Source organism: Lygodium microphyllum, chromosome 14, assembly GCF_053477565.2.
Source record: "Lygodium microphyllum isolate KBCC chromosome 14, Lygodium_microphyllum_v1.1.10, whole genome shotgun sequence".
Lineage (NCBI taxonomy): Eukaryota > Viridiplantae > Streptophyta > Polypodiopsida > Schizaeales > Lygodiaceae > Lygodium > Lygodium microphyllum.
The window spans coordinates 30,341,985-30,414,073 of record NC_141148.1 but is presented as its reverse complement, the minus strand read 5'-3'; the positions used below and the strand labels follow the sequence as shown (position 1 = coordinate 30,414,073).

General features: G+C 39.9%; 2 protein-coding genes across 3 annotated transcripts; one reads left to right on the top strand and one right to left on the bottom strand.

The window, feature by feature from the left end:
• Positions 1-19,091: 19,091 nt before the first annotated feature.
• CYP711A1 (cytochrome P450, family 711, subfamily A, polypeptide 1) lies at positions 19,092-26,564 on the bottom strand. Of its 2 annotated transcripts, XM_087692574.1 has the most exons (5): positions 26,058-26,556; positions 22,502-22,654; positions 21,197-21,935; positions 19,779-19,874; positions 19,092-19,445 (listed from the first exon to the last, which is right to left on the bottom strand). In XM_087692574.1, the coding sequence occupies exons 1-5, from the start codon at positions 26,339-26,341 to the stop codon at positions 19,119-19,121; spliced, it is 1,599 nt and encodes a 532-aa protein (XP_087548700.1). In that variant the 5' UTR covers positions 26,342-26,556; the 3' UTR covers positions 19,092-19,118. The 2 variants fall into 2 exon arrangements, with proteins under 2 accessions (XP_087548700.1, XP_087548701.1); XM_087692575.1 differs by lacking the exon at positions 22,502-22,654 and having other exon boundaries at positions 26,058-26,564.
• Positions 26,565-41,439: 14,875 nt separating this feature from the next.
• LOC148025448 (3beta,22alpha-dihydroxysteroid 3-dehydrogenase-like) lies at positions 41,440-45,357 on the top strand. Its single transcript, XM_087691980.1, has 9 exons — positions 41,440-41,729; positions 41,985-42,312; positions 42,454-42,600; positions 43,134-43,373; positions 43,652-43,738; positions 43,832-43,910; positions 43,990-44,105; positions 44,456-44,577; positions 45,004-45,357. The coding sequence occupies exons 1-9, from the start codon at positions 41,440-41,442 to the stop codon at positions 45,116-45,118; spliced, it is 1,524 nt and encodes a 507-aa protein (XP_087548106.1). The 3' UTR covers positions 45,119-45,357.
• Positions 45,358-72,089: the final 26,732 nt, after the last annotated feature.

The window sequence follows — 72,089 nt, the reverse complement described above, 5'->3', positions numbered from 1 at the left end:
ATGGGCTTAATTTCGCATTAGTGGGTTGAAGTGGCGGTCTGCCAAGTTGAGTCCAATGATCGTGAGTTAAGACATTGAAGCTTGCTTCCTCGTCGATCAAAGCGTTGAAAGCGCATGTTTGTTTTGCAATGACCATGATATGGAGGTATGCGGGCTCTACGACTTCCTCATCCTCATCATCAATCTCAGTGATTGTGGCCACTCGTATCCTGACATGCGGTTCTAACATCGGGGGCTCGCGCAAAGGATGGGAAGGAGGGTAGTACTTCTTGACATGACTGCCATTGAAGAAGCCTATGCCCTCACCGTCTAAGGTCTCGAGCTCGACATTGCCTGTGCGGCTAAATGCACGAACTTTGAAAGGCTCGAGACCTCTAAATTTCATTTTCTGCTTATGCCCCTTAACTGAGTAGAGGAGTACCAAGTCGCCCTGTTCAAAGTCGTGCTGCTTGACATGTTGTCAAACCAACTCTTGCGTCGGGCCTTCTAACATATAAGCGCATGGGTGGCTAGAAGGCGAGTCTCTGAGAGGCGCTCGAGTTCGACCAGGTGTTGCATCCATGCCTCCTTCCCTTCCCATCGTTCTTGAAGTGCTATTCTCAGGCTAGGAACAAAGAATTCTAATGGTAGAACTGCTTCAGTTCCATAGGTCAGCCTGAAGGGGGTTTGACCGACAGCCGTTTAATAAGCTGTGCGGTAAGCCCACAGAGCTGCCATCAGCTTGTTGTCCCAGTCGCTGCATGAGGCTAAGACCACCTTGGTCAGGACATTGATAAGAATCTTATTCATGGATTCTGCCTGACTGTTTCCCTGAGGGTAGTATGGCGAGGATTTGCGATGGATGATGAGAAAGGTGGACAGGAGATACGCTATCACTTCGTTGATGAAGTGCGTGCCTTGGTCACTGACCAGCTCGATGGGGCAGCCGAATCGCGAGATCACCTACTCCCATAAAAACTTGGCAATCGTCCTAGCGCCGTTTTTTCGTGTCGCTCTTGCCTCTGCCCATTTTGTGAGGTAGTCCGTGCCACAATGATGTACTTGAGCTATGAATATTGTGCCGCAGGACTGATGGGTCCTACAAAGTCAATTCCCCATTTTTCGAAGGGTTGTCGTGCAATAACTGGGGTTAACTCCATCTGATCCTTGTGAATCGGGACTTTTGTCCGTTGGCACTCGTCACAATGCTTGACGAATCACGCTGCATCGCAAAAAAGCATGGGCTACCACAATTGAGATTGCAATACCTTTCATGCTGTCGTATCTCCGCTAAAGTGCCCTCCAGCAATGCCATTGCATGCCTCTGAGAGCACAACATGCATCTCATGCTCGCATACACATCTGCACAGCAATCCGTCTTGCCCATAACAACTCCATGTCACTACCTTCAGCCACAGATTCTTTCGGCTCCCCAAAGTCCACAAGGCATTCCACGATGCCTTGCAACCTTGGTGGCTTACTCCTGATTTCATAATCAAATTCCTGCAAAGTGATCAACCACTTTGCTAGACGATCAGGCGGCTGTAGCTTATTCATCAATAATCGAAGTCCCTCCGCCTTCGTATAAAGCACGACTTTCTCATAGAGAATATAATGCCTGAATTTCTTGGTCCCAAAGACCATCGCTAGACACAGCTTCTCCATGTAGGTATAATTGATTTTGGATACCCCCAGCTTCCGACTAGCAAAAGCAATCGGGTGGTACCACTTCTCTTCCCAAATTTGGGCTAAACAGCAGCTATAGAGTTGGCCCGCAATCAGCTGATAGGGCTGGATCTTAAGGATTAATCGCCTAAGTCGAGCTTTTTCGATCGGTTGATCAGGCAGTCCGTGTTCAAGAACTTGGACTATGTCATCCGCCCAATATGGTGTTACATCAGCCTTGAATAAATCTCTCTTGCTGGGCAGGTTAAATAGATGGGTATCGGGTAATTCGTCAACAATGCCTTGTCCAACGGCTTCTCCCGTGGGAATGCGTGACATATGGTCAGCCATGTAGTGCTGTTTTCCTTTTCGTACAACCACGGAGAAGTCGAATTCCAAGAGCAGAAGGAGCCACCGAGCTATGCGTCCTGTAGCACAAGGTTTGTTTACTAGATAGAGCAGGGCTTGACGGTCCATAAAAAAGGTAAAAGGTGTGGCCAATAGATAGTGCCGGAATTTCTTCACAGCAAACACCATGGCTAATCCTTCTCTTTCTATCGTTAAGTAGTTCATTTCCGTCTCAGTGAGTTGTCTGGCAAAGCTCACTGGATAGTCTAAGTTATGTTCGCCAGGTTGGCACAACACTACCCCCACGGCAAACTTAGAAGCATCGATATGTACGTGGAAAGTAACGGTCCAATCTAGGGCTCATATAATTGGTGCTGTGGTTAGAGCCTTTTTCAACTCTTCATATGCTCGTTGGCATGCCTCGGTTCATTCGAAGATAATCAACAGCTTGTACAAAGGTCTGGCGATCAATGCATAGTTCAGTACAAATCGCCGATAGTACCCCGTATGGCCTAGGAAGCATTGAACTCCCTTATAGTTGATTAGGGGTGGAAGGTCAACAATAACCTTGAGTTTCAAAAAGTTAGTGGCAATCCCGTTCTTTGACACCACGTGCCCTAAGATGCATCCATGCTTTACCCAAAACTGGCACTTTAAGGGGTTCAAGGAGAGATGATATAAGCGACACGGCTCAAAGACTGCGCGGAGTTTGTCTAAGTGTTTGATCCAGGTCGAGTAGACACAGAGGTCGTTGACAAAGACTTCCAACTCCTTGCAAAGCATGTCTTTAAAGATGGTGCACATGAGGCATTGGAAGGTGGCAGGGGCATTAGTCAACCCAAAGGGCATGACTATGTAAGTAAAGATGCCCCACTCAGTGGCGAAAGGATGCACTTGCACCTGGTTGTACCCTGGGAAGCCGTCCAGAAAACTATAGGCTTCCTTGCCTGCCACTCTCTCAAGCATATGCTCGATGTACGGCAATGTATAGTTGTCCCTCTTAGTAGCAGCGTTCACCTTCTTGTAATTGACGCACACTCGGATTTTTCCATTCTTCTTCATCACGATGACTATGGATGATACCCAGTCTGTGTGTTCAATTTCGTAAATGAATCCCGGTCTCATCAGCTTATCAATCTTCTCTTTGACAGCACGAGCGTGTTTTGGATTCATAGGGTACAGTCGCTGCTTGACCAGCTTTGCATCTAGCGTCATGGGTATGTTGTGAGTAACGACACTCAGATCTACCCCCTTAAGCTCCTCTAAGGACCAGGCGAGCAGGTCTATGTACTCTCGCAAGAGAGCGACAAGACTCGTTTCTTCTTCCTCAGTCAAGTCATCAGCAATGAAGACTGGTCAGGGTGTTTCCCCTTCCTCCTGGGCTAGTTCATCTCCTTGACCTTGGCTGGTCCCTCGATCGGTTCGCTCGTTTGCCCTTGACGCCTTTTTTGAATTTCGTAAATCGTTAAGGGGGGTCCTGTGGTTTTCACTGTTCTTCCGTTTGTGTATCCCTGGGTTGTTTTGCCTTTTTCTGCCTTAATCATCTGCGCCTCAGGTGGATGGGTAGGTCCCCCTTGGTGCGTTTGGCCGTGGGTGGCCTAGGGATTTCTGGATCACTATCCGAACTAATCTCCGACTCAGAGTCGAACTCCCCGCCGTCGCTAGAAGAGGTGGTCTCCCCTGGTGGGTGCAGTTTGGACGGCGACTCTGTCCTAAGCATTGATGTTGTTCTTGGCTGGGCTAGGCCTACTTGCTCAAGATCTATGGCCCCTACGTGTTCCAACCAGGCATGATCACATTCCATGTGCATGACTCCTCGCTCTATCCTGAAGATACTCTTTTTCTGTGGCTTGGAGTCTGCTCATATTTGCTCTATTTCTTGCCCTTCAGTGTCGTACTCCACGGTGTCTACCTCACCCTCACTTTCGTCACTGAAGGATTGGCAGTCTTCGCATTCGTCGTTAGAGTCCTCTTTGTCAGACTGCTCGTCGTCTCCTAGGGCTTGGTATATCTCTTGCCGTTGGTCAGGAACTAGGGCCCAGTTATACATGAGGTTTAAGTCATGCACTCTGGTCCATTGCCACTTGGATTCATCTAAGAGATCCTGGAGTGGTTTGAAGTTTGTAGCTAGATTGCCGATTAGCTTGTCTGTTAAGTATTCCAGTATCTCCTGGAGTTCCCTTTTGTTGGTTGGGACTTGGAAGTTGACAGGTTTAGGTTTCCGACGAGGAGTTCCTGCCATCATGCAGACTGGTGCGGAGGGTGTGTTGTTAGACTTGCCGATTGTTTTGATGGCTTGCTCATATGCCTCGTGATCAGAGAACGGCAGGTCGATTGTAGCAAGAACGTGCATCCAATCCCGCTCGTCCTCTGGGCATGGGATATACTTGATCAAGGGCCCATGGGACTTCTTGACCTAGGCGTTATCCTTGAGCATAGCAGAGATGGCATCTAAGTCGATTGGTGAGGTATTCCAAGTGTCCATCTCTATTCTCACGGCATCTATGATTGTGCACATTAATAAGTTCAAGAGCCTTAAAACCCAGCTTGCAACTCTTAAAAAGAACATTGATGAAGATGAGGCAATAATAGTGCTACTTGCCAGTGTTAATCATTAACCATATGAGAACCTTGTGTTAACTACTTGCCAATGTTAATCATGAACCATATGAGAACCTTGTGTTAACTCTCAAACGAATAAGGTGAAAAAGCTGAAAAATCTAAAGGATAAGACAAGGCCAAGGCAAAAGTGAAACAAAAGACGAAGGCACGCGAAGAAGAATCTGGAAACACAAGAAGTGCAGAAAATTCCTAAATCAAGGAAAAAGGTGCAAGAGAAAAGCACGAGTCTAAAAAAGCACAAGGCACACCATGATTTATTTTAAGAGTGTCGGGCTCTCACCTGTGCAATTTGTAAAGGTAGATGGGCGATAGGAAGGAAGCTAGGAAGATAGGAGGACAACGGGAAAAAGGGCCTAGGCTACGGCCAGCCTTGTAGAAAAGGGGATCAGGGGATGACCACCCAAAAGGGATTTATGGTTTTGTATATAAAGTTGAAAAGTGAATGAGAAGCTCATTCTTGTGTGTGGCAAAAAGTGGCTCTCCTCTTCTTCTTCTTCTCGCTAGCTTGAGCTTGTGTTTGAGAGAGGGAGTGTAAGAGTGTGAGGGAGTGAGTGTGTGAGGGTGAGGGACCGAGGAGGAGAAGTTCTCCATCTTCTCCTCTCTTATTCTCTTCTCTTCTCTTGCTCACAGCGATGGAGCTTGGAATGTGGAGCTTGAGGATGGAGCTTGCTTGAAGCTTTCACTTGGATCGTGGAGCTACCGAAGTGCGCAGGAGAGGAGGTAACTCGATCGGCATGGAGGTAAGCTCACTACACCCGTAGATATGGATGGCACGTCGGCTATGTGAAAGGTAGCCATTAGTGCTCGACTTGGAACGCTTGAAGCAATAAGCGGTCCGTGGGTCTTGGCGGTTGAGCGAAAGCTCCCACATTTTGGTTCCGTTGTCGGGACCAACGGATTCAAGCCTTGAGCGCTTGCGCGTTTTAAATCGAGCATTGAAGTAGGGTTTTGCCCGAACCGGTGCTTGAGGTAGATAGGTAGGAAGCGAGGGAGTTTGAAGAGGTATTCGATCTCCTTAGCAAGTAGATTTTTATTTTTTTGGACTTGGAAAAGCATGATGGAGTAGTATAGATATTTCCTTTATGATTTTTTCTTGCATTTAGGAAGGATAGGAGCAAAACATTAGAGCACACAGTAGGGTTTTTTGTTGCTGTATAACAGGTTGAAACATGGAAAAGAAGGGCAAAAAATAAAATTTTGGGTTAAATGTTGGTGAAGGGAGCAAGATTAAGGTGAGTGCATACTTGGGCAGGGTGATAAGGGGCCAAAAGTGGCAAGAAAGGCAACATTTTGCATTGCAGGGTTTCAGGAGAGCAGGAGAGAGAGAGAGAGCTTCATCGCGTGGACTTGCTTCGATCTGGTAATCTAGGAGTTATTTGCCCAACCCAGGTAATTCCACACCTTTCCCCTACATGAGTAGCTTAGATCTGGAGGTGCTCAGCAAGTAGGTAGCTCTCGATCACTCGGTGGGATGAATTATTTGAAGTCCGACAAAAATCGCGTCGCACTCGGCCCGTCCGAGTGACGGTGATTCTGGGCCGAGTCCCAGAATTGGCCCTTGGACCACTCACCAATCGACCCTCGGACCACTCGGCCAATCGGCCCTCGGACCATTCGGCAAATCGGCCTACTACACTCGAACACCTTTCACTCGGCCCGTCCGAGTGAAACATTTGGACCAACTTTGAAAATCGGCCCTCGGCCCTGCCGACTCGGCCCGCGGACAAGTTGACATTTGGCTCGGCCGAATTCACCATTCGGCCCTCGGCCCACCTGACTCGGCCCTCGGCCCTTGGCCCACTCGGCCACTCGACCCTCAAACAACCACACTCGGACTGGCCGAATTTGACATTCGGACCAATTACATTTGGCCCTTTCTCATTCGGCTCGGCCCATTCAGACAGGCCGAATCGGGCATTCGGCCCCTACAATTTGGACCTGTTGGGCCGAATTTGGATTTTTTCAAATTTTAACCTGTAGACCCTGAAACTAATCGAGAGACCATATAGAGCCAAAACCACATCATAGATCTATCACTGGGCTGAAATCTAGAGCAAGTAGTTCAAAACTTGGCTATAAACGGTCCTTCAAATCGTGCATATGGCATTTACCGTAATGGCCCTACGAGCTGGGGGGATTGCCCCCCCTCGGACCCTTGTAGAGGGGACTCTACTCCCTCTGCACCTCCCCCAAGTAGGTTGGAGAGAAAACGCGTGCCGTGACAAGTCCTCTGAATTAGATCCTAGTATAGTAATGGCTCTACACAAGCATGGATTCTCACTTGTAAAGGAGCGACCAAAAGCCCATACCCGAACAAAGACAAGCAGAGACCCTAGAACCTCAATGGGCCAATCTAGCCAACAAGGGTAAAAATGCCACACCGCAAAAACACATATGTGTTGCATTCGGACTGCATCTAGCCAAAGCGGAAATCAACAACATCAAGCTACAACTGCGAGGATGACTAGATATGACAGTCCTTACGATAGATGCACCTTGAATAGCACTGCACAAATAATATCAGTGGAGAATCCACATCTGGTCATGTAGTTGGGAACTCAAGGGCATTTGTCAAAAGGCTTAAATTTACAAGCCAAGACCCGAAAGACGAAGACATAGTACTGCCCGCTTATCTTAGGATCAAACTCACCGTGAAAAGAGAGCACATTGTCGATGCTTTGATTGATGGAGGAGCACATTTTAATATCTTGACCTATGAAGCATGGACCCTGCTAGGCCAACCAGAGCTCACACCGACTAATGCAACTCTTAGTCCTTATGGGGGACACTCACAAGCACTTATAGGGAAGCGCAAAATCCTTGTAACTATTGAAACAGAAAGCTTGCCTATTCTCTTCCATGTTCCTCCAAATGGTGCTAATTGTGAAAAAGAAACCCTCCTAAGAAGACCCTTCAAAAGGGCGACAAAGTGTGAGGCTGATTACGTAGCACAGAGGATACACTTGACACTACCGGGTGTGAGGATAGTCACAACCTTTAGCAAGGGCGACCTCATCGAACCTCGAGGGAAAGGCAAGGAAGATGATGACATAACAGGCAAGCCTAGTAATGAGAGCAAGGACATGTTGAAAGAGTTGATACAAGCACATGTTGAACAACGAGAACTAGTGAGTGAGGCCATGCAAGAAGGTTAGGAGACAATGCCAAGGACAGCAGGTATTGGACTTACAAATATCATAGAAGACCCCAAAAGAAGCCCAAGCCTTATAGACAAAAGCATCGATGGAGAGCTAGCACAACGCCGAGATGGATATCCAAAGCGTTGCTACGTGCTCAAGGGTATTATGCAGGTAACCGATGGATTTGGATACCAAAACCCCCTACTAAACCTCCTTTGTCGATCGAAGGCCAAGACCTATCAAGAGCAAAGAAGCGTAGGATGAAATCTAAACGAAAAACCAAGTCTCGAGTCAAAAACATTGGAGTGATCGAGCCCCTCACGATTGAAATCAAGAAATCAAACGGGACTAATTGAAGGGTAGATCCTCAACCTAGCGTGCTTGACAAGCAGATATCAAATGTAATCATTGAGGATACGCAAAAGCCACTAGTGCCCAAGAAGCCTTTGATTTCCCAAGTGGATAACAAGCATCATAGGCACAACATTGCTCATGGCAAGGCTAAATGCTCAACAAAGAAAATGGTAGAATCATCTAACAGCCACGAGAAAATCTTCTAGCCAGTGTCAAAGCCACTTAGGAGTCCCAAGTCTCCTACACCCTCTTTCCCTAAACGAACACAGGAAGCACAACAATAGTCGTCAAGTGCAGCTGCTCAATCCCAATATCTATCTCCATCTAAGCTTCCAAATGTCCAAGAGGTGGGACATGACACCACCAGTAGCTCTCGGCCCAAGGATATGCCTATGTAATCTATTGTGACTAGATCAACTGAGGCTCAATCTGCACAAGTGAATGCTCAAAGGGAAACAAAAGACACAACCACTTCCGATTTGCTTGAGGACCTCACATTGCAATCTACTAACAGTAGCCAGTCCACTAAACTGGCTGCTACTACTTCCAATCAAGGATCACAACGGCCACAGCCTTTGGCCGTGACGACACCCCTTGCAGAATACGTCCTTAGCAATTCACCTATGGAAGAGGTGTCGCAACCAACATCCTTGACACCTCTAGCACTTCCAAAGCACCTAAAGCCTAGGCTTGAGGAGAAATCTCTCAAAGAGGTGGCCAAGGAGAGGGCGCATCTAACGAATCAACCTAGCAAGGCTATTCAGTAGGCCGCAGCCATGCCCCATGAGGACACACTAGAGAAAGAGAATGCTGAGGCCCAACCAAACACATCAACAATTGACTTAGTTCACGATCCTGGGTCCTTAAAGGAGACACCGCAACTGCCGAAGAAAAAGAGGACAAAACAACAGAAACAACGGCAGTTGCAAGTGGTGGTAGAAGCCAATAAGATCAAGACCAAGATCACTGAAGAGCTGAGAAATAAAACATCAAGCCCATCCACCAATGAGCCCATTGCCATCTCTCCTAACAGCAGTGAAACCTCGGACACATCCATGCACTCTGAAAAATCAAAGCAACCATTACCATCAATGGTTGCTTGCAACACTCAATCCACTGACAACAGAACTCGCATTGACCAATCAAGAGTGGATACAACATTGTCACAACAAGGTGATCACGTCCAAGGGGAACCATGACACAATAGCAGCAAGGCCTCATGAGAAACATGGAAACCCGGAGAGCATAAGCAATCCTAGCGTTGACCAATCTTGCTCATTTAGGCCTGAACCCCCAGCTATGCTAAATCCTAGGGAAACTCCTAGAACCTTGCATGAGATAGCAACCGAGCAAGCTCTCGTTGAACATAGAAGTGTCGCAGAATGCTTAACTAAGTTGGATCCTAAGCTCCAAAGTGTTCGCATGTGTCTATGTCCTTGCAGACATGGGCACATTCCCTAAGGAGCAGCTTGAAGAATACTTGCCATTTCCCCTATCCTGGGAAGAGCAAGAATATCTTGACGAGCACTATGACAGGCTTTTGTATGAACGCATGCGACTCACCTCTGACGAGGAAGCCGACAAACTACGCTTAACTGTAACATTCAATTATGTGCTCTACCAACCAAATCTCTTAGAAATAGAGCAACTAAAGCGACAATCAAAGGGTCAAAGTCAATTTGAAAAACATTGGTCTGAAAAACTCATTGCAATGGCCGAACTAGGAGCCCAGATTATGACAGTCTTAGAGGAGCGATTGGCTAAATGGCATTCTCAAAGAGACCCAACCTATGTGGCGCCGACTTCCTTTCGAGTACTGACTTCCATTCGGGGTATGGACTTAGCCGGAACTAGCCAAGAGAACTCTCTAGTTGATAAGGTTCTCACTGAGGAGGAGTTACATGTTGCCAGTAGACTCGGACAAGGTACTAAATGGCATTCTCAAAGAGACCCAACCTATGTGGCGCCGACTTCCTTTCAAGTACTGACTGCCATTCGAGGTCTGAAAAACTCATTGCAATGGCCGAACTAGGAGCCTAGATTATGACAGTCTTAGAGGAGCGATTGGCTAAATGGCGTTCTCAAAGAGACCCAACCTATGTGGCACTGACTGCCATTCGGGGTATGGACTTAGCCGGAACTAGCCAAGAGAACTCTCTAGTTGATAAGGTTCTCACTGAGGAGGAGTTACATGTTGCCAATAGACTCGGACAAGGTACCATGCTACTCGATGTTGCAAAATATCTATTCTTTTTGAGTAAGCTACCACGAGTACTGGATGCGTGTGCCACACTCCAGTACATTCCTAACTTCTACAATTGGTTTTTATCCTTGCAAAGTGACATGGATTTGTTAACGAGTTTTGTGACCATGTATAGATAATATCAACACACACAAGCAATGATAGTCAAGCACAGGGAGAAGAGTTCAGTTTGACAGGCTGAGCTCCTCATGACCTCCTCTCACCACATATCTAGAAGGCGTGTGACCATTCCCGCCTCCAGGTGGAGGGCATGCAACCCTCATTACTGCCATAAGAAGCCCTCGCTAACATCCCTGATGGCTTAGACAAGGTACTATCCCTTTCTATACACCTTTTCCCTTTTCGGTCCATCCTTCCGGGGACGAGCCCTGCTCCAATCCATGACAACCAGTCCACGCAGCTTAGCATAAGCCAAGATCTGCTATAGCTGGAATACGATCCGCAGTCAAAGAGGACAAATATCATCACGGGGGTCGTCCCTTTACAACAAACATTACATGCCTCACCGCACCCCTCCTCATCATATGCACTTGATAACCCACTGTATAATCCCTTCCATGCGAATAGTTTTATACTGCCTCAGGTCCTAACCCTTGGTTCGCATTTGCAAGTCCCCTACAGTAGCAATCATGGACCACATAGTGTAGCTATCCTACAAGGAAGCTCTCCGTCGTCAGAGGGAGCATAAGGCACTAGCACCCCAACCAGAACGCTACGTGCCTACTCTAAAGAGGTACATGCCAAAAAGAGGCCCCAAACGACACCGCCCAGGATGTAGGCCGAAAACTCCGCAAGCCAAGAGGACGAGGCTCAAGGGAGCACACGGGGTGTGGCAACACTAGCCATGCAGGCCCCCACCAGACGCTCGGGCACCAGGTGCTCAAAGGAGGAGAGGGCAGCTCAAGACAAGCAAGAATTTGATGCATTTTTTAAAAGCATTCTGGAAATAGTTGCGGCCAAGGACTATACCATTCGGGCCCCGGCCAATATCTTCCCCGCCCAGCCTCATAGGAGCCCCCCCACCGACACAGCCCCAGTCGCTCGACCACCCGGACTCACCCGCCTTGTACAAATAGAGTAGCCCCTATGATGTATAAGCTGCTTAACAAAGGCCATCCTACCATAACTTTTTGTCATCCTCCTTGGACCAAGGTATTTTATCACAATACATGAACATTGTCCAGTGCATCTCCCAAACTTCAACCCTCCTGCTCCTTGCTCTTCCATCATCCCCATGGTCTATGACTACATTCTGTTGTGCTTTCCATTGATTGTAATGAATGTAAGAAGAACCTATAGTGGAGTTCCTTTTTCTAGGCTTGCCATGGAAGCCGAAAGACCTTTTGGCATTAACTCCACCTATTGAGGGTCTCCTAGGAAGACTATTTTCATTTTTGGATCTCTGAGGATGTGCTTCAACCACAACATTATTCCCATGGAGGCTAATGTCTTATAGAACCTTCTCAATTGCCTTGAGATAGAATCATACTTGTCCTTTTGTGGTTGCAATTTCCATGCAAATATAATATAGAGATGCAAAATTTTTTCTACTATTCTACACAAAACATGCAATGTGGATGTGGACATTTGATTAAAGGGATATCTAGAATGTCTCGAAAGTTTGAATCTTTGGTATGTATATCAAGTGCCTTATTCCAACTAGCAGTGTTGCACTCCTTGGCCATGGCCATACAGTAAATGCAAGGACTCTTAGAACTAGCACCTCTTAACATGTTATACGTGCACTTCAATGTCTTTAAATTTGCGGCCATGTGCCACTCCACCTTATATTATCCAAAGCCTTCAATACTTAGTTCCTCCCCTTCTTGTTCAGCACTAATCACCTCTGCTATATAAGTTCATTGAAACACCTAGTGCAACACATAAAAATTTTGCTATGATTGCACACTAAAGTGCACTAATCCCTCTATGCCTTCATCATTCTCGCTACACATAGCTAAAGAGCCCTATTTACAGGGTGATAGAAACTCTCTCCATCTTCTTACCCTTTACAATTTCTATTTCATCTACCTTTATAATAAAAATGGAAACCCCATTTTCTATTTTATCCTCTAGCTTGTAAAACCTAATTATTTCTCCCTACAAAGTCCCCATATCAGAGAATATGTTGTTACAAAACTATTGTACTTTAGCATTCTCTTCTTTTCAGGATAGCTATCTATAATATGAAAGGGCTTACTAAGTACTTCTAAGAATCTTTGGTTGATGTTGCATCTTGTTTGTTGAACTAAGGATGGCTTTGGAAGCAAAGATGCATTTACCCTTCTCTTCTTCAATGTCTCTTGCATGACTTTGAAGAGTTGAGTGTAACTAATCCCCACTTTGTCTAGGGTGCTTTGGATGTCCTCTTTGTCTAGACAAGACCTTTGTAGGAAATTTTCAACACATTGTTCCTTGGTCTTCCTAAACCTCTTCTTAGCCAGCATGTTTCTTGCAACTTTGGGAGGAATGATGTTGTTGTAGGCTTGAGATGCTTTCTCCACATTCCTCGTTGCTTTGTTTAGATGGAGGGCTGTGTTGATCACAACAAAAATGACAACACACATATGAGCGTGGATTCGTAATGCATTCATAGAATGATCACTTGCTTTGGACTTGAAGCTCTCAAAACACAATAGAAGAATACAACCAATTTAGCATGAGTGACCAACTATCACCATATTGTTGAAATTCTTCTTCTACAACCTCTAATTCTAGGCTTGAGTGTCTCGATATTCTTTAGACTCCTTTACCTTTCATGTGACCCAAGCACCATTTTCTTTCATTTGGTTGCATGTAGTTGGGTTCTAAGACTCCTTGTTTTTCCTTGGCTCTCCTCTAATTGTTTCCTCATTGTATCTATTTCCTGGTGTAACCATTGGTTCTCTAGCTTCAAAATGTTGGAATGGCCTACTCAATTTTGAGTATACACTAGAAGCCCTTGACAACCATCTTCAACAAACCTTAGCAATGAGGAACACAAAGAGAATTGAGGGGTGCTTCTTATTGTAGAATACACAAGATACAACCTACCATTAGTCCATAAATCAATGTTCTTTCTACCCTAGGATGATCCATTTTACATACATGATGATAAGTTTCATGATACTCTCTTTCTACAACATTTTTTTCTTCTCCATGACAAGGGGCTGAAACAAAAAGGCCATTCTTTATAGCATCACTAGGTATGGATAGATGGTGCAATATCTTAATTCAAAGCTCAAAATCCTTTTTACTTTGTAGTTAGGTATTATTACTTGACATATTTTTACTGATAATGCATAACTTTTTCACATCAAGACATGGAAATGGGAAGCACATTGAAGTTGGGGTAATCATAAAGAGAACCCTCACTCATGAGGAGTTTAAACCAAATAGATGACCTATGAACTGTGCAGGTGATGTAGTCAATTATTTAAATAAGACATTTTAGCTTGGAGATAAGGAGATAAGGTGTATAGATGCAACATTAATTTTATGCATGTGTCATTGCATAAATTCCATTACAAGCATGCACCTCCAATGATGATGACATTGCAGATTCTGAGGTTCTACCAAGGGTTGAACCATCCATGGATACTCGTCTTGAATCAATGAGGCGCACAATCCTTGAAGAAGTCATTACATGAGTAGAACCCGTAGCCAAAGAGATTGCTCCAAATGCCAAAGGAATTGCACTGTGACCAACAACTACGGAAGAAACTGTCCAACCCATTGGGCTAATGCGAATGATGCTAGAGGAAATGGACAGGCTAATCTAATGCTATTACTCAAGGATCAAGTGGGCTAAGTAATAAACAATGTTGCCAATGCAAAAGGATTAGATACCCAAGATCTCATTTTCCATGCATTCCGTGGAACCTTAATCTAATCCAGCCACCTAGAAGATGTTAACAATCAAGGCCATGGATGAGGAAGAGTGGTTGGAGCCCAAGAAAGCAACATGCTAGGGCAACTTGAATAATGCATTTTGGAAGAGAAATTTGAATGAGGATCCATACATGCAACCATTGAGAACAAGGAGGCATATTGCCAATTCTTTTCTATCCAAACTTTGGTGACTTATATGGGTGAGTCCTTCAAAATTTTGATTGATTGTCATACACGTTCCTTTCTTGCACCACCCAAGGCACTCAAAAGATTGCATCTAGATTCCACGATATCAAAGAAAATGATACTAGAGGTGGCTAGTGGAAAGAAAATTACATCTACTAAAATTGTAAGAAAAAGTCAATTCAAGCTAGATAGCTAGGAAACTGAAGCCAAATTTTGGAATTCAACTGTGGGATGTTATGATTTCATCTTAGGCATGGATAGGCTAAAAAATAATAAAGCTTAAATCTGTGCCAAAGAGGAAGTTATCTTCTAGGACTTGGAAGGGAACACTATAAGAATATAGGAAAGGCTAGAACAACCAGATTTGAGCTAGCCAAGGCAAGTTGAGACAGTAGGAGGGACTAAGGAAAGGAAAATAGTCTATATGATTTTACTAAATAAAGTTAAGAAGACCAATGAAAGCACATTATCTTTGTGGATCAATGACTTTGAAGACATCTAGAAAAATCGACATAAGTTTTTCTCAACCAAGAGGTTGACCATAAAAATGGAACTCGCTCCTAGAGCTAACCAAGAGGGTGACCATAAAATAGAATTGACTCCTTAAACTTATATTGACTCCTTAGCAAATAGAATTGATCGTGAGGTCAGGCTTGTTATTTTCCACAAGAAGAAAAATAGATCCCTTAGACTCTATGTTGACATGAGAGGACTAAACTAAGTGACAATTAAGAACAACTATCCATGCCCAAAATTGATGAGTGTCTAGATCAAGCTTAAACGATAACTAATATGACTAATTAAACAAGGATTCATCTACCTAAATAATTCACCTTCGATCACACATATTCAATTCCAGAAGAAGAATGATGGATCCCTTAAGACTATATTGATTATCACATTTTTCTTTTTCTTTTTTTAGACTCTATATTGATTTTAGAGGACTAGACTAAACGATGGCTAAAAACAAGTATCCTTAGAGTTGATGAACTCCTAGACCAACTAGACATAGCTTAGATCTTTTCAAAGATAGACTTAACATCTAGATACTATCAAATCTAAATCGAAGAATAAGATATCCCAAAGGATATAGCTTGCCTTTTGTTGAGAAATGTGCAATCACATCCACCATAGCCTCTTTGTAACGAACAAATAAGGCAAAGAAACACATTGCAAATAAAGCCTTAGACTAGGTCATGTATGCATGGTTTATTAAAACCATAGTTGGTGAATACCACAGTCACTTTCCACCTTTCCTCACCTACCAATACCACCTATTGTAAGCCTATAAAAGGCACTCATCCCCATACTCATTCTATCAATCATTCTCATCAATTGTACTTGCATTATGCTTAAATAATGTCAGTTGTTCTTATTTTTCAATGCTTATGCCTCATTACGATTGTCTATTTGCTCATCAATGATCCTCCTTAGCATGCATTCTCAATATTTTAACACCTTTAGCACTAGATATGGACACTATGAATTCTTGGCCATCCATTCAAATCGACAAATAGGGTGGGCAACATTCAAGTCATTAATGCAAGATATCTTTTAGCCATATTGGTATTCTTCAATGATGTGCTAGTATACTCCAAATTGTTTGAGGATCATGGAGATTACCTAATGATTTTATGATTCACCTCACCATTTGTCTATCAAAATAACCAAGTTTTCAAAAAATAGAAAGGATTTCCTTTATTAATGAAATAAAATTTACAACTTTTTCCAAAATGTGTCAAGGAATTACAATCACATAGAATATCAGTTCATGAGTATTCTATTTATATAATTGATCAAGTTTGACATCCTCATAGGTTGCTGGCTTCTCTCAAGTGTAACAAGTAACATGTTTCTCAGCCACCTGGGGATATTGCTAGCATCAAGTTCTAAACATGGACCTCCCTAGCAATATAACCACTCTTTCCCATAGACTCCTTGGTATCATAGCCACTCTTTCAGATGATCCTATTTGCAATAGTTGTTGATAGACCCATAATGTTTCAAGCACCGTTTCATTGCCAATATTGAGCTATTATTCTCTACATGCTACAAGAAGTATATACTAACTTTATCCATTTTTTCCAACAAATTATCTGTAATTATATTGGAGTAAGAAGTTTCTGCCTACATAGATCCCAATACATAATTACATGGATAGAGATCACTCCTATGCCACCCACCTTAACATGGTTGCAAAATAGTAGGAGAAATAAACATCTTCTCCATAATTTCAAGCATGCTTCATAGTACGAATAGTCATTTGATCCTAAAGCCACTTGATACATCAATCGGAAGATCTCTCTCAATTGGGTAAGCAGCCTCTCCATCTCCAATTTCAAGTGGGTTGTGGTTAATTCCATTGAGTTTATTGGCCACAACCAGTGAGGGTTCAATTCAAATAGGTGTTGTTATCTTAACTAATTACTTTTATTAATTGACATCATATCCTTTTAACAGTTCCTCTAATACCATGTGTGAGGGGTCTCCTCTATGAACTCAAAGAAGTCCTATTGTAGTCAACAAAAACTTGAATCCATGTGCATCATTGTCCAACCTCCCCTTGGGAAACTATGGACCTAGTTGGGCATGGGATTTTTTATTCTATTTCACAATTATGCATGGGACAATCACCCCCCCTGACAACAATCTAATGCCCATTTAAGAAGGATTACTTCATAACAAATCAAAGGTGAGAGTGGGCTAATGTCGTGCTTGGCTCAAAGAGAGTGAAGCTATCTTTCAAACATCCACGGTCATTAGGACTTGTACTCAAATGCACTCAATCCCCTAAAACAATACTAAGATGGTGCTATCCTATCAAATTGGGAGAATCACACTCTAGCCATCATCATATCTAATGTTTAGGATAATTAACTTATTGGATCCACCTAACCTCATAAGTGATCGATCATCAAGACTAAGGCCTCCCACTTAAATCAACTGGTTTGTTTTAGTTAACTAACTAAGGCATGCTATCACATGGTTTGACATATAAAAGCAACTTTCTTTTATTAATCTATTATATAAGGTTCATTGACATAGGCTTTAGTACCTAACAAATGCTTCAAAAATATAATAACTTATTTTAATTTATAGAGTTTATATAGAGCTATCACTCCCATAGGAGTGGAACAAAATTCTTATCTCTTGCAAGAATGAACAACCATCCCACCTAGGATGGGACCTTCTAACCCTGTAGGGTTGGTTTGCATATGATTGCACTCCTTGGAATTTGTATGTGCAAAGCCTCACTAAGCTTGCATGAGCCTCTAGAGTCATCCTACCTAATAGGGGTACTCACCACTCAACTTGTTGCCCTACTAAGCACTTGAGTGATCAAAAAACAAAACACCTAGCTCCTACAAGAGCGAGAATTCCCACCTACAATGCGAGTTTTTCAAGCATTCCACAAGATGCTAAGATATGTTGATGTGGGGAGCCCAATGGCCCAAATTCCCATGATCTCTTTTTCATATAGCCAAACTTGGTTTTCTTCATTTGGCCATCTGCCATGACATGGATCCACCACAACTTTGGGTTGGCATGCAATCACCACTATTTCAAGTTGTGCAAGAGTTAAACATTCATGTACACAAGATAGAACTTGAATGGCTATAACTTTTTACCCAAAACTCAAAACTTGTATCTGTTTGAAACATTATGATCAAGGCAACAAGCTCTATGAATCTATTACTTTATCTCATGTGTTTGAGAAATTTTGAAAAAACCAAATTTTAATCTCCATGTTTTTCCATTTTAAATTTCTATCAATATCTCAAAAAAATCAATACAAGTAAGGTCTTTATTACTTATAAAGGCTATCACCCTAGAACCTTGCTCATATGCAATAAATAGGCATCATTCTTAATCATTTTTATTAAGTTAATACTTGAGTATTACATAATGTCTAAATAGTAAAGTAGGTACACTACAAATCTTTCTAATTCGATTGATTATCGTATTATTGGATGTCCTTGCTCAAGTACAAGAATCTTTCCTTTGGCTCTTTATGTAGGGCACCAAGCTAAGGTTTAGGTGGCCTTAACTTGATGTCCTATTTACACTCATACACAACCTCACTCCATGGATATTCACATGCCACTATCTCGATATTAGATCATGTACTGAAATAAAGGACTTTACTCCGTTGATATTGCAAAACAAGGGCCAATCATTTATTTCAAAATCATAATATTTTCTTCTAATTGATCCAAAATCCACCAAAGAAGCATATTATACTTACAATTAAGGATTGTCACTTAAAAGGAGAATCTAGAACCTTTGATAGGATCAAAAAAGCCATTACATGACTCAATTATACACCTTTGAATAGAATATCAACCCTTCAAAAATCTAATAAGATAAATGCCTCAACCTATCTAAATGAAAGTCATTAAGTAAATGTTTGAGGGATATTACACAGAGAGATCTAAAACGAGTGATAAGAGCCTAATCTAAAATATGTTTACATATAAGCTCATTGAATAGAATAAAAGTATGCATATGTCTATGTTTGTACCTTGCCTTCTCAATCAACAATGCATAAAAAAGTGAGACATGTTATTCAAATAAGTAGCTCAAATTTCTACTATTCAATGTGCTAGACATGAATACATAAGTAACATTATGCAAGTTACTATTATGATTTTTGGATAGGACTATAGGAGAAAGCCAAATTTTCAAAAATACTAACGATGGCAAAGTCGTAACCATATGCCATTCTTTGGTCGACGAACCATGCCAAAGTCAAAGGTCAAAGGATTCTCCATGATAGGAGAATGTACGAATGTGAATTTTTGGTACAATATAATCAATGCCAACTTGGCTTCTTGCATGGCAAGTCTATAGCCTATACACATACGAGGACCAAGCCCAAAAGGGCTAAAGGCATAGGGATGCCTCACCTTATTTTCTTTTGAATCCGGTCCAAATCTATCTGGATTAAATATTTCTGGATCTTCAAAGTTCCTTGGATCCCTCATGATAGCATTCATGGCCATCCACACATGTGTTCCCTACACAAGAATGATAAGTCTTAACAACATACTAAACATTAAATTCCAACAATCCATTTTTCCATTTGCAAACTAGGACATGTAACATTTAGAGTATACACATTCCTCATGCAATTCTTTCATTCTCACTAAAGAATGAAAGTATCTTTAGGGTGACGCATTTATGGGCTATAAATTAGGTCAGTAATAGGCTTCTTGAGAAGGAAAATTGCATACATTATAAGTTAATTCAATCTCTACTTATGGTCACCTCTATTATCGCCTATGTTTCCTAGTTTTTGATTGCATATACCATTGCCCACTTTTGATATACAACTATAGAAGTGTGAATACCCTTTTCAATAGGTGTTTTCCAAGTTGCATGTCTTGTGATAGCACACGCCCAATCACAGGGCTAGGAGTATATATCCTCAATGTCTCTTTGATCACCTACAAAAATAAAGAAAGAATTGTTATTGTACATACATTGTGACATCTAAGATAAAATGTGCATTAGAAGTTTGAAACCAAATTATTAAAAAAACTTTTATAGGTTTGAGTTGGAAAGTACAATAGGAGAGTGATGTCCAAAATTGTATGATTTGGTTTCATTTGGTAAATATCAAAATATTTGCTATAGTTACTAACTTACATATAGAGAGGAAACTACATCTAGATCATTGTGTACTCTTTTATCTGCATAACACTTACAATGATATAGAAATATAATAAAGATAAGAAAAGTTAAACTAGGTGACTTGAAATGAAAGGTGTTTCCCCTAAAATAGGTAAGGTAACCAAGAGACTTAATTCAATTGTATGCTAGCATACCATCATGGAAGCTTGAACCATATTTATGACCCTTGTACTTTAAAAGCTACAAACATATTATGTGTGTACTTTCTTAATAGCTCGCCATGACTTTGTATATTTCAATATACAAGTATTAGAACTACAACATAGATCTAAATAGACACTTTCATACATGCATGCATAAGAAAAAATGTGTATGTACACATTACACATACAAAAGCATGCATATATGCTTATGTTAATATGTGTAGCACAACTATAGATTCATGTGCATATAATATATTCGATTTGCATGGAGGTAGGTATTTACAAATGTATGTATACACAAATTTTACATACATCCATATCAACCTATGCCATATATAAATGTCTATTTGGGCTACATACATGTGTTGAAACAAAGCATAACTAATCTTGCTCATAATTTAGGAGCAAATATATATTAAAGTGGGACTTAACACTAAAGGACAGTGAGAAAAGTGAGAGACATTAACTACACTAAATGACAAAGTATACTTTTGTCATGGAAATATATTTCCTATAACAAATAGATTGGGTTCTGGAGTTTCAAACATTCATGAGTCCCAATCAAAAAGTTTACCTATATAGGTAGGCTTGTATTACATAGAGACTAAGGTAAGAAGATGTCATGAGGTGAGGAGAAGTTGTGCCTAGACATGGGCACACTCAAATGTGCACACATGCATGTGCGCACATTTTTGCACGTGTGCATGGGCGTGTGCATGTATGTGTGCATTCATGCATGCTTGTGTGTGTGTTCATATATGTGTGTGAACCCACACAAGTTGTGTATCTATGGATCCATGTATGTACCTAGGACTAAGTATGATACATGTACACATGCATGTAGCTACACAAGTATTTATGTATATGAATCATATGCATTTTTTAAATGTGTATATTGTATAAAGATTGAGAGAACTTTGCTTAGTCAATACCTGTTCAACATATGGAAAACAATGGAGATCTTCGGCAGTGGGCGTAAGATTTGGGGGTCCAAAACTATCAATTTCTTCGAGGAGTTTCTTCTCAACATGAGGGTGGGAAGATATGAGGTAAAGAGCATATGCTAAGGTGACAGATGTGGTTTCAGAGCCAACCAACAACATCTCAAAAGTGAGGCCATTGATATAGTCATTAGTAAGTAAGTCAGGAGAGGTCTTTTTCTTGCTAAGAAGTAACGAAAGCATGTCATCACATCTTTCTACATTCTCTTCATCTTCCCTCTTTTGTAATACAACTTTTAGCGTTGTTTGTAATTTGCTAATGTGACTCAACATCTTCCAGTCACCTGTCCCTGGAATCAAGCCCAAGATTTTTCGAAGAGGCCATTGTAAAAAAGGAAAGAATTCTCCCAAAATGGTGCTTAAAGGTGCATCCCCGTCTAGTCGTAGAGAGTTAACAAACTTGTTAGCACAATCCACGAGCTCACATTTTGTTGTCTGCTTGCCTTCTCCAAAGAGACCAAATTTTGTCCCAAATGCCAACTCCCCTATTACCTCCATTGTCATTGTTAGCAAGTAAGTGGACATGTTTATGTCTTCCATTGCATCCTTCTTGGCAAGGGTTTCTCGCAAAACCCTCACAACTTGGCTCATCACTGGAACATAACTATTCAATTTTTCAGAATGATAGAGGGGAATCATGATGTTTCGCATAGAAGACCACCTCTTGTCCCTACACATGCAAAAGCATACATATATGCAAACACAAATCCATTAAATCCACATAATGGAACTTCCTTATAATTTTAATTTTCTATAAAACTCTTTGCACAAAATAGAGTACATAGTGAATCTTATCAAAGATCGCCATATTATTCAGTATGATCTTAATAACACATCTACATTAGTACAACATTTTAATACAACATGTGATCTTGCATGCTAAGACCGAATTCAATATGACTCGAGTCCAACAAGAACAATGTTATATTTTTACATGCAAAAATCAAACATTTTAGATGTTCCCATTATGCAAAATAAAATGTCGTGTAACAATGTTCATCCTAGAATTGGAGAAAGTACTATTTACGTAGTTTGTTTGCTATCTCACCTTCAAATATTTCTATGCCACTCATTTCACCCCATTAAATGATCAACTTTCTAGAAGTTTTTTGTGCCATTTACAATGATTTTGTCAAGCCTTGAGCAAAATAGTCATATTCATTCCAAAGGTCTTCTTATATTTGTTATCATTAAATTTAATGCCACCTACAAAGCACATACTAATGTGGACCTTACTTTCCAAAGAAGAGAGCATTTTGTAGAAGAGGAATTGTCTCTATATAAGCCGGAAGGCTATGGTTAGTTGCAAACTTGAATTGTTTTACGGCCAACTCCTTGCAAAGTTCAGCATCTGCTACCATCACCACTGGCTTGCGAGCAAAATGAAACCTACCAACAACATATTGACATGTCATAAGAAAACCAAAATAATAAGGCAATATATCCAAACTAGGGTGGGTATACTAGTTCAAATGGATGATGTGTAAATATAAAAATAATGAAAATATTAATGCATCATTTATTAGATATTTCATTTATATTGTCTTATGTTTATTCATATTCAACTAACAAATATTTGGAGACATGAGGATTTAGACACACACATTGGTACATTGATGATCAAAAGCACGAACGATGGGATTCCTTTTAGTTCAAAGTTCTGGAGTACAAGCGCTAAGAGGTATCTTAGATTTAATCGGTACCACTTTCAAAGTGAAACAAGGATGCCCAACCTCACCTACTTTAATTGGGCTCTGTACAAATGAGGTCTCATATTATATTAATGGGCACGGAGGGTTTAGAGCCAATTTAATTGGGGTAATATTGTTAATATTACTATCTATAGATGACATTGTGCATATATCTAGCTCAATTGAGGGACTACATAGACATTTGAATGCACTATCAACTTCTTATGCAGAGATGGAAATACAAACCTTGAAAAAACCAAGGTTTATCATATTCAACGTCTCAACCACTTGGGTGACAAGATCTAAGCATCACTTCTAATGGAGAGCCAATGGAGTTTGTTAGGCAGCATGTTAACTTGAAAGTTGCTTTCAAATGACTACAATTTTCTTGGAGAGAGACTCAACTAACATGAGCATATGTAACATCGGCTGCATTAGAGATCTAAGTATGCACATACAATTCCATGGATCATGCAACCAATTGTGGCACAACCATTAACAGATTATGAGTTTTATAATGGATGGAGCATATGTGGCAACTACCGATCATAGTGATATCATATATGTTACGAGCAAAGCTTGACCCTCCAAGAAACTATTAGAGCAAAGATGGACCTTTGGTGGTTAAGATCCTACTCCATGCAATTTCTTATATAGATTGTGGGAGCTTCCACAAGTTAGATACTCATGGTTAGCATTGACTTCATCCAAACAATTAATAGGAGAGGTTGACAAACATTGTTGATATGTTTTTTGAGCTGGGTGCATATTTAGGCTCAAAGGCAAAACCCTATACCACTAGCTTATATGTAATATCCCTTTCAATCATTCGTCTTGCTTTCCCTACTTCCTTTGGGAAAACATTGTTCATATGCTTATATGGGTACATACATGAGTTTGCATGGTCCATAGCTTAATAGATTACCACCCTCCTATAATTAAAATATGGATTACCCTACACTCATGCTTAGACATTCAAAGCTAAAACATGTGACCAAAGCAAACACACTAAGACCAGATATAAGGAGAACTTGGATTAGACCCCTTTCCCCACATGGCACAAGGATGGCATACAATCATAATCATTTGCTTTATTAGCTCTCTAAGGATGGTTTCATCACCCCACCGATCTATATAGATGCTTGAGTGCCACATGGGTTATGTATAGCTATTGGACAAATCTGCATCTCAACACATCATCTAAGGATTAAGACAAGTAGATGGCAGGATACGGAGACAAAGGGCCAAATGTATCAACTTCATGACAGAGAGCCAATGACAAAGGAGCATTATCTATGTCAATATATGATACATTGTGATATACAAGGGCCTACATCACATTGTTGAGGACCATACTAGTGGATAGTAGGATAAAGAGAGGACCACGAATTACTTATGGCTCATGTTAACATGCTTAGACACCATTTTTGTTCACATGAGCACACAATGGCTTTAACCACCATTATAATTAGAGAGGAGTCTCTTCATGATGGACTCATGTTATATCCATGTCGCCCCCTTTCTAGTGGGATGTGGCCTCTACCTACTAAAGGCAAGTAGTTAATAAACACACAAACTAAAAAAATTTGCATTTTTGTTTGCTTGGATATTAGAACACACACAACATGGGGTAGAAGGTTTGCATCCTTTTTCATAAATGTGAGGTTTTATTAGGAAACTAAAAAGTCTACCACGTTTGCACCCTTTGTGGATAGTACATGTGCATGTCGGCAAACAGGTTCTCTCAAGCCACCCAACAAGCTATTGAACCTAGGATTCCATGCAAGGCATGACATGGACACACCAATCAAGCTATTGCTTCAAGGGGTAACGTTTGCATTTTGTGTTTAAAACTTAATAAAAATCCTAAGCAAGATTGGCTAGACATGTCCATAAGTTGGTTCGAAGCCCCTTGTGACCAATTGTTTAAAAACATGACAACAATGTGGATATGTGAAATGCATAATTCTCATGCTAACAACATTAATTTCGAAGAGTGGGCTATGTGTACACTCTTTTCATGTAACACCTAAAAAGTAGTGCAATTTTCAAAGCAACTTAAGAAGTTATATCACCATATCAAAGATAACATAAAGCCCTAGTATTGGCATGATCGCATTTGTAACTTGATTACAAGCTTGCATGTGACGCTTTTTTTTTTAATTCTCTATATTTCTCTTTTATAAGCATGCTTCTTGACCTAATGAATGCTTCAAGCATTGTTGCAACATCATAATCATTTCAATTGAATGTGATTTTGTAGCTGATGTTATGAGTTTCCTTGGGTTTCGTTCAACATTGCCTAGGGTTGTCTACATGCTCCCATGAGATGCTTAAGTTTCTCTTTTTCTTATTGAAAACACTAGTAGTCAAATTTCTTAGCAAAGGTTTGCAAACCAAGGTTCTCCCAGTCTCCCATTGTTTGAGGTTCTCCTCCTAGTCTTCATGGCACTCATTAGGCAGCAACAATGCCTCAAGTTAGAGTGTATCTTTATGCAAGTCACAAACAAGGCAAATGATCTATGTGCATAACTAAACGTGTTGTGGCCTCCACAAATCAAGTTCCAAGAGGAGAGGGCTTGACAAATGTCACATGTATAAAAAGTGTTGTGTTAATTATTCGAGTCAATGGGAATATCATTAGATGAAGGCTAGATGAATAAGCTTGATTAGTATGATAATGATGTCATAATGACATACATGAGCACAATTTATAACTGATCATATGTGTTAAATGCTTTATCTAGCAAATTTTCTCAAATTTATAATTCTACAGCTTTAAATTAATTTTCAAGATTGAAACCATTGTAATATGAAATAACATGCTTCTTTATTTTTATTTTTAAACCTTGTTAAATAGCAGCTCCAAGAACGTTAAATCCAAACTATGCTAGGAATGAATGGTAATTCCAATCTGTCTCCACTCTCTCCAAAAACAATTCTATTTTAACTTTTTTTAATTGTCATACATTCTATTTTTTAAAAATCATATTTTGACAATTTGCTTGCAACCTGCAGGAGCCTGCTCATCACTATGGTCATTGCTCCTGATATAGCACCGAAAATCAGGGAGAAAGGGGGATGGCGGGGGGGAGACTAACCTGTAGATGGGGCCATACTCTCGAGCCAGTCGGACGAAGGCCTCGGACTCGTACTTGGCGAGTAAGGGGATGTGACCCAGGCCAGGCAGGGAGTAGGGCGGGCAAGGGATGTGCGCCACCGCCCGGGCAGGCCAGAGCATGTACACATACAGAAACCCTAACCCTAGCAGCGCCACTACTACTGAGAGGCCTAACGAACCAGACAGGAGGCTCAGCCTCCCTCCTCCTGCCACCTGCTGTGCAAGCTCCAGAAGGAGAGAAGGAACATGGAAGCCCGACGCCATTGCTGTTGCTACGGGAATGTTTTTTGATCTCTCTCTCTCTCTCTCTCTCTCTCTCTCTCTCGCGTCGTTTATTTATATGCCAGCCGCTCCTCTCGTTGGTATCTAATTGCAGCATCTGTGACCCTCCTAAGAGACGAGCGCTCTGATCTCTACATAAAACTCTAATGTTGCTCTCAATGTGTAGATGCCGTATCTACCCAAGCCCTAAAGGGTATTTGAACACTCACTAGAGAGATGGGATTAGAGGCGTGCCATGCCTTCGAACTTCCTACCTTCTAGCACACATCATTACATAATATACCATTGTTATCAAAGTTGAGTGAGGTGTCACCTCAATCTTCCCAAAACAACAAGTTTAATTGGAGCATGCCCACGAACTTTGGAAGTTTATGTAGTTTGTAGTTTCACCACAATGGGTTTGCATGGACAAACCATGTGTTGGTGTTCTGTTGGCCCATGCTAACCATGTGTTGATGCTATTGAGGTTGGCAAGAGGAAGAAACTGCTCTCTTAACATAGAGAGAGAGAGAGAGAGAGAGAGCGAGTGTGTGTGTGTGCGCGTGCGTGCACCTCGGTGTCTAAGTTTGGTGTTGGTATCATATATGCATTGATTGATGATTGTGATTAGCTTTAGTTAAAATATAGTAGAGGGAAAAGGTGTCAAAAAAATTTTACATGACCCAAATATTATATTGAGAAATATGTACAACCTTACAAGAAGTTATGAAGCTCTAACCAAGCTTTGGAGCCTAGAGATAATGAACTTACAAGAAGTTTCCTTGGGTTTGACTTTCAAATTTAACACCCACCCGCAAAGCTTATCAAAATGATCAGTTGCATCCACAAATGGCCAAGCTTTCCCTCTAAATAGAACCTCAACAAAACAAATTTCCTATGTTACCAAATCTTGCGTGGAAGAACTACTTGTATCATCTGTCAAATCTCAAAAAAAGCATGGACATCTTCCCTTTCTTCCCAATGATGGCATCATTTCAAGGGTGATCCAAGCTCAATGATTTATCAATCAAAACTTACTTCGATATAAGAGCTAGAAAATTATTAGCTCTCAAGGCATATCCTTTATCTACATTAGGTTGAACCCCCACTTTGCTTGATAGAAAACTACAAAAAGTCTTAAAAATACTTTTGTTACATGCATGTTTCACAACTTCCTATTGAGATACTGGCAATCACACTCAGCTTAGCCTCTTTGTATGGAGCAGTGTGGGCTCAGGATGCAAAATCCCATATGCACAACAGTGGAAAGTGCAACCTAGTCTACTCCTATAAAGCATTGTACTTGCTCTCATTTTGAATGCAATGTCATAGTACTTTTGTACTTCCAGCAAAGTGTGTGTCATTGTCAATCCACTACACAAGATTGTGTTTATGATTCCAAGCTTCCACCTTGGAACCTAATTCACTTGTGTGACATTTGGTCTTGATGTTTGTTACCTCATGAGCTCACTCTTCCTCTTTCAACCTCCATAGCCATGCTCTAGATCCGACATTTTCTACATGGTATCAAAGCCCAGTCGTGCATGGCTCAACTCTATAAATCACTCCTTCAGCCCCTCTCAATCTTTGGTTAGCTCAGCTTGACATAAACCCTTCATCTTCCACCTCCATCTTCACTCTATCTCTCTTTGGCTGCCATAGACAGCACCTACCTACCTCTGTTAGAGCAGTCACATCTCTTCAACCAGGCCATATCTCTTCGACCTTTCTTCTTGACAATTATTCCTTAGGTGAAGGCGCATCTTTCTAGCCCAAAATTGTCTGACATTGTGCAACATACAGCCCGACATTATTCAAAAACACAAATCTGGCACAAATTTCGTTGCTATAAATTGAACCTATTCTCTCTCCCTATTGTGAGCATTATTCCACAAGTTATCATAGGGCATTTGTTGGTCATATAGATGACTTACTTCAGCTAAGAGGGCTTGAGAAAATTCCACTCTAGCAGTAGTAGAGAGATATTACAAGATTATTGAGAGGTGGTACTAGAAGAAGCCATAGCCAACCTGCTGTTATTCAACTAATGGCACCATCATCATGCCTCACAATGTCAAGGGCTACATAGGGCTTTTGAAGTTTATCATACGGGCTACCCCCTAACAAAATTTCAACTCAAATGGTCCACTAGGTGAGCTACTAGAGCCAAAATATCAGGTTGTTGTCCTGAAATCGTAACCGACAGCCATGGCCACTTACCTTCAAGCTCATTTTTTCCTTCATTTTCTCTCTCTTGCCACTTAAACCAAACCTCTGCCACTCTGATCCACTGAGAATTGAAGTTTCCAATAGGAGCAAAAGAAGAAGAAGAAGAAGGCCACCATGAGAATATTTAGATAGACTTTTTTAGCCTTGTATTGCCTAGCTCTAGTGCTTTTGACATAAGCTTGTAAACTCCTCATGTACTATAGCCTCTGTACACTTTGTGAGGCCCCTATTACAGCCTCTAGATATCCACCACATCTTTGGTACCCACACTTAGCCTTTTTTACGACAACCTCTGGTGTTTACCATGTTTGTGAAGTGCCCGCACTTTTCAAGTGGTTGCTCACTAACGCCTCTACACACTTTGTACAACTATGGTTGTGATTGAGGAGGGTTGTTGAGACATTAGCAATCACACTCAACTTAGCTCCTTTGTATGAAACAGTGTGGGCTCAGGATGCTGAATCCCATATGCACAGTGGTGGAAAGTGCAGCCTAGTCTATTCCTATAAAGCATTGTACTTGCTCTCATTTTGAATGCAATGTCATAGTATTTTTGCACTTCCAGCAAAGTGTCTGTGTCATTGTAAGTCCACTACACAAGATTGTGTTTATGAGTCCAATCTTCCACCTTGGAACCTAATTCACTAGTGTGGCATTTGGTCTTGATGTATGTTACCTCATGAGCTCACTCTTCCTCTTTCAACCTCCATAGACATGCTCTTGATTTGACATTTTCTACACTTCCTAATTTGTGACTTTGTCACAAACTCCAAAGAAATAGAGAGGAGAGAATCACAAGCAACCATGACAAGAGGGTTCACAACTCTACTATGGGCAACATTCTTTCAAACAAAACATTTATACAAAGCCTCCATTGCTTCAATTTTAGAATTTGGGATCTTGATAGGACCCTTCAAACTCACATCTCTCTTTCGAATCTTTGTGATGCATTATAAGAAACGAAAGATTGACCTTGAAAGAAGTGGGGCCATATTTTTGGGCATTATCATGCAAAATTCCTATTGACATCCATAAGTAAAAATTATCAAAGAGGGAGGTCTCAAATGTGGATGAGGGGTATATCCACCAAACACCACTAGAGAAATAGAGCATGTAACCTTGCTACACAACATGAAGCATTATAATGTTTATTCCACCATGAAAGTTGCTTCAAAGAATCACCCTAGTCTAGCATATCAACATTCTTTTTTGTAATGCGTGTGTTATTCTCAGGTTTGTAAAGTATGTACATCACCACATTATGGTCTAGTAGAGACTAAGTGTCACCTTATGTCAATTTGTCAAAATGTTTCAATACACAAGTCATAGACTTGTCCTTGCTAACAGCCTTCCTAAGTACAAAAGTAGCTTTAGTAAAAATGTTTGAAGCTTTGCTACCTAAGATCCCATGCCAAACATCACATTGATGAACCACTTGATTTCTATGATTCCAGATAGTTTGTATAACAATAGTTCTTAACAACGCCCGTACCTTCTCAGTTACATCATTGAAATTACCTCGACCCCCTAAGAGAGCCTATTTCCAATTGGTAACATCATGGAGTTGAATTTTCTTCACACACTTCTTCACTTCCCACCATAGCTATCTAGACTCGTAACATACTCACATCAAGTGTTCAACCATTTCTTTGTGTTTTTTGCACAAAGGACAAAGGGGGGTGCATATTCCCATCTTGCTAATTTTATTTCATGTTGGTAGCTTCTTTGTCATGATCCTCCACAACAAAGATTCATCTTAAAGGATGATGTAGCTTTCAATGCCTTCATTGGCCTTTTTTTCTAGTTAAACATAGTTGCTCTAGGTTCCTCCCTCTTCCAGCTATCCTCAATCTATAGTAACCATCTGGTATTTTTGGTTTAGAAGTCCTTCCTCCTTTTCGTTCCTACTAATAGCACCCCTTTCTCATTGGTCAAGCACTTAAAAAAATATCCAAGTTTACTACACTTGGAAGAAGGCCAATCAACTTTTATTCTAGTAAAAATCATTGCTAACCATTATTTCTCCTCCTGGATGAACCCATGTCTATTTATAGAAGTATCTATATTTGTAAATGTGTAGCTAACAATATCCTATACATCCTTCTAGTGTCCTACACATTTGTAGTGTATGATATAGCTAAGCTTAGTTTTGACCATCATAGGACCAAGATCATTTGTACATGGATGACTACCAAGCCACATATTACAGATCAGAGAGTCATCATCTCTACACCTCCCCATACCAATCCATTGTAATGTTGGTGCAACCTCTCTCCAAGATAACACCAAGTGCTATGATGCTTTCAAATCTTTGATCCTTATCCTATCAGCTTTGTTAAAAAGGATTTCATGCCATGTACAATCCAACCACACTCTGCCACAATACCTAGGTTTAACAATCCAATTCACAAGTATGATATTCCAAGCCTATCCCTGTGAAATCTTCTTCATAGCCATGCAAGCAAGCTGCAATGATTTCTCTCAAATCCCTCCAACCCAGGGCCACCCTCATTCTCTAGAGATACAACCTAATCCCAAGAAATTGTAGGCCATCTTTTTTCTTCACCAAACCCCCATAGGGCTCTCCACAACACCACTTCCAACAAAGCCCATTGGCTCTTGGAGAAGGGAAAAATCATGGCAGCAAAGACAACTATTGGAGAGAGGAAAGTTTTGATGAGTTTAACCCTTTCTACAAACCCAAGGCATTGCCCATTCTTGATCTAATCTTTTTGGACATTTTCTCCTAAAATATGTGGTAGCTCTAAGAAAGGGTTATCCCAACCCCTATGGGCACACCTAAGTACCGGACAATCCTCCCTTTGGGCACCCACTACGAACCCCAACTATTGACACCAATCAAGGTTGTAATCCCAATACAAGAAGAGTAACTCTAATTTCTCCTTATTTATGTGTGATCCCAAGAGATCAGAAAACTCATCATAGATCTTTAGGAGTTCAATTACCGATTGTTGCTCCACCTTCACTACATTGGTGTTGTCATCCTCATACATTTTGCTATATAAATATTTTCCATTTGGAAGTACCAATGGTTCAATGGAACCCACTCTAATGGACTTGTCAATGTTGCATATATAATAAGGGGTGTGTGCTATACCAAGGCAAACAGCAAGGGGGATAAGGGACAATCCTACCTTATGCTCCTTCTCAACACAAATATCTTTGAAAAATAACCATTAATGGCAATTGTAGATGAGGCATTGCTAAAAAGTGCTCTGACTGTATTGATGAACATGTATCCAAAACCTACTTTCTTCAATACAAACAAGATGAATTCCTAGCATACACGGTCATACGCCTTCTCCAGGTCCAAATTGAGGGGTATGAAATCTTCCTTGCTTGATAGGGCATAATCTGTGCCAAATATAATGTTGAAAATGGCATCCTCAATGCTTCTATGTTTGTGAAATAGCTTGTAGTCACATGCTTGATTCTTGTGGCCATTGCCTTGGACAAAATCTTATAGGGGATATTCAACATTGTCAATGGTCTCCATTGCCCTAGTTTCCTTCTATCTTGAGACTTTGGAATCAACTTAACCATACCTTTGTTAATTGCCTTAGGCATTGTCCCATCACTCCTAATCTTATTTAAAAGATTACACAAATCAATTTAGCATACTTTCCACATAGCCACAAAAAAATCCATTGGAAACCCATCTAGATTAGGTGTTTGGCCTTTCTTCAGCAACTTGACTACTTCATAAATTTCTTCTTCCATGAATGGCAACCTTAAAGCAAGGGACACATTCGAGTCCATCTCATTTCCCATCCCACTTAAAATTTTCCGAATGCACACATCATAACTAGTGATTTTTTCAAATGGTGAGCTAACTGTGATGGAGAGACATCTTTGAAACACTACAGCAATGCCTTCTTCATATTTTATCTCATTATGGGATTCATCCTTGACAATCATAACCATGGACTTAGCTCTATGTTTACTTTTCAATGTTGCCAAAGGAGCCACTAGAGAGGCATCTACCATCCACATACCTTTGTGATCTTAATTGTACTTTCAAAGTAGCCACTCTATCATGCTCTCTTTTTTTAATATAATTCTCTATGTCATGTAGCAAATATGCTAAAATGCAATCCTTTGAGTTAAGGAGCTTTGCCGCTACCAAATTAGATTTGCGCTAGTGCACATTATCATCTATCTTCCTGTTGAATCTAGCTTTATTACACCCATACCTTTTGGATAATTCAATGACTCTTCTCATGCAGTGATTCCACGTCATTGCTAGGTTAGGATGGTAGTCTTTGTCAACACTCCACACATTTTTTGTCAACACATCACCAAAAACATGCATTTTAGTTCTTGAAGCAATCCACATGCCCTCTTTACCAAAGTAAAAGCTTTCCAAACACGCCCCCTCCAAGTGAGATCTGCGTGTCTACTATGCCATGTGATAGTCTTATTATCATTGGATCTAGCAACTTTGGCCATGTCTAACCATTTCCCAACATCCATTAGAGAGCTCCATGCTTCCTTCTCCATTTCCACCATAGTGCCAAAGCCATGTGACCAGTCCTTTGCCTCAATAGTCATGTTCCAATCACTATACATGACCAAAGCGTGTGCAAGCTACAATTGACTAAGTGACTTCCATGCTTTCACCCTCCTATGTGATGCATTCAATGCACACACCAAAAAGCAATCTAAAGTTTCACCATGCGAGCATACTCTTGCCCCAATTACACTCGCATTTGCGTCTTTCAATATCAAGAGGGCTACAAGCCATCCCTAACAATCATAAGTGTTTCACCCCTCTCTCTATCTACCACATTTCCAAACAAAGAGAAACCTAGGATGATCCTTAAATCTAGGTCATCTTTTTGATCGAGCTTCCCTTCTTATAGCCCAACAATATCGAGCTTAACTCTTCTAATCAATGCTTTGTTGACTTCTACTCGTCTCTCCTTAGAACAATGTCCTCTCACATTCCACAAGAGGATCCTAACTCTCTAAGATTCTTTCTCCATCCATGATTTATTTGGAATCTCATCCGCATCAGCCAATGGAGCCTAGATGTTGGTGAACATGTGCGCACCACGGTCCAACTTCTCAATGGATGATTTATTTCTCTTGCTCTTATCTACAATTGTACCCAAGCTGGGCCTCGCATTTTCCTTTCCCCTAGCTTTAGGTTGTTCGCCACTCCTTGATGCTCCTTTCTTAGAATCCAACATCTACAAAGCCTTCTACACCCTTTGGTTTTCTTGTTCTTTTCCAGGCTGCATCTAGTCATCTCCGGTTTCTTGATATTATCACCAGGTTCCTCACCTTTAGCATCATTTTCCAATTTCTTAGGACATGCATGAGCAAAGTTCCCAGGCTACTTGCAAAAGTAGCAAACACCAGGAATTATTGATGATTATTCAAGATACACAATTGTATATTTTCTCACGAGGAAGTCACAAGTCTTCTCCAAGTTCCAAGAATATAAGGAAGCAGTTGAAAATAAGCACAAGTTACGACTCAAAGCTCTCCATATAAACAATGGAGGAGAATATACTTCAAATAAGTTCGAAGATTATTGCAAGGCTTTTGGCATTCAACATGAGCTTACCATACCACATCATCTATAGCCAAATGGAGTTACTGAACACAAGAATCATACACTACTCATTGGTGCAAGATCCATGCTATCACTACCTCGTCTGGGAAAAGAATATTGGGAGGAAGCAATTGCTATAGCAACATATCTTCAAAACAGGTTGTACTCAAACTCTCTATTCAATAACACTCCTTACGGATTGTGGTACTAAAAAATCAAACTTCACAAAGCATAGTAAAGGCTCTCCTATCATAAATCTCTAGAATTTTAGGAGGAACCACCCAGCGATCCCAAAGGATACACGATCTGCACTCACCCTTAAGGTGTGACACCAATGGAGGGATGTATGAAACCTTGCCAGCCTCAATAGCAACGGAACAGACATCGATCTCAAAGATTGCATGCAATTTAGGAAATGTGGCCCACACAAGGCATTCTAATAGAAGAACTTCCTCCATTGAGAAAGAAATATCCCAAGGCATGCTGTAAACCAACTCCCCTCTACATCCCATTGAGTGTGAAAAGCGCCAATTATGTTCAACATGTGAACCCACCAAGATTTGATAAAATCCTTTGCCAAGAAAATGGTGATAGACCAAAGAGCAATGCAACTGAAAGGTATGGTTAAATCACCTTCAGAACTCTTCATTTGTAGGCACCCGGCCCATAAAATAGAGGAACGGGCTTGCAAAAGAAAAAGCATAATACATTTGGCACAAAAAAATCCATTGGAAGGTCTATTTCAACCTTATGAACTCGCATGTCCTTCTTGAATAGAAATGTGCATCGAGCATCAACGATCTTTTGCATGTTAATGAATGCTTGCACCACATTATGCATTTCCTCATTCTTGGTTTTCACATGTTATGCATAAGTCTCTATGACATCATGTTCCTACCTAACAATTCCATGGCAATACGTTTTAGTGGTCCATCGGGGAACTATCCTAGATGGCTTTGCCCGGCACTTGCAAGAATGCACAAGGTCTATTGTCTAGGATTCCCAGAGTCCACCCCGTAAAACGGAAGGTACAGGCCGTCCCCACCAGGATCAATCTACAAGCTCGAGGTCCTAATTTGACAACTGAGGTCTTGATGCATCAGCTAGCTCCATCGAAGGTGTCCCACAAGGCTTCTTGTCTGACTGGAGCGATCGTAGTTACCCTTGGTTCATGGAGTGCAATGCTTTTTTCCAGCAACTAGTTAGGATTCAGGGAACCTTAATGGAGTTCTAGCACAGCCGTCGCACCTTTTCCCTAAGATAATTAGTGATCAAGGTTTTAAGACCTGACCCTATGTAAGTCAATGCTCGGCTCTACCTAATTTTTCCTAATTAACGTTTTTTTCAATCTCTTGAGAGAAGCTCCCAGCTTACCAGGACCACCCATCTGTAGGACGGATTTGTCAAGGATCTCGCCCACCCGCTTCCCACAAATGGTTTTCTTTAGTTTTCTAATTGCATATCACATTAAGTTATGACATAAGAAAGCAGCATCGTTAATTAACCCGTTATCATATGTTCCTTCACGCGATTTTATGACACAACACAAAGATAGAGAAAAACAATCTTTTGGTAAAATATATTTATTTATTATTTCACAAAGTTATTTACAATGCTTTTCCCCTTCTGCCTATGCAAAAGATAAAACCTCCGTTCATCGAAAAATCCCTTCTATCTATGTAGAAGAATTTAGCAAACCCTCCAAGATTTCCGTCCCTTCACTAGTACCGGGGACTCCAGCAAGAAGTTCCTAGGAGCAATCAAGAGATTTACGGCCAAAGCCCCCTGGCACTCCCACCTCCTCCTGCCTAACGGATTCCTCACCAAGTGACCTCTCATTGTCAAGGCCGGTCCAAAGCTCCTTGCGGTGGTACAAAACAATCCCCCTTGGAGCACGGTTCCGCGTTTAGCCGTGGGGGAGGCATAGCACGATCTTTCCTCTTATTATCATGATTATATTTTTACAATCAGGTCTAAGTGCTACAAGCACAATTAATCTTTCATGTGCAACCATCAATGCATGCACAAATCAAAAAAAGAAACAACAGCAAGTGTCTTTAGCATGGGAAGCAGCCCCACCCAAATCTAGGGTTTCTCTTTTAAGGTTCCACCTTAATCTTAGGGTTTTGCTTCCTACTTGCAACTCTTTTTCAGGATCTGCAAGTTATTTCGTGAATCTGAAGTGTATTTTATCCTTATGAAAAATTCGGTATTTCTACCTTAAAAGATAATTGAGTGTTTATACATATGGCACGTAGTTTATGCTGTCCTACCCTAACTCGCACTTAGCAGGATTTCAAATGCTTTTCCAAGTCTGTTTAGACTTTAGAATTTGTATCGACAAATTCTTATCAATGTCCAATAAGTCTTATAGAATTTTGATATTTATTTAATTTCCTGATACTGATAGTTTCGGGGTTGCCGAGTATTTCATAGTTGTTTTTGCTTCAACATTCTCGATATTTTAGGTTAGGTTTTCTTGGTCACTCATACATGGGTCAACTCATGATATTTACACTCTTGCTAATATAACCATTAATATTAAAATTATGTGTTTTCAATAAGAAAATAATATTTATTTTATTCTACTCATATTCTATGGTTTAATAGACGATGTCCAACCATTTGTCAAACTTTTAACGTTATCTAGAAAGATCAATTTTCATTTAGCTATGTCCTAAGTGCAATGCTAATTGTTTTTCTGAAAACTTTATTCTAAGCAATGTAAAAATCATAAGTGCAATTTTTCTTTCATCTTTCAAACATCGAATTATATTACTGCGCACCTAATTTATATGTGTCTAGTATATATTTTCCTATACAATTTTCTATTGATTTAATGCATTGATTATTTCATGGTATAGTCTAAATGATTTTCTATAAATTATTATAAAACCCATACGTGTCTGTCTATCATTAGCAAAATGAAATAGAGATAGTCACTTTCAAGGAAAAATGATAAAATATTCCCTTCTCTAACACCGTCTACCTTTTTTCAATTATTATAATCACATACGTCATTAACGAAATAACAATAAATATCACAAAATAAATCATAATTACGATATTTTCCTAAGGATAGGCATATGTTCCTTTTCCAAGTGAAGAGTCTTTTCAATGAATAGTTAATTATTATATTACTTAGGCTATTTTTCTAAGCGACAGTTCATATGCATTTTTTTAAAAATGTGTTTATAATCATTTAAAGCCAAATATAGCGATAAGCTTATAAAATATTAATTTTTTCCAAACCAACGAGATGTTACCTCTATTAGTAGTAACGGGGGTTTCATCAATTCCTACCGCGTCATTTTCTCCATCGTTCGCGTTTCTTGCTTCTCTTGTTTCAAATGGGCTTCTTGAATTTTTGCGACCTCGTGGAGCCATGGATGTTAGGAAAAATTAATGTGGTAATTCAGGGAGAGTTTGTGGTCATCTAGAAAAAAATTTCCAGCGTTTTGCTTAGTGATATGACTGTATGGAAGGAAGGCGTAACAGGGGGTAGAGAAAATAGAAATGAGGTAGAAGAGGGGTACTTTCCTCCTTCAAGGCTCCAGCTAGAATGGAAAAGAGATGTAGAAAAAATTTTCCATCATCAGGAGGTCTTCCTTCTTGCTTTCTTTGTGAAGGAGAGGGGGTGTATTTATAGCCATGAGGGGGAGCATGCAGTCGACTCATTCTTTTGGCTACTTGTCAAGAGCTAAGTAAGCTTTATAAAAAATGCTTTTTAATTGCCAACCTGTTGGATGGTGGCATGGGGATGATTTTAAAATGTTTTCTCTCTCTCTAGGCGTCAAAAAGTCATGATTTTCGACTTATTTTTTCAAAAACGTTTTTTTTCCCTTCAAAACGACTTCATTTGGTAGTTTTTGGCCAAGTTGCCTTATGTCTTATCTAGTTTATAAAGTCATACCATACTCTTTAATACTTAACTTACTCAATATCATGCTCATTCTTGCGCGTTCTTTGTCTATCAATTAAGGCTTTTGCAATTTGTCTTGCCGTTACGAAATCAATGTGATCTTTGATGCATTAAATGGAGCCGAGAACGCTAAATTAAATATAATGCGAAAAATATTATGATCAAGCTGTCGTAATATTATTTACGAGGTGTCTTTAGTTCTTGTTGGCTAGGAACATTGAGGCGTCTTCTCATGTCGAATTGCAGAATTGATTTAATGCGAGACTTGATATTACGTGCGGTCACTTATGTGATAACTCGATGAGTAATTTTTAATCAAAACATTTCAAGCCTGAATTTGTTTCTTGATATGAAGTTTTATGGCGGGAATATTACACTCTACTTCCATTGTAGCTTCATTTCTCTTCAAAAATTTTAGCAAAAAAGGCCAACCCTATAGAGTCTTCATCTCCTCCTCACTTGGCATGCATGCATGCAGGTCAACAAAGCCCTCACATGTAGTAACCTACCTCACCTGCTTCATGCAAGACTCTCGAAGCTTCCCTCCCTCTCCCTTGTAATTCACACAACAAAATTTACCAAGGCATGCAATAAATAAAATTTCTCCCATGATTGAATTTCATCATAGGACATTTGTCTCAGAATTGTGTGACTTATCTCCATAACTATCAACCATATTCTAGTCCACCGAGAAAAGGAAGAAAGGACCAAAGCCATTTTGAGCCAACATTTCCCACACTTGTTTCCTCTCATGTCTATAGCTCGTGACTAAATTTTGAAAGAGTATACCTTGTTAACATCCCTAAAAACTTTGTACTTATTTGGAGGTCATTGGGGCTAGGTATTATTTGTTGCCATGATTGTAGCTACATCCATTTGTATATCTAAATATAAGTTTAACAATCCTAAAAACTTAACTTTTGTGGCTCCCCATTTGCATTTCTTTAGTTGTAGTTGTAAATTGTATTTGACTATAGAGTACCTCTTTATGATCTCCCTATGCTTTTGTATATATAAGAATGTCATCTAGATATACTACGACCTATTTTTTATCAATTGCATTTGCAAACACATTCTTTGTTGTTCTTTGAGGGATTCGACAATCGCCTAAGGTAAGGTTTAGTGATGTACTTGTCCCAAATCCTATAGTGGTATGTCTAGCCTTGGCAATGGGTAGCCATCATGTTGTGTGATATTATTTAAAGGGAAAAAGTAACAAATATCCTATATTGGCCATGATCTTTTCTTTATGGACTAAGTGTGGTTCTGTAGCCTTGTCACTTTGTCTTTGTGATGGTTTAATGATCCCTTTTTGTGGCATTTCATCCACATCTTTGTTGATATTTTCTATATCTTTGGGTGATCTTCTTCTCATGGGCATCTTGATGGTAGAAAGTCACGAGTATGTATTTGATTAGCATGTTGATCTATGAAGTTGTCTTTTGAGACTAGAAGAGACTTGGAAAATTTGAGAGTATGTATCTAAGTTACTACGTGCATTTTTCCCTATCTATTATTTACTTTGTTGTGCGTGTGCATTCTATCTAAATTATTTCTAGTGAGGCACTATGAAGTAGTGGGATTTGTGTATATTGGTAGACAGTTTCTTAACTTGAAACCTAATTTGGTTTCATTTTGTAAGAATTAATTAAAGCTAATGCAACTGGAAATATTTGATGTGCTAGGATGTAGAATTTGTGCAGAATTTATTGTGTTGAATATAGACTTCTATTGTTATGATTGTTTTTGTATGGTATATATATGTATGTGTTATGTTGTGGAAATTGGGATTCATGATCTATGTCTTGCCTAATTGATGAAATTGAGATGCATATATCTTATAGAGTTTTTAGGGACTTATTGGTTGTATGTATTTTATTGTGCATACTAACCTTTTTTTTGTACTCATAGAGAGACACCCAACGAGTTCTAGGAACTTTTGTTGTATGTATTTTTATTGCACATGCAAACCTTTTTGTAGTCCAAGAGGCAACTTGAAAGTGCAAATGGATGGCCTCCATTATCTATTTGCTTAAACATTTTTTGACACTTCGCTTCATTCACTTGTACTTGACAATTTTGGATTTTTTGGGCTACCAAATATGCCATATATTTCCTGCAATGTTTTTTATATGTCTATAATTATTGTTGGAGAAGATACATTTTGGTTTACTTTATGGCTTCCTTTCTTGTGCCCATTGTGCATTTGGATTTCAATATCCATTAGTATTGGATCTATTGCAATGGCCTTGGAGTTGTTAGCATAGATGATGTTATGCAACTTTTTATTATTTGGGTTATTTTGATGGAACCATGGAATCTTTTTGGGCCTTGGCCTTGCACTCAGATCAGGATGATGTATCCTTGGATAAAGGAAGGACATCTTCATGGCTTTTTCCATTGATGGGTTTGCACACAATAACGATTGATTTAACTTGATGGCAACATAGGCAATTGGCTCTTTGAATCTTTGTATGAATTCTTGGAGTTTCTGAAGTGCCATTTGTATGATGTTCTAATGTGCAAGCTTTTGGATAAGTACTTATTTTATTAACTTCCAATCTTTTTTTGCATGGTCTTCTTATGGAGAAAACCAAGTAGTTGTGATGCCTTCTAGTAATGTTCGAGCTTTTTGGTAGTACAGTGACCATTGATGGTAGCTTGCAATGTTCTCGAAGTGGTCTATCTAGGTGAGCATATCCTCTATTAGGAGCACTATGAAATGATTTTTGGTGGACTTTGTTGTCTATCATCATTGTTTGTCTGGGCTTCATTGTTCATGAAGTTGATAAGTGACTGATTAGAATGGTTTATTTGCATTGTTAACTTAGATATTTCTTGCAACACTAGGCCTAAAGAGAGTGATTATGATTGGTATTAAGGATACATATATACGTTTGTATAGGTTGGGGATGTTGGGTTTTGCCACACCACATTGAAGTTTGCTTTAGATGGTTCTTCCACATCACAAGGGTTTACAAGTCGAAGAAGGCTCACACAGAAAATGGTATTATTGGTACCTTAGGGTATTAGTAGGGGCTGATAGTGAGTGAGATTTTGCAAGGCCCTGAAAAATAGAGATATATTCTTTTATCGAGCATTAGGTTTGAGTGTGTTAGTGATGGAACACACATCTCGCATTGGTTGCGAATATTATGTAGGAATGAAAGAGGCATCATCTGAGTGGCAGCGAGGAGTTGCTTTGAGAATTATTTGGCCTTAGAGTGACAGGAGCATCTGCAATGGCTCGATTCCAAAGCGGAGGGTTTGTCTGATACGAGGGTGGGGGTATAAAGGCAGCGACGGGTCGGGACGTTAAAAGGCCGACACAGGCACGGAGACACAGAGACACACAGAGAGAGGATGATGATGTGGGGGTGGTGGTTATTAGGGGTGGGCGCCAGCTACTACGCCGTGGGGTTGCGCTCATGGGGCGGCGCGGTGGCGTGGTCGGCGGTGGCGGTGGCGGTGGCGGTGGTGCTGGGGTGGGTGGGCTGGCCGTGGCTGCGCCATTCGCAGTGCCTGGACCTGCCCGCCTCCAAACGCCAGCGGCTTCCTCCGGGCTCCATGGGCCTCCCCTTCATCGGCCACACCCTCCGCTACTTCGCCAGCAGCCCCGTAGGCCACCTCAAGCCTTTCTTCCGCGACCGCCAACACAAGTACTCTCTCTCTCTCTCTCTCTCTCTCAACATACATACAACTCCCAAAGAGACATTGCTCTTTCATAAAAAACAAATATGCACCATAAAAAGCCAACACCACTTTCCAAATCTTGATTTCTTTCTCTAGACTTCCTTTCTCATTGAAATTCCTTTCTCATCCAACTCATCATTGTCAACATCACTCCTTTGCATTATGATTCGTCCTTCATCCGACACAAATAATTTGCTCATGTTTTTCTTTTTCTCCAACAGATACGGAGATGTGTTCAAAACACACATGTTTGGGAAACCAACTATAGTGTCACTTGATCCAGAGATCAATAGGTTTGTGCTACAAAACGAGGGACACCTATTTAGGTTCTTTTTCTTCGAATCTATGCAAAGGCTTGCGGGAAAAAGGAGCATTGCTGTAGTGTTTGGGGAGGAACATAGGATCCAAAGAAACATCTTGATTAGCTTTCTTGGTGTTGGAAAATCAAAGCTACCACAAAAGCTAGCAACGGTCGAAGCATGTGCACTCAAACGCTTAGAATCTTGGAAAGAAAATTCCCAATTTCTTTTCCTGGACGAGAGTAAGCATGTGAGTTAACCACTTCAACTGGTACTCTTTGGCATTGTAACCTTTTTCATTTTATTTCCAAGTACATATATAATGTTCATTCTTTGAGAAGTATTCTTGTGTTTTTCCCAACTAATGAACTAAATTTGGGCAATTGTGTAGTTTACCTTTGATGTGATAACTCAGTTCTTACTAAGCTTATCCCCACTCCAAACTCTGAGATTGAGAGAGATCTACAAAGTATATGCACGTGGGATGAACGCTTTGCCTATTTGTCTTCCAGGATGCCACTACTATGAAGCATTGAAGGTGATGTCTTCCCACGTGTTTCAACTCAAAAGTTGTGATAAAGACTTATGTGTTGTCATCTACCTATTGGAGATAATAAATGGGAAGGCTCCATATACTAAAGAGTAAAACCTTATTGTTGCATAAGTGAATGAAAATGTTCGTCAAGCTCTAAATGTGATATGGTTTGTGACATCCATCAATTGTATGTTACATTGGTAGTATTTTGAATATGGATACTAGTGGTCGTAATGCGTCAAAAGGTTGTCATGTGTTGAATTTCAAGTTCTCCTTATGTATTCCCTGATATGATCTTCCTAATATCATGTTCTTATTTATTGAGCCTTACTACTTTACATGTAGCAGTTAATAACTATCATTTCATTCAATATTGCCCCTACCTTGATTTTACACTAACCAACGTTGCGTTCTTAATACAAGATCATGTGCATGTGGATTGTAATAGTAATTCTAGGCATCAAGTCATTACCTAGGTAATATATTAAAGTTTTCAAACCAATGCTATGTTCTAAAGTTAAAATTCATCTTTACAGGCACGCGCTAAAATACTTGAATTTTTCAAGGATATCATTGATGATAGAAGAAGGGAACCCCATAAAGAAATGATAGATATACTCGATTATTTCCTTACTGCTAAGGAGACTGTTCCTTATGAGACTTTACTAGACTTCTTGGTGGTTCTGTGCTATAGTGGTCATGACAGCACAGCAAGGACTCTGACAGCCATCATAAAACTACTTCATGATTCACCTAAGGTTTTGAAAGAACTATTGGTAAGAATGTGGATGGTTCAATAATTCTTACAAATTCAAAATTGTTTCAACTTGTGATGGATAGGGATTGTCTCAATGCTAGTTGGTACTTGAACTTGGCTAGCATCACCTATGCATGTGTGTGTTGTGTGCAAAATATAACACAAACTTGGGGTTGTTATGTTAGGGACCTACATATGACTTAGTCAACACTAGGAAAAGGGGAGGTCAATAATATAGAAACTAGACATAAATTTTCCAATGGAGCTTTTTTGAAGAGCTACATTATTTGTCCACAGAGAGAGATGGATGAAATCTTCTTTCAAAAGAAGGGAGAGAGTACATTGACCATGGAAGACATAAAGAAGATGCATTTTACCCAAGATGTAAGTATGATATAGAAGAATATTTCCACCTTTATTCATTCAATCCTACTTGAGAATGTATAAAAATCACTCTATGTGATTCAATTGCTTCAGGTGATAAATGAAACCATGCGATTCACAAATGTGATATTGGGAACAAACCGAACTGCTCTCCAAGATGTTGAGATCAAAGGTACAATTAATGTTGTATTGTATCTTTCACACATAATATTGACTAATTTTTTAGAAATCTAATGTACAATATCTTTCAGGGGGCTTTATTGTTCCGAAGGGATGGTCAATACTATTAAGTTTTGCATCAGCACACCTAAATGAAAATAATTATGGCCCTAATCCAACCACATTTGATCCATTTCGATGGAGAAAAGTAAGTATTATTTTCCAAAGGAATCTAATTTCATGCCTAATAAGGATTAAGTTATTGCATGGATATGTGTGCATAGTTGTGAGTGCACATGCGTGCGTGTGTGTGTGTGTGTGTGTGTGTGTGTGTGTGTGTGTGTGTGTGTGTGTGTGTGATAATGCTTCTAGCTTACTTTGGAATGTGTGTGTGTGTGTGTGTGTGTGTGTGATAATGCTTCTAGCTTACTTTGGAATGTGTGTGTGTGTGTGTGTGTGTGTGTGTGTGTGTGTGTGTGTGTGTGTGTGTGTGTGTGTGTGTGTGTGTGTGTGTGTGTGATAATGCTTCTAGCTTACTTTGGAATGTTGGGAAACTAGGGAAACACATTACCGCCCTCAAGCTTGATGGGATTTGGACATGGAACTAGAATATGTCCTGGGGCAGAACTTTCAAAGTTTGAAATGACTGTATTTTTATACCACTTCTTGACACAATACAGGTATAAATGTTGCTTTCTTACTAATTTTTGAGCCTTGATTTCATTTTAGAATGATCTCAAAATTCATAATTAATGTAATGAAGATGCTTGTCTCTATTTTAGAATGATCTCAAAATTCATAATTAATGTAATTAATGTTGCTGTCTTACTAATTTTTGAGCCTTGATTTCATTTTAGAATGATCTCAAAATTCATAATTAATGTAATGAAGATGCTTGTCTCTATTCTGTGATTTCTATATTACTTGAAAAACCCTATTAAATTTTGCCTATAAGGTCTTATTTTGTTTGGAGTTCATGAACAATCCTATCAAAAATGGCTTCGATCTCTATACCATAAGTAGGACCTCTATAGTGTGGCTGCAAAGATATAAATATAACTACTAACAATAAATTGGTAATATTAGTGACTTCCTTTTTGTTGTAGTTGGGAAGAATTGGAGCATGAAGAACTTGTTCACGACCCTGGCTTCAAAATCAAAAAGGGTCTACGAATACAAGTTCATCGAAGATCTCCAAACCTTGTATGTGGCTTAAACTAAACACCGATCAAGGTGGCCCAAACAAGTTACATGAGGAAGGAGGTCATAAACACCTTTTGTATCTACATTATATCCAATCAAGAAGCTAACTAAAGAGGTCAACATTACTTTTGTAGATACTTTAGTTCAAATCAATTTTGTGTGAATTCTTGCAAAGCACATAATCAGCTTTCCTTTTTGTTGGGAGTACTTGGATAATGGAACTTGGCTTTTGAATATTTATGACAAATCCAATCTAAAGCATTTGAGATTTAATGAAATACTAGAAATATCATCCTTTTTTTGTAATAAAGTGCTGACTCATGATGTAATTCTATTTAATAGATATCATGAATTATGAATGGCTTACAAGTTAATTTCACACAATTGGTTAGTTCTAATATATCAATCAGCAATATAATTTCTCTAACAAGCAACTTGAAACAAAAAAATCTACCAAAGCAAAGGAAGTCTTTTATGTGAGTCCATGAAAGAAGAAATCAAAGTCAATGCAACCCAATCAATTTAGGTTTAGCTAATCACACACCTATAAAAAGGGGCATGCAAACACTTTCATATTATACATGTAGTATTCTTTACGCTAAAAAATACTTCAAGCTATATGAACTTCAAAGTTACACTTATTTAAAGTAATAAAGGAAATGGCATTAGTCAATTGTATACCACATACCTACATAAATAGTGTGATTTTCCAAACATAAGTATGGTTTATGTTAAATAGATAGTACGAAGGACCTATACTGTGCTTGAATGGATAGTTTGTAAACTTTATGTATTTTCAAATCTTGGATCTTAAATGGTTGGTATATGTTATTATCTTCTTATCGTTGCATGCCAATGATCATTTGTAATTTGAAACTACCATGAGTGCATTTTGGGAAAGAGTATTCTAGAACACAATCTAAATTATGAGCATTTTGAGGAATTTATGTATTCTTTTTTTTTTCAATAGTACTAGTGATTAATCCAAATGTTTTTCTTTTTATTTAGATAGTGTTCACACACACACACACACACACACACACACACACACACACACACACACACACACACACACACACACACACACACACACACACACACACACACACACACACACACACACACACACACACACACACACACACACACACACACACACACACACACACACACACACACACACACACACACACACACACACACACACACACACACACACACACACACACACACACACACACACACACACACACACACACACACACACACACACACACACACACACACACACACACACACACACACACACACACACACACAAAATAAAGCAATAGAAGTTTGGGCAAGAATCCAATTTATAACACACACACACACACACACACACACACACACACACACACACACACACACACACACACACACATACACACACACACACACACACACACACAAAATAAAGCAATAGAAGTTTGGGCAAGAATCCAATTTATAACAATACATTGCAAGACAAAACTTGTTGAATCAAGGTACGTGCTTGTAGTATATCGCCATAAAATGGTAAAATTTACATCATGTGAGCAAGAGGGGTTTGTGAAGCAAAATCCATGAGATACCGAGATGAAATAATCCTAGTAGCTTTAGAAACATAATATATAATAAGATATGAAGAGGGTATACCTGGTACTTGTAAATTAGCCAATGTGTCTATGATATATTTATCCAACTCAATTATTGGACCTTATCCATATTATTTTTGGTATAGCGTAAGATGTCTTCCAAGATGATTAGAAAAGGAGTTATGATATGTGTGGTTCTAGTCTCATAGAGATTGCATTGTAGGTGATAATAGATATAAACAATATGATGGATTGACTTCTTAGGCAAGGAAAGCTACACATAAGCATGGTGTAGCCTATAAAGTAGTAGTTGCCCAATATTATTCATAACAATGGCAACCAATAGAACAAAGAACATGAATACTTGGTAAAATCCAATATTCAAGCCATACATTTGGGACTTTTTAGGATCATTTGAGCTATAGTAGAGTGTTCTTGGCTCCATAAAGGCATGCACTAGTGTGTTAGTCCTAAGATCCATGGCCACATGGGGCAGTGTTTATGAAAAACTGAGGTTTAAAGTAAAATAAATTACAAAATTTTCAAAAATACCTTCAAAATTTAAAGAAGAAGGTTTAAAACTTTTAATTTCACATAACTTTTAGTTATAAAAATAGCAAGCACATGTACTTTGATTAAAAATCTCTCTAAAATTTTGAGTTAAAGGTTTTTGCATATGCTACCAAAAATGTTTTTCGTGAACAGTAACATGGGGTATTAGTGAGCAACAAGACAAATTGTACCACTATTAAAAGCTTATGCCTACAAATTTGCAAGGGTGTGTGAGCCCCACATCAAGTTTGCATGACAATATGGGGCACTAGTGGTAGAAGAGAGCCTATTAAGCCAACCTACAAAAATAAAGGTGAGATATATTGTTATATTCATGTGGTAGGGTTGATATGGCTTACCCCAAGGAAATAGTAGTCGACACATTCTTGCATGTAGCCATAGAGATAGCTTGCCAGGCCCTTGGAGAAGAGTTTGCATGGTGCAAGTTTACTGGAAAAGACCCATCTCATCACTTTACACCTTGAGCATGGGCCAGTCGAGCCATTGATCCCCATATAGATATTTTATTTAGTCTTAGATTCATTTCTAACTATTTTATCTTAGCAGTTGTGGATTTACAATTGGAGCATCTAGACCTAAGTTCAAAACCCTACCATCAAAATTTGTTTTGACATCCTTTTTCCCCACATAGCATTTGCATTTTTTTTCATCCTGTTAATTTGTAGGATTATGTGTTTTGATTGGAGCTATGAGGAATTGACTTTGATTCTTTTTTAAGACCTATTAAATTCACAATGCATTCACAAAATAATGATTCCAAAAAAATGGAGCCATGGTGTTACTTTTGTTCGTTTTTATAGCATTCTCTAGAAAGATATATTGCTTTTGTTGACATCCTTTTTCATCACATAGTATTTGTATATTTTTTTTCCTTATTAATTTGTAGGATCATGTGTTTTGATTGGAGCTATGACAATTTGACTCTCATGCTTTTTTAAGACCTATTGAATTCACATTGCATGCACAAATAATCATTACAAAAAATGGAGTCATGTTGTTAATTTTGTTCACTTTCGTAGCATTATCTAGAAAGATCTACTACTTTATCAATGATCATGGGGACAATGCACGTGTATAAGTTGGTTCTTACCATTGTTGTGATGCTTTGAGACATAATTTAACATAAAAACATGAATGAATGAAAATAGCCATAAGAAATTGATGGAGCCCACTATGTGCAAAATTTAAGGTGCTAAAGCAGATTCTATATCAAAAAAATTCTCAAGATCTATCTTGTCTATGTGGCTTTACTGCCATCTCAATGTAACAATGTAACAATGTATGAAAGTCAAGAGACATGCATAGTTTGTCATGTGAACAAAGCTTTAAGCTCTCTAAGGTTAAAAGGTCTAATGTAATCAAAAGTATTGAAATAAAGAAATATTAAAATGGGAGAGTCATTTGAAGGCCCTTGGTTGAGGGAGTTGCAATTATTTGCTCTCTCTTTATCTCCTCTCTCATATGTAGCTTTCTTTCTCTCTTTGGTCACAACACTTGCTTTTCACTCTGCTCTTCTTGCTTGATCTATGGAAGAGGGAGATAGTGAGGATAAAGAGAATGCATATTTCCTATGTGCCTTCTGTGTTGGAAAGAGAGGAAAGTCTAGTTTGAGATTGAAGGTTAAGCATTCTGCATAAATTTTCCAAGTCTAATCCCTTGTTTTTGACTTCCTTTGGTTCTTATGGAGGGGCTATCACAAATGTATGCATGTTCACAAAGTAAAAATTAATGTAATATTATGACAAAAATAAATCTAAGGTTGTACAATACAATAATCTATTGATGAATAATAGATCCTCATGAAAAAGGGGTACATTATAGAGTGTAATAATGAGAGGAGACACAATTGACCACCTTCACAAAATTTAGAAGAAAAAATATATTTTATTATGTCATTGGGGATGCAATGCACAAGGTTTGAACTCACACACCTATTACTCAACCCACCCCCAAACCACTATGCCACAATCTCATTGGCACCTTCAAAATATTCAATTCACTAAACTACTATGAGTGACTACGATATCAACCACTAGCCTAAATCCAATTCTTTTTTTAAAAAAATTGGTATGATTAGAAAGTATTGTACCAATAATATGATCAAGTACTGCTTGAGATCTCATATAGCCCACCAACAAAATCTATTTGATAAAGTCGCATATGTCTAAAGTCATGAGCTTGTCCCATCCCACTATGCAATATGTAACGGTGGTTGAAATCTATCATAACCCCTCTGTGTTGATGGAGAGGGCTGAGGTATGCAACTATAGCCTATAAGAAATGGTAGGTATGATGTTGGACGTTGCATATTTTTGATTGATGCGAGGCTGCACAAAAAGCATGAAACACTAATATGAAATGCTCAAGCCAGCCATTGGAGCAACATTTGCTCGCATCATTCAAAAGGCGATTGTCCTGGATGAAGCCAATGGGCTTCAGGACAAATTGTTGAGAAAGAAGTCAACGGAAAAAATGTCGTGAGAGAGAGAGAGAGAGAGAGTGTGTGTGTGTGTGTGTGTGTGTGCGTGTGCGTGTGCGTGTGCGTGTGCGTGTGCGTTAAAGACATTCATATGTTAGAAGCTCTCTAACAATTGTTGACACTTAGTCCGCGATCAATTAGAATATTAGAGATGAAGCACAATGACACTAATAAGATTAGTTCTACTCTAGTTGGTTGTTTATGTGGGGAAGTCCTCCTTTGATTATCTTAGTGTTGGTCCTAGAATTCTCCTCCCCCTAGCATAGATTCCAATCTTACTGTCATTAATTATGGTGATATTTCTCTAACTCAACAACAAGATGCAAACAACCACCCTATCATTTGGCTCATCTCCCACACCAACCACCCCAAAAGTTTCATTTCAACAAGTTCCATCTCATACATCTACCTTGGCAAATGGAAATAGTGTAATACTAGAAGTCCTATGGTAGGCATTCTAAAGGCATTGATACTCATGTCTCTTTATTTGATAATGCTTATTCTATTAATAATCTTGGTGGAGTGAATTTGGTCACTAAGGCCCATGCATTCACTACAACAAAATCAAAGCAAGACATGGGCACTTGGGTGCACATTTTACGAATGTGTCTATGCATTCATGAAACACCCAGTTTACATGTGCAAACTATTTGAAGTTCCCACATCCCAATTAAGCAAGCATATAATCAAACACATCCTTTACATAGTCAAATTCTCATAAAGAGAAGTTTGTGTAATCGTGGCGGGTATAAATGTGTACATATTGCACGATATTTCATGTGTCTATGAATGCCAAAGTAAATGATATATTGAACATGAAGAATAATACTTAGTCGGTTGGAAATTTTTATTCTTGTTTCATTGCTCAATTTGAGAAAAAGTAAATGATCAAACAAACTTCAAACATGGGTGAAAATATGTTGATAATCTCAATCTTGATCCTAGGATTCCATTCCCCTAATGCAAATTCCAATCTTATCATTAATTATGATGATATTTCTCAACAACAACAACAAGATGCAAACACCGACCCTCTCATGTGGCTCATCTCTCACACCAACCACCACAAAAGTTTCATTTCAACAAGTCTCATGTGATACCGTTGCCTCAATAAATGGCAATGGTGTAATAATAGAACTTATATGGTAGCCAATCTAAAGGCATTGATACTCATGTCACTTTATTTGATAATGCTTATGCCAATAATAATCTTAGTGGAGTGAATTTGGTCACTAAGGCCTATGCATTCACTACAACAAAATCAACGTAGAGATGTGGGCACATAGTGTGCATTTAGAAGTGCATCTATGCATTCATGAAACACTCCATTTACATGTGCGGACTATTTGGTTGCCAAATCCTAGTTAAACACACCTATATATACACATCCTTTGCATGGTTAAATTCATGTAGAGAGAACTTTGTGCAAACATGGGTACAAAGTGTACATGTTTACACAATATACTATATGTATGTGAATGCCTAGATAAATGATATAGTGAATGTGAAGAAGAGTACTTAGTCCATTGGAATTTTTTTATCCTATTGCATTGCTCAAATTCAAAAAAAGTAAAATCATCAAATAAGCTTCAAACATGAGTGAAAGCATGTTGATTATCTCAATCTTGGTCCTAGGATTCCCATCCCCCTAATGTAGATTCCAATCTTATTACCATTAATTATGGTTATATCTCTCTACCTCAACAATAAGATGCAAACAATCACCCTAGCATTTGGCTCATCTTCCACACCAACCACCACAAAAGTTTCATTTCAACAAGCTACATGTGATACCTCTACCTCATTTTATAAGAAGTGAGACGCACGAAAACTAGGGGTCACATACCCAGTTATGCTAGCTGGGGTATAAAAGATATAAGAGACTCAATTTAGGGCATCCAAGTATTATCAAGAAACTTATCTTCACCTCCCTTCCAACTTCCATGGGTTCCTCCCTTTCTTTCTCTCTCTTTCTATCTTTCTCTCTCCTTTTTAATCTTTCTTTCTCTTTCTCCCTCTTTCTCTCTCCTCTCTACAATCTTCTTCCCTCTCTTCTCTCTCCTAGGCCTCCTTCAATATTGTTGGCATCAGAGCTATGTGCTTTGATAATTTCTCGCTCCTCCTTTCAAATCTATTTTCCCCTTTTAGAGGAATGAAGACCCTAGTTAGTTCAGGTACATAGAGTACTACATGCAAGGATGAGGACTTTCTTAAAGACCACACAAGCTATGGTAGGAGACTTGCACAAGAGGTAAATTCCCAAGAAGGACTCCCAAGACTTAGTGAATGTTTTGCCTATGGTTACTTTTTCAAAGTGAGTCTTCTTCTTCTCTTCCCAAGCTTTTTTTAAAGAACTACCATGGCTACCATGCCAAAGAATCCTTCAAGATCTTACTCTCCCCTTTCTCTAGGACATTAAAGACACCAAGCATGAGATCCTAGGCACAAGGAGCTGTAGATTAAGTAGAGGGATAGACAAGGTTGCATATCAATAGCTTTAGGGTAGCACCCAAAGATTGCAACACATTTTGCACTCCTATCCTTGGCCTCCTAGCTCCATATCTAGCATTGTTCCCGTATTTTAATTCTTTCCTAGTGCTCATGCAATCATTCCTCCCCCTCTTGATTAGGATCTTGACCCTCCTTTCCAACATTTGAGCTCCTATACCTTGAAAAACCCTAGTGCATGACAATGGACAATTTTGGATAGGCATTGAAGTGAGTGAGGGAGCAAATATGTGAGGGTGAGGGATCTTGGAGGTGAAGCTCTCCATCATCTCCTATCTTCTTCTTCTCTTCTCTCATCTCGTGCGTGGCTATGGAGGATGGAGCGTGGAGGAGGAGTCTTGAGCTTGCATCATGAATCGTGGAGCTACCAGAGTGCTTGAGGGGGGAGGCAACTCATTTGGGCATCAAAGTAAGCTCGCTGCGCCCCGGTAGGATTGAAGGCATGTCGGCTAGGTGAGAGATAGCCATAGGTGCTCGCTTGAAACACTTGAAGAATAAGCGGTCCGTGGGTCTTGACAGTTGAGCGTGACCTCCCTCTACAAGTAAACACTATGACTCCGAAGTATTCAATCTTCCTTTTGAAGAAGGCACACTTCTTCTTCTTGGGATACAAATTGTGTGTTCTCATTGTCTCTAGGACAATGGAAAGATGCGGTTCATGATCTTCTTCCTCCTTAGAATAAGTTAGGATGTCACCAAAGAATACAAGAACAAAATCATCGAGACGAGGCCTAAAAATGTCCTACATTAACTTGTTGAAGGTTGTTGGGGAATTTGTCAACCCAAATGACAACATGATGAATTTGAAATGATTGTATCTTGTGTTGAATGTGGTTCTAGGAATATCTTTATCCTTGATTCTAATCTGATAATATATTTGCTAATTGAACTTTAGGTTTCCCTGTTTCACCTTGTGTAGTTACTATTTCACCATTCAAATCCTAAAATGTGACATGACCTTTTCCACAATGGATATGAGCATCATTGGGAATTAGCCAATCCATTCCTAGTAAACATTCATAAGCTCCTAAGTTCATTACTTTGGACCTCATGCTTGAAAGGTTTTCTCCTAGATTAAACTCTACCTTGGCAGTTTGCTATGTAGAAAGTACTTCCTTTCCATTTGCTAATTCCACAAGCAATTTTGATGCATTTACTAAATCTATTCCTAAATTCTTAGCACACTTGGGAGAAATAAACGAGTGTGTACTTCCACAGTCAATCAAAACTTTAAATGATTTACCTCGATGACTAGCTGGTGTCTATATTATCAAATATTGACGATTTGGACCATTCCTATGGAATGTAGCATGAACATTTGCACTTTCAATATCTTCTTCCATAGTAGGGTTTTCCTCCTTATTAATCTCCTTTAGGGTAATATTTGACATTCTTCCTCTTGCCATAGCTACTTGATCACGGCCTTGGGCAGCTCTACCTTGACCTCAAAATTGGCCTTGGCGATGGTTTCCACCAAGCTTTGGACAATCTCTCTTGAAATGTCATGGCTCATTACAGTGAAAGCACCTAAGACCATTCCTGTTTCCCTGGGTACTGGATTTTGCATTTTTCTTCTGACCTTGGTAAAATTGGCCTTAGGTTCTTTTTGCTTGTGACCTTTGAATCCTCCTTTGTTCTGGTTATTGTAGCTCCAAAACTTATTATTTTTAGGCTTTGATTGTACTTCCTGCACAATAGGAGCAGCTCGAATCAAAGCATCTTGGAGGTCTATTGGGTGCATTGATTCCAAATGAGTGTTCAGAGGAGAATTTAGCCCATTGCAGAACTTGGACACTTGTTGAGTAGTATCCATGGAGGGTGCATATTTAAGAAGTGAAACAAACTTAGAGTAATATGCCTCCAGGGTCAGTCCCATTTGCTTCAAATTAAAGAAATCATTCATCTTCTGAGTGCGATAAGCTGGAGGTAAATATCTTCCTCTTACAGCTTCTTTTAGGAAATCCCAAGTAATTGTATTTTCAGGGACACCTTGATCTCGGTACCACTGCTTCCACTAGAATCGAGCTTCGCCAATTAATTTTAGCTTAGCTTTCATGGCTTGGTTGGCTAGGACAGTTCCAGCAGCAATAAAATAATCTTCCATGGATTCGATCCAAATTTCTGCATGCTTTCACATTCTTGCATTTCCCGTCAAATTCCAAAGGTTTGACTTGCTTCAAAAGATTCCTTTTCTCTTGGGCTTCATTAGGAATTATTGTGGTGAGGAATTCTGAAAAATTTTCAACAATTCCCAAGTTAAATTTTACGAAATTTATATGATGCTAATATTAGAGTTTGATACTCAAATTATTTCTCGCTTAATTTATTAAAACAATTTCAAATAAAATTCTTTTTTCCATTGCTAAAGTTAAACTACAATTTTAGAGGTTCTAAGAGAAAATAAGGTTCCATTAGTTCTCTGATTGATAAAGTATCAATCAATATTTATTACAATGGATGTACAAGGTAATCAAATAGCTCAATGGTTCATCTTATTTTTACCAGAAAAGGATTCCCTACTACAATCTAAGCATGACATTCTGATACATCCTTTATGAAGTAACTTGGATTCTGAGTGTAGATATCTAGGAATCTATATTTCTGAGGGAGTTCAGAAAATCCGCCCTTTTTATAGTTGTGGCAACTAGAGTGACCTACAACTTTTACTTTGTCAGGCTGGAAGGATCTTCGTAACTTCCTCATAGATAGACTAGTTTAGTTTGATCTTCTTTCCTCTAGTATACATGGTTGAGTTTACACTAGTCTCATAAAATAGATAGATCTCCACAACTTTAAGATCTTCCATCCATTTTACCCTTTTCAGATTATTCTGAAGATAAGCTAGATGGCAAATAGCAGTATCCTTCGCTAATCATCTATCATCTTTCACAATATAGAGGCGAGGGGTTGTACAACTGATCTAATATTTGCATCATCTGATTTCTCCATGCAAATTTGGATGAATGCATAGTTGACATAAACATTACTCGAAAGATCAAGAATCGTTACCAAGATTTTTTATTCTGCCATAATTCAAAAACATACATTAACAAAGAGAAGAAAACATGTCCTAGGTTGTATTTTTAAAAAATATTTTTCTTAAGCTTACATGGTATTCTATACTAACATGCACTCTGATACCAACTGTGAGGTGTCTGCCAGTCTCAATCCATGGTGCACCTTTTAGTAGTCGATTAGTAGGTTTTTCAAATGATGCTGCTTAACACTCCCTTGGAGTATCATGGGTTAGGCCCCACTAAGTCTACATCGCAACAAAAGAGTTCCGCTTGAACCCACTAGGATCGCCACCTAAATTTTTGGGTTCCTAAAATTAGACAACAGATCTCCTAACAGCCAGCTATAGTGCCAGTATTTTTCAGTTTCCACTTCCGACAGGATTACTTGAACTAAAGTGGACTTGCCATTGCACTTGGTTCAAAGAGAATGGGAGACGGAGGGGAGTGCAGTACCTCAACCCTCTTGCCCATAAGGTAAAATCCCATTCCGGCCCCTAAAACAATGCAAGTCGATTCTACCTAATGACTATTGGTCAATTTATCATCTTTCTATTTCTATCTCGCTGATTTAGAAAGGCTCCTAGCTAATTGGGACCACCCTACCATTGGATGGACCCGTCAGAAGTTATGTCCATTCGCTTTCCTTTGATGACGGAAACATCTTTAGTTTTTTAATTACCTACAGCACATTTATTGGAACATATACAACTAGCTTCCTTAATTAGTCTGTTAAATCATAGGTTCCTTCACGTAATTTATCTCATGCACACGTATACAACTCAAACAACCCTTGAGTAAAAGAAATTTCTTTACTATATTGAAATTTTATTACAAATTCCATCTTTACGACCCTGTAGAAGATATACAAAATTCCACGAGGGTATTTTTCCCACCAAGATTCCACCCTTGTAACTAGTATTTAGGGTTCCAAGTTCCCATCCTGGCTCATGAAGGGGCTTGTCAAATTCTAGGAGTAATGCAAAATTTACGGTCAGAGACTCCCCTAGCACCCACATTTCCTACTATGCCCAAAGCTATCCCTACAGACAGACCTTTTGCTACAGAGCCAGTCTAAGCCTCTCAAAGTGATAGCCATGACCCCCTTGGAGTAGGGTCTCGTAGCTAGCTTGGGGGTAGCCTAGTGAAATCTTTCCTTTTATCCTGTTTGTCAATGTTTTTAATCAGAGATCTAGATTCTAGCAAATACAAACAATCCTTTCAAACAATGACAATCACGCCATCATGCAATTCACAGCTTCCATAGCCAAGGTAAACCTTATCTTAAGGTATCCTTACATTCTAATGAGGATTCTCCTCCCCATAAAGAAGTGTTGAGTACATCTCTTACAACATGTTAAGCAAGACATGAATTTCCCATTTGGGGCTAACTTACCCAACATAAGCGAATTTCCTTTAGAAAAAATATTGCGATAATAATTTAACAATATGATTTACAAGACCCTTAAATAGACATTCACTTTTCATAACAAGCATTAATCAGCCTAACTTTGTTGCATTGACAATATATCGAGTTATTTTATAAATCTCAAGTGCGCATATAGTCTTTTACTCATTTCATGCAATATCCTCTTGCAACTATTTCCATCATGATCTTACGAATTATAATCTTGATTAATATAACCACAAATAATAGGTAGTAGTTAACCATTTATGCATGTATTAATACGGTCTCTAGATGAATTTGTCAATTCGTATAAGTGAAAAATATGGAAGCTAATTTTTTTTGTACTTAATTCTTATATGGATGTTGTCCATGCAATCTAACAAGTAGATCTTGTACCATTTAATGCAAAAGCTAATATTTTATGTAAATTTAGTAAAACCTTATTATTTTATGTGGCGATATGAAAATAATAACCTACTTTGGAAATGTGAATAACCTCGTTTGGCATGACGACATTGGGAATTTCATCTTTTCTTGCACTTGCATTCGCCACACCTGATGTTTTGTTGGTAGTGGCAACTCCGGCAACCTCGGGTACTCCCGTATCTCTGGCAATACCCATGACCAATTGTGGTGGTTCTCATGGTCTTTCCACCTTGTCACTTTGGAGCCATCGTTTGCAAGTCGATTCGAGAGATAAAGAAGGAGGAATGAATTTGGGATGGGAGAGTGTGAGAGAAGATGGCTTAGTCCAAGACTGAGATGGGGGGGGGGGGGGGGGTTTGAGCTAACTCTCTCCCTCGTAGCCTCTCCGGGTAACTCCTCTCTCTCTCTCTCTCTCCCTCCCCGTCTTGCAACCTCTTGGAGGGGTATCCTTCTACCTCCCTCTCGCAGTCTCTCAAGGTCTCCTTGTGCCTCTCTAAACTACTCCCCATGCCTCTTATTTATAGCTAAATTAGAGAAGAAGGGTTGTGGCTAAGAAGAAGAGCTCTTTATGGAGGGGATCTTGGCAAAATCAATAGTCTAAAGCTTCCAAGATGCAATCTGATGCTCAAATTGCAAATCTGATGGTTTCGTTGGCTCTAAAAGGGGGATGAAACTCGAGGACACCTGAACAGAAATCTTCAAGATCACTCCTTCTCCCTGTTTGGAGTGCTATTTGTTTGCCTGTAAACTACGATCGCGACGCGAGTGATTTCGACAATCCTTCTTTTTGCATTGAATCTCCAAAACTCGCTGAAAAATCCACTTTCTTTTTTTTCATGACACCCTATTCTAAAAGTTTCCATAGCTTTTTAGGATATTTACAATAAATAATATTCAAAATATAAAAAATATGGTAGTTTTTCCCAAAAATCTAGTATTTTTGGACCATCCACACTATACACACTAACACTAATGACTAATATATCTCATAACTCTCGTTCATGTGGTAACTTCTGTGACGGGTGGCTACAGTCCTTGTTAATCTGGAAAAAATGTTAAGTTACGATCCTCGTCTTTTTTTTGTGCTCGAGATCTTCTCTATTTAATGATTTTAGAGTTCTTCAAGTCCATTTTGAGAGAAGTCGAGAAGATTTTAAATCAAGTCAAGATATCACACTTTATCATTTTCTACAAGTTTAAATATTAAGTTCCTTTCAGTTGGTGACATTAAAATGATTCTTAGAATAATCACAACTTTATAAAGATTATCCCCTCAATATTCTTACAAGGTTATAGGTCATTGTATTAAGCCTCATATTTTATTCAATCCTTGGAATTTTCCTTTGCTTACAAAGTGTTAGTTGGCCTAAATTTGTATTTTCATTATATATTAGCAATGGTTTTGCTAGGCTCAACTATATACACACCAAGAGGACACCTATTTACACAAATGACTATAAGGGGATAGTCAAGGTAACATTTATGCCTCTATATTGGGAATGAAAGAGTTGTAGGGTCACATTTCGATATGCTTAGGATTATAACTTTTGTGAGTCACAAATACACTTACTCATTTTGGTTGATTAGTTAATTATTCACACAGATAAGGACTTTAGAATCTTTGATCATTCTAGTAACCAAGGCAACATTATATCTAAATTAGAGAGCATGTAGATTAACCACATGGTGAACAATAAAATGTAATTAAAAATATTACAACCTAATAATCCCAAGTCCTTCCTCCCCCCCTAAAAAAACACATGTACATACACACACACACATACAAAAGAGAGAATCCTAAAAAAGAGTCACTTTTATTAATTGCATATACCAAATAGTTTAAAAAGGGACCTTGGGACTAGAAATGTAACTAAAAGGGATAATCACCTTAACTCTTAGAGATACCATTAACCATATAGGTGTACCTTGCACTGCCAAGGATTTCTCAAAGGGTTCAAAACTTTGGTAGAATGTCCTCTCCTACTACATTGTGCTCTCTTGATCTCCTTCAATCACACTGACTCTCTTGCTCTCTCTTACATCTATGCTCAACTGGCTCTTGCTTCACCCCTACACTCTCGTCATTGTTGTGATAGAGGCATAGTGAACCAAGGATCTCTAATCCATTGATAGATATTGGCTCTTTGTGCAAGGTGCCATTGGATAACATAGTAGGTGTGGGCTATTTCTAAATTTGTGCTATTTCTAACCAACTAAATAGAAAGTTCGTACATCTAAATGCTCATTAAACAAATGTGTAGTTTCCTAAAGCGAATGCTCTTTGATTACCTTGGTGTGGGTTAAAACCTGGCCATTTTGAAACTATGGAAGCCCCTTCTAGTTGCGAAGAGGTTCCCATATCTAGCTATGGAGGGGCCATGTATCACTTGGTGGTGACCCTCGTATGAAGTAAAACTTACATGGGTCACCACTAAGTGAGAGAGGGGCCTCCTAGTTATTGCAAAGGACCCTCATATCACTTGGTGGTGACCCTCATGTGTTGTGAAGTCCACATAGGTCACCACCAAAAGTGAAGGAGGGCCCTCTTAGTTTTGGAGGGTTCTCATATCACTTGGTAGCGACTCTCATGTGTGGTGAAGCCTACATGGGTCACTACTAACAAGTAAGGGAGGCCACTTTTACTTACAAAGAGACCCCATATCATTTGGTATTAATTCTCATATATGTGAAGCCAACATGGGCCAGCACCAAGTGAGGAAAGGCCCTTCCAATTGTGGAGGACTCTTGTATCACTTAGTGGTGACCCTTGTGTATAGTAAAGTTAGCACAGGTCACCACTAAGTGAGGGAGACCCCTACCACTTTTGTGGAGAGATCTCGTATTGCTTGGTAATGACCCACTCATGTGGTGAAGCCTACATGGGTTACCACCAAGTGAGAGAGGGCTCTCCTAGTTGTGTAGAGCCCTCATATCACTTGGTGGCAATCCTTGTGTGCAATGAAGCCCACATGGATCACCACCAAGTGAGGGAGACCCCTCCCACTTACAGAGAGATCCTGGATCACTTGGCAGTGACCCTCATATGTAGTGAAGCATGCATGGGTCACCACCAAGCTAGGGAGGCCCCTCCCACTTGTGAAGGGTCTCTTGTGTCACTTCACGGTGACTCTCATGTGTGGTGAAGTCCACATGGATCACCACAAAGTGAGGGAGGCCTCTTCCACTTATGGGGGGACCCTGTATTACTTGGTGGTGACCCTTGTTTATGGCATGGGTGAGAATTTGTTTAGTTTGTTTTTTTGTCTTAGAGATTCCTCAAAATCCTTCCTAATTATTCTCTCTTTCATGAATAGGAAATAGGATGAAATATTAGCTAGAGTTTGATGATGATGTGAAGGAAACCCTAGATGAAAAGCTTTTTATGTTCCTCCATAGTGTGCGCTCTCATTTTTGTGCTCATGACTTGTTACGTATATTTACTTTACCACTTCCTATTGGGAATGTTTTACATTTATGTATAATTGTATTGAGTATTCACATGGAGAAATGTTGAAGAATAACTTGAAGTGGCACAATTACTATAGAGGCACATGAATATGTTCATACTCATGACTTTGCGACCAACAAAGTCATGAAGAGAAAGCTAGCTAGGATGCTAGATAAATTACATGGCAACACACACGATTGCCAAATACACTCAAATAGAAATTTCCTTCTACAATCCTCCTTTTCATTCCTTTGCTATTTTCATCTCCTAAGGGATGAGAGTGACTCAAAAGAGACTTCATAAGAATTGCATGTCGAGGATAGAAGACAGCCTGCCATTACCATTCAATTGAATATGAAGATGAAATAATACCCTTTGACATAGAGGAGAAGAGATTGGAGGCTACTTTGCATAGTTTTGATCAAGCCCTAGTTGCCCCTGATGAACTAAAGGGTGTATGATTGGTTGATGCATGTGAGGAAGGAAGCCAGTCCATCTCATGTGCTTGCCTACATTTACTATGTCAAATGACCAAGACTATCTATTGTTGGCTAATATAATGAATTCACTAAATATCCGTGAGGATTACAAACTCATTGTCTTAGTGTAGGTTAGTGAGGTGGCTCAAGGTGGGCAATGGAGAATATAGATTTGCATCTCTTGGCTAATTCTATGGTCAAAGATGCAAAGTTTGTTACACGCTAGTAAATCCTCAAAAGCATTAAAGTGAAACCTAGGGCTTATAAGCGGTGACAATTGGATACTAAAGAAGAAAGATATATAATAATTGAAAGGCTCATCCTAGCCAACATGGGAAATCATGAGGCTCAGCCTAGTTAAAATGGGAAAGCTGCGCATGAGCACAGGAGTGGCACAATCCCATTATGGATGCCACATTTGCTAGAAAGTGATGAAATCAACCAATATTTAGTTGATGCTCTCCTTGTTCTTAGTCAATGATAGTTTTTCACTTTCTTTTCTAAGAATGTATTCTTGTAACCCGGTCCTAATTACTTCCTTACTCGAAAAGGGTGCTTAAGGACATAGATCGCTAGTAGCTCCAAGTCAACAGGGTTCAAAAAAGATGTGAATCTTTTACAATACATTGGCAAATTGGATCATACAAAGGTAGATGATGTGCACATATGCAAAAATCATGTCCTAAAATTTATTGAAAAGAAAGATTGTATTACTCTGAATAAATGATGAACATTATGTTCATTGTTGTCACAATTTATAAATTTTCACAATGTGTATTCCCTCGATAATGCAAGGCTCCTCCTTTTTGTGTTGAAGGTGGTAACTAGGTTTTGTGGAGGCTATCCCCTTCTAGCAAATATAGAGAAAATAATTTTGGTTGAAAAGAGATTTGCATTGTGGATGTTTGGCATTAGCTATCGATGCCAATCATTAAGGGATCCTTACTACATATCATATGCTACTCGTGCCATTGCAATGGCAATTGAGTACGTACACAATTTGAATCCTTAGTCAAAAAGAAAATTTTTACGATAGATAAAAGGAAGGTTCCTGTGGAATCCCTTCCTTCAAGAGTGCTAGCACCATGTATACAACTGTTAGAGGACGAAATTCCAGCAAAGAAGATAAAATCATTCTCTTTGAGTCCATGTAGCAAGGAATAGATGCTTGTATTATTCACTCTTTGAGCCCTATTTTTGGCCTTGCTTTTCTCTAGAGGGTAGCCATTATAAAAAATTCTCACTTGCACATGAATTATTGTAAGCTTCTTGTCTCTTTTGTTTTGCTTTTTTTAATCCTTGTTCTATGCCAAATAACTTTGTAAAACCACTTAAAAACTTCTAGTAGGCTATTTGCCTTTTGTGCACCACCGTTGTATCTTGTATGTCTAAAGTACTTGGTCCTTACTTGTTGGTAATGAGACTTATCCATTCCCTAGGTAGATTAAATTGACAAAATTCCATGCTATGACACAAACTAGGGAGCATGACTATAAAGAATATGTTGTTCATAAAAAAAGAAAGACCATGTTAGTTAAGAGCCAACCAATGAGTTTAAGGCATAGAAACTAAATATGATGTATTTACTATATAGTACATGAGATTATCTACTCCCCAGGAATCCTATATGGAGTTTTGAATTTATCAAGGGACTTCTTAAAGGCTAAGAGATCCTCCTTGGACCAAGATGTTTTATCAAAATACGCACACACTATGTCCAGTGGCTCCTAGATTTTGGCCTTCTTACTCCTTTCTCTTCCTTCATCCTCGTAGTCTTTGACTGTGTTGTGTAGTACTTTCCATTGGTTATAATGAATGTGAGAAAAACTTATCATGGAGTTCTTTTTTTTTAGCTTACCATGGAAGACAAAAAATATTTTGGCCTTAACTTCACCTATTGAGGGTTTCCTAGGAATACTATTCTTATTTTTTGATCTCTTAGGATTGGCCTTGATCACAACATTGCCTCTGTGGAGACCAATGTCTAATAGAACCTTGTCAATAGCTTTGAAGGCATCATCCTTGGTCTTTTGAGGTTGTAGTTTCCATGCAAATCCAATGTAGAGATGTACAATTTTCTCTACTATTCTACACAATGCATATAATGTGTGCCTATGGATTTTATTAAAGGGATATCTAGAATGGCTTGAAAGTTTGGATCTTTGGAATGTCTATCAGGCACCTTGTTCTAACTAGCTGCATTGCACTCCTTGGCCATGGCCATATAATAAATGCAAGGACTCTTAGAAGTATCACCTCTTGACACATTATACATTCACTTCAATGTTATTAAATTTGCAACCATGTGCCACTCCAATTTATATTGTCCAGACCCTTCAACACTTACTTCCTCACTTGCTTGTTGAGTGCTTATCACCAGGTATAGAAGTTTGTTGAAACACCCACTGCAACATATCAAAATCTTCTGTGTCAACTTGAAATGCTCCCAGCCATCAGATGTCTTGCTCTAATTTCATGCTAAAGAGCATTGAGCCCTTTATGTCTTCATTGCCCTTGCTACATGATTGGAGAGCCTTATTCATAGGGTGATAGAAACTCTCTCCATGTTCTTACCTTATACAACCTCACTTTCATCTAGCTTGATAACAAAAAATGGAAATCTCATTTGCTATTGTATGCTTCAACCTATAAAACCTAATTATAGCTCTTTGCAAAGTCATCAAGTCAAAGAATACGTTATTACAAATACCGTACTATAGCACTCTCTTCCTAGCTCTCTTCTTTCCAAGATAGCTATTTATGATGTGAAAGGGCTCACCAATGACTTCTAAGACTCTGTTGTTTACGTTGCATCTTGTTTATTAAACTAAGGATGACTTTGGAAGCAAAGACCCCCTAAGCCTTTTGTTCTCCAATGTCCCTTGTATAACTTTGAATAGTTGATTGTCTACTAATCCCCACTTTGTCTAGGGTGCTTTGTATGTCCTCTTTGTCTAGGCAACAAGACCTTTGTAGAAACTTTTCAATGCATTGTTCCTTGGCCTTTCTAAACCTCATTTCGAAAAACATGTTCTGTTAACCCCAACAAGAAGAAAGCAAAAGGGAAATAAAAAAGTCGCAGGGCAAAAATGGAAAAAAGGTAGCCCGACAGAAGAAAGAAGAGGAGAAAAGGCCAAAAGCACAGGGGCAACCTTAAAAAGCCCAAGGCAAATGCAAAAGGGAAAGGGTGCATTTTAAAATACAAAGGCGCACCCTGAAATCTTGTAAAAGAGTGCCAGGCGGTGGAAAATCCGGAAAGCTAAAACAGAAGACAAAGACAAAGGCCAAGGCAAAGAGAAACGGAAGACAAAGGTGCACAAAGGAAAGCACAAGTCAAAACTTTTGTAAAAGAGCGCAAGCGCATCATGGTTTAATTCAAGGAGCGCCGGCGTGCAATTTGTAAATATAGATGGGCGGTGGAAAGGAAGCTAGGACGATAGAGGGACAGTGGAAAAAGGGCCTGGGCCACGACTGGCCATGTAAAAAAGGGAAAAAGGGGATGACCGCCCAAAAGGGATTTAGGGTTTTGTATATAAAGTTGAAAAGTGAATGATAAGCTGATTCTTGTGTGTGGCCAAAAGTGGTTCTCCTCTTCTTCTTCTTCTTCTTGTTCTTGCTTGCTTGAGCTTGTGCTTGAGAGAGAAAGTGTGAGAGTGTGAGGGAGTGAGTGTGTGAGGGTGAGGGACCGGAGAGGAGAAGCTCTCCATCTTCTCCTCTCTTCTTCTCTTCTCTTCTCTTCTCTTCTCTTCTCTTCTCTTCTCTTGCTCACGGCTATGGAGCTTGGAGCGTGGAGCTTGAGGATGGAGCTTGCTTGAGGCTTGCACTTGGATCATGGAGCTACTGGAGTGCACGGGAGAGGAGGTAACTTGATCAGCATGGAGGTAAGCTCACTACACCCGTAGATATGGATGGCACATCAGCTATGTGAGAGGTAGCCATTAGCACTCGGCTTGGAACGCTTGAAATAATAGGCGGTCCGTGAGTCTTGGTAGTTGAGCGAAAGCTCCCGCATTTTGGTTCCGTTGCCGGGACATACGAATTCAAGCCTTGAGCACTTGCGCGCTTCGAATCGAGCATCGAAGTAAGGGCTTTCCCCGAACCGGTGCTTGAGATGGGTAGGAAGTGAGGGGGGTTGAAGATGGTATTCAATCTCCTTGGCAAGTAGGTTTTTTGCTTTTTTGAGATTTATGTTATGAGGCTCCTTGCCTAAACACTACTCTCATGCCATGAAAAGATGGGGGAGAGAGATGGAGGGGGTGTTGAGAATAGCAAATGATGCTTGCCCATAAGTGGCTTTGTACTAGAAAATAGACAATGATATATACTCTCGGGGGGTTCACTATATATATATCCTCTATATAACGTGCGTTCATGGCCTATTTATAAATATCCTAATCTGTGAATTTTTCTTGAATAAAACACAACCCTTTTCTATTCAATCTATAAGTAATCCCTTTATATGACACCCTTTTGTATGTAAAAATATATATATAAATGGTATTTTAAAAACCCCTTATTTTGAACTCACGTTATATATACATATATTTATAAGTGACCCCCCCCCTGAGTATATACTCTAAGAAAATATGTCTAAAATCCCATAAGCATAGAGAGAAAAAGTGGTGCTACCCAAAAGCTATATAAGCAGGTACTTGACACTCATTTCAATGTAATGGTACTATCAGATTGAGTCACTCAAGATTGTGTTTATGAGTCTAAGTTAATCTATCTTAAAACCTAATTCACTTGAATTACAATTCCTCATTCTGATAATGTGTTGTGTGTTTGACTGGCATCCACCATAGTTGATCTAGCTCTAGATCCATGTTTTTTAGCATTAATGCCCATGGATGTTGAGTCATCTGATCCACTGAGAGAGGAAGCATCCATATCATTATATGATGGGTGCGGAGTATCTCATTTGAAGACAACATCCATGGGCATTAATGCTAAAAAACATGGATCTAGAGCTAGATCAACTATGGTGAATGTTGAGTCAAACACACAACACATTATCAGAATGAGGAATTGTAATTCAAGTGAATTAGGTTTTAAGATAGATTAACTTAGACTCATAAACACAATCTTCAGCAACTCGATGATGATCATTACATTGAAATGAGTGAGAGAGTGCCTGCTTATAACATGATTAGTGTTACAAAAGCTTGGCATGGACTAGAATAGCATCCATGAATGTGTCAACGATTATGTGCTATTTCGAGGAGACCATAAGACTATGGAGACATGTTCGAAATATGATGCTTATAGGTATTGACAAGACTTGCAAGCCTGGAAAAAACTCTAAGAAGGTTCTCATATACTTTTCACTTATACCGTGTATACGTCACATGTTTTGAACATCGAGAATGGAGAACTTGGCATGTGTAGAATAGATCCACAGATGGAGTCCAACGAATATTAACATATTCACACACATGGACCACATTGAATCCACCTTTCTAGGCTTTGTACAAGAGCTAAGGAATCTTTGGCTCGGTCTTGCTATCGATGGTTTGAATCCATTTGGTCTCCACTTAACTTCTTATAGTGTGTGACATGTAGTCCTTGTTAACTACAATATCCCGCCATGAATTTTTACGAAGAAAGGACACATGATCCTTGGCTTGTTCATCCCCCAGTGCTACAAAGTCAAGCATATGGACGTCTACCTCTGTCCATTACTTGATGAGCTCAAGATTTTTTGGGAGGACGGGGTCGCCATGGAAGACATGAGCAAATACAATGATCAATGGTCTGCTAATATATGAGCCATTCTCATATGGACCATGCATGAATTTTTGAGATTTGGAGAGTGCTTAGGTAAGTGGGCTTCCATTCTTGTTGGTGATATCTAATATGGCTCGTTCAAGTTTGTGTTGGCTAGATAGGGGTACTGTGACAAGTCTAGTTGCCTCATGTTATCATGCATATCCATTGGACTCCCGAAGGTCATGTACCATGAAGAAGATGGTATGTCAAGGATATGCCTCTTTCTTGCAAGAGGGTCATAAACTGAGGGAAGGTTTTCTTGGACAAGCTCCAATATGAATGATTCCCAAAGATGGCACGAGTTGAAAATAGTCCACCAGGAGTCATATCCAAAAGTGAAATGCAACAATTCTCAATTTTCTACGAGTTGCCGTATTAGACCCACTTATGGAGTAGTGTAGATATTTTTCTTATAATTTTTTCTGCATTTAGGAAGGATAGAAGCAAAACTTGGAGCAAACAGTAGTGTTTTCTGTTGCTGTATAACAGGCTGAAACAGGGAAAAGAAGGGCAAGAAATGAAATTTTGGGTTAAATGTTAGTAAGGGAGGCAATGTTGAGGTGAGTGCAGGCCTGGACAGAGTGAAAAGGGGCCAAGAGTGGCAAGAAAGGCCACATTGTGCATTGCAGGGTTTCAGGAGAGCAGGAGAGAAGAGGAAAGCTTTGTTGAGTGGATCCGCTTCGATCTTGTCATCCGGGAGATATTTACCCAGCCCAAGTAATTCTACACCTTCCCCTACATGAGTAGGTTGGATCTAGAGCTGCTTGACTAGGGGGAAGGCCTCCAACACTCGGCACGGCAAATTTCATAAAGTCCGGTGAAAAACCGCACCATGCTCGATATGTCCGAGTGACAGCGATTCTGGGCCGAGTCCCAGAATCGGCCCTCGGACCACTCGACTCGGCCCTCGGACACTTGGTCCTCAGACCATTCGGCCCACTACCACTCAAACACCCACCGTTCAACTCGTCCAAATTGAGCACTCAGACTAACTTTGGAATTTGGCCCTCGGCCCACCTGACTCGGCTCTTGGCCCACTCAGCCCTCGGACATTCAGACTCAGATTGTCCGAATTTGACATTCGGACCAATTACGTTCGGCCCCTTCTACTCGGCCCTCGGACATTCTGAATCAGGCATTCGGCCCCTGCAATTCGGACCAGCTGAGCCGTGTGTAAATTTTTACCAAATTCTCAAAAATTTGACCTGACCCGGCTTAGCAGCGCAAACTGTCAAAAGTCCTTCTGACGCCCAGAACTTGATTCTGGCACATGGAATAGATGAAATCGTAGGGAGTAACCGCTTAGCAGCTTGAAGTAGGCAGCAGCGAGACCCAGAGTCCTAGACGCAAAGCGCTGAGCAGTTAAAACCTGATTGGCCAAAAACAAAGGAGGCAACATATTAGAAAAACTCTGAACCCTGAAATTGACCCCAAAGGCTACATTGAGCTGAAGGCACATCATAGATCCATCACTGGGCTGAAACTTAGAGCAAGTAGTTCAAGATGTGGCTAAATGGTCCTCCAAATTGCGCATGGTGTTTACCGTAACGGCTCTGCCGGCCGGGGGGGACTGCCCCCCCTCAGACCCCCGCAGAGGGGGCTCTGCCCCCTCCACACCTCCCTCAAGTAGGTTGGAGAGAAAACGCGTGCCGTGACAGGTCCTCCAAATTAGACCCTAGTGTAGTAATGGCTTTACATGAACATGGATTCTCATTGACAAAAGAGCAACCAAAAGCCCATACCCGAACCGAGAGAAACAGAGACCCTAGAACCTCAATGGGCCAATCTAGCCAATAAGGACAAAAAGGCCACACTACAAAAACCCATACGTGTTGCATTCGGACTGCATCTAGTCAAAGCGGAAAGCAACAACATCAAGCTACAATAGCGAGAATGACTAGATATGACAGTCCTAACAATAGATGCTCCTTGAATAGCATTGCACTGACAAGCCAAGACATCAGTGGAGAATCCACATCTGGTCGTGCAGTTGGGGAGTCAAGGGCATTTGTCAGAAGGCTTAAATTTACAAGCCAAGACCCAGAAGATGAAGACATAGTACCACCTGCTTATCTTAGGGTCAAACTCACCGCGAAAAGACAGCATACTATCGATGCCCTAATTGATGAAGGAGCAGATTTTAATGTCTTGACCTATGAGGCATGGACCCTACTAGGCCAACCAGAGCTGACATCGACTAATGCGACTCTTAGCCCTTATGGGGGACCTCCACAAGCACTCATAGGGAAGTGCAATATCCTTGCAACAATTGAAACTGAAAGCTTGACTATCCTATTTCATGTTCCTCCAAATAGTGCTAAATATGGTGAGGAAACCCTCCTGGGAAGACCCTTCAAAAGGGCGACCAAAATGTGAGGCTGACTATGTAGCACAGAGGATACACTTGACACTATCGGGTGTGAGGATAGTCACAACCTTTAGCAAGGGCAACCTCATCGAACCTCGAGGGAAAGGCAAGGAAGGTGCTGACGTAACAGTCAAGCCTACTAACGAGAGCAAGGACTTGACCCCAAAAGAAGCCCAAGCCTTATAGGCAAAGGCATCAATGGAGGGTTAGCACAACGCCACGGTGGATGTCCAAAGCATTGCTACGTGCTCAAGGGTATTACATAGGTAACCGATGGATTTGGGTACCAAAATCCCCTGTTAGGCATCTCTATCAGCTGAAGGCAAGATTGCATCAAAAGCAACGAAGCACAGGAGGAAATTTAAGAGAAACTCTAGGTCTCGAGGCAAGACCAGACATGAGTGTTCAGAAAAAAAGAGTCTCATCCTAGCATGTGTAATGAGCAAGTGTCATATGTAGCCATTGGGCGTACACAAAAGCCATCAGTGCCCAAAGAGCCTTTGATTTTCCAAGAGGATAACAAACATCATAGGCACAACATTGCTGATGGCAAGGCTGATCTCTCAACAAAGTAAATGGCACAATCGGCTAATAGCCTCAAGCAAATCATTCAGCCAGTGCCAGGTCCACCTAAGAGTCCTAGATCTCCTACATCCTCTTTTTCCAAAGAGACACAGGAAGCACAACAGCGATCGTCAATGGTGGTTGCTCACTCCCAACCTCTATCTCCATCAAAGCGTTCGAATATCCAAGAAGGGGGACATGATACTAGCCGTGACTCTCAGCCCAAGGATATGCTTGTGCAACCCAATGTGACCAAAGCAACTCATGCTCGATCTACACAGATGAATGCTCAAAGGGCAATGAAAGACGCGACCACTTCCGATCGCCCTAGGGGCCTGACACAGCAACCCACCAAGAGGGGCCAGCCCACTAGACTAGCCGCTACTACTTCTGATCAGGAATCACAGTAGTCACAGCCCTTGGCTGTGACAAGGCCCCTTGTGGAACGTGTCCTTAGCAGTTTACCCGTGAAGGAGGTGTCGCAACCAACTTCCTTGACAACTCCAGCACTTCCAAAGTGCCTAAAGCTTAGGCTGGAGGAATTAAGCACACGGGAATTGACTGAAGAGCTAGACTTTCCCAAAATAGAGACAGTTGTACCCTCACCACTTGGCGAGAATATTCAACAGGCCACAGCTATGTCCCATGAGGACACACTAGAGAAAGGAAATGCTAAGGCCCAACCAAGCACATCACCAGTTGACCTAGTCTAGGGTCCTGAGCCATTGAGAGATGCACCTTCACTGACCAAGAAAATGAGGAGAAAACAGTGAAAACAACAACAGTTGCAGGTGGTTGTGGACCCCAAGAACATTGAGACGAAGAGCGCTAGAGAGCTGATGAATGAAGCATCGAGTCCATCCACCAATGAACCCATTGATGCCTCTCCTAATAGTGGCAAAACCTCAGACACATCTGTGTGCTCCAAAAAATCAAAGCAGTCATTACCATCAATGGCTGCTGGCAACACTCAATCCGCCGATAATAGAACTTGCATTGACCAATCAAAAGTGGACATAACGCTGTCACAACAGGGTGACAAACCTATACCAGTCACATCCAAGGAGAACCATGATGCAATAACGAAGCCTCAGGAGAAACATGGAAACCCCAAGAGCGTAAGAAATCCTAGCATTGGCCAAACTTGCGCGTCTAGGCCTGAGCTCCCAGCTATGCTAAAGCCCAGGCAAACTCCTAGAACCTTGCATGAGATAGCAACCGAGCAAGCCCTCGTTGAACATAGAAGTGTCACAGAATGCTTAACTGAGTTGGATGCTAAGCTCAAGGTGTTCACACGTGTCTATGTCCTAGCAGACACGCGTGCATTCCTTGAAGAGCAGCTCGGAGAATACTTGCCATTTCCCTTATCTTGGGAAGAGCAAGAACATCTTGATGAGCACTATAATAGGCTCCTGCATGAACGCATGCAACTCATCTCCAGCGAGGAAGCCGACAAACTGCGCTTAACTGTCTCATTCAACGATGCGCTCTGCCAACCAAATCTCTTAGAGATAGAGCAACTAAAGCGACTATCAGAGGGCCGAAGTCAATTTGAACAACGTTGGTATGAAAACTACGTTGCAATGGCCAAACTAGGAGCCTAGATCATGACAGTCTCAGAGGAGCGATTGGCCAAATGGTGGTCTCAAAGAGACCCAACCTATGCGGCACCAACTTCCCTTCGAGTGCTGACTTCCATACGGGGTACGGACTTAGCTAAACCTAGCCAACAGAACTCTCTGTTTGACAAGGTTCTCACTGAGGAGGAGTTACATGTTGCCAGTAGACTCGGACAAGGCTCCATGCTACTCGATGTGGCAAAATATCTATTGGTATTGAGTAAGCTAACACCAGTACTGGATGCGTGTGCCATGCTCCAGTACAATCCGGAGTTCTATAGTTTGTTTTTATCCTCATGAAGCGACACGGATTCATGGATATGTATATAAATAAACAATGACTTTGTGACCCTGTCAACACACACAAGCAATAGTAGTCAAGCGCAGGCAGAAGAGTTGGGGTCAATAGGCTAGGCTCGTCTGGTCCCCCTCTCACCACATATTTAGAAGTGACATGACCATTCCCACCTCCGGGCAGAGGGCATGCACCCCTCATTGCCACCATGGGAAGCCCTGACCAACATCTCTAATGATGTAGGCAGGGTGCAATCCCTTTCTATACACCTTTCCCTTTCCAGTCTATCCTTCCGAGGATGAGCCCCGCCCAAATCCATGACCCCTAGTCCACGTAACTCAGCGTGAGCCAAGATCTGCTAATGGCTGGAGGCTAAATGAACATCATCACGGGGGCCATCCCTCTACAACAAGCACTGCATGT

What these genes read in the sequence shown, in the direction of transcription:
- LOC148025448 (XM_087691980.1), top strand. Translation starts at nt 41,440, where the DNA reads ATGTGGGGGTGGTGGTTATTAGGGGTGGGCGCCAGCTACTACGCCGTG. An exon ending in TCCTGGACGAGAGTAAGCAT is followed by an intron (nt 42,313 to 42,453) that starts GTGAGTTAACCA and finishes GCAATTGTGTAG; the next exon opens with TTTACCTTTGATGTGATAAC. An exon ending in CACTTCTTGACACAATACAG is followed by an intron (nt 44,578 to 45,003) that starts GTATAAATGTTG and finishes TTTTTGTTGTAG; the next exon opens with TTGGGAAGAATTGGAGCATG.
- CYP711A1 (XM_087692574.1), bottom strand. Translation starts at nt 26,341, where the DNA reads ATGGCGTCGGGCTTCCATGTTCCTTCTCTCCTTCTGGAGCTTGCACAG. An exon ending in AATGCTCTCTTCTTTGGAAA is followed by an intron (nt 21,936 to 22,501) that starts GTAAGGTCCACA and finishes TTGCATGTGTAG; the next exon opens with GGACAAGAGGTGGTCTTCTA. An exon ending in GAAAACACCTATTGAAAAGG is followed by an intron (nt 19,446 to 19,778) that starts GTATTCACACTT and finishes ATTCTTGTGTAG; the next exon opens with GGAACACATGTGTGGATGGC.